At 47.9% G+C, this 71449-nt stretch overlaps 1 protein-coding gene across 1 annotated transcript; it reads right to left on the reverse strand.

The window, feature by feature from the left end:
* Positions 1 to 884: 884 nt before the first annotated feature.
* On the reverse strand, positions 885 to 50813 carry KCNK12 (potassium two pore domain channel subfamily K member 12). Its single transcript, XM_019415774.2, has 2 exons — positions 49816 to 50813; positions 885 to 1921 (listed from the first exon to the last, which is right to left on the reverse strand). The coding sequence occupies exons 1-2, from the start codon at positions 50204 to 50206 to the stop codon at positions 1020 to 1022; spliced, it is 1293 nt and encodes a 430-aa protein (XP_019271319.1). The 5' UTR covers positions 50207 to 50813; the 3' UTR covers positions 885 to 1019.
* Positions 50814 to 71449: the final 20636 nt, after the last annotated feature.

Raw genomic sequence — 71449 nt, forward strand, 5'->3', positions numbered from 1 at the left:
GAAAGGGGTTCTGGGGACTGCACTCTGCACCCTCAGGTTCTCTAAAAGGGGAAAAATGAACTGCTCAACGGGAGTTAAGAAACAAAATCCACACCAACAAAGCAAGATCTCGTCTGAGAAGACTCAGACATTCCTGGTTAGTAATGAAAAGCATTCCTAAGGACAGCGCTGGTGAGAGAAAGGAGGGTTGGGGGGTTCTGAGATGTGCCTGGAGCCTCAAAGATCAGCTGGCTGAAGCAAAGCAGGGCTCCTACAGCCCTAGTGCTCCCCTGCTCCCTGCCCTGCCGTCCACTCTGGGTTTTCGGCATTGGAAGTAGCTGCCCTGTGTGCTAAGTGCACTAACTCCAGGCTGAGAAAGGCCAGCTGAGCCCCTTACCATCCCAATTTCTAAATCTCGGGGAAATGCCACAGTCCGCAAGTTGGTGCTATGTTTCATCTCATTGCATAATACTACACCATTCTCCGTGTGTAGCGGCTGTTCTATTTATATACATCGGTAGGCAACATATGGCTCTCCCCACCCCCACCTGTCAAAACTGTGACTACATCACTTCTGACGACCAGAAGGAAGCTGCTAGGCTGGGCCAGGATTCTAAATGCTGCGGAGGTAATTCAGAGCCAGGAGAAGTTGCACCATATGCTTTGGGGTTGCCGGCTGCTTATGTGCATGGGGACGGGGTTCAGTGCCAGTCCGCAAAACCCAGGGATGGCCCTCTCCTGGCTGCGGTACGCACCTGGTGGGGGTCTGAGGTGCCACTTTCTCTCTCCCTGGAGGAGAATCTGCTGGGAGCCACCGTTCTTCACGAGGGGACCCACGAGGAAAACAGGCTCCCCCAAAACCTGCCCTGGATAACATCAGGCCTGGCCAAATAGTATTTCTTTAAAAAAAAATTTTTTTTTTTTTTTGGTTTGATTTTATTGGATAAAGATTAAGAAAGCGCCAGCGTCTGAGAGAAGGAAAGCAAACCACGGCCGGCGGCACGCCAGCCCGCCGAGGGTCCGTGGCGCGGCCGGGCGGTCTACCTGGAGGCGCTGGTCTCGGCCAGCCGGTTGTTCATGATGCCCAGCGCGCCTACGCCTCCTGAGAAGCCGTTCTGGCGCGTGTTGACGCACACGCTGCGCGGGTAGCCGTTGGCCGTCTCGGACAGCTGCTTCTGCAGCAGCGCCAGTGACACCTTGTTGGAGGCCGTGAGGTCGCGCATGGAGATGAGCTCGCCCGACAGGCGGCGGCCCTCGGCGTCGCTGTCGCGGGCCGCGGGGTCGGCGCCGAGCGCGGCCAGGCGGCGGCGCAGCCGGGAGCCCGGGGTGATGGCGTTGCGCCGGGCCAGGGGCGCTCCGGGCGCCGGGCAGCAGCGCGCGCAGCAGCGGCAGCTCAGCTTGCGCAGCATCCAGTTGAGCACCTGCTTGATGAGGATGGAGATGACGTTGAAGAGCGAGTAGATGCAGCACACGCCGAGCAGGATGAAGAGGAAGTTGCCCAGGCGGTAGAGCCCCTGGTTCCGGTAGGCGGCGTGCTGGCTGCTCACCAGGTCCCCGAAGCCGATGGTGCTGAAGGTGACGAAGCAGAAGTAGAGCGAGTCCACGTAGTCCCAGCCCTCCACGCTGGTGTACATGGCCGAGGCGCAGCACGACAGCAGCACGGCGAACAGGCCCAGGATCAGCAGCACGTGGTACACCGAAGGCTTCCAGCCCGCCAGGCAGTCGGCCTCCGAGAGCGCCGAGCCGCGGCGGAAGGTGGCGGGCAGCAGGCCGCTGCGGCGCAACTGGCGCTCCCTGCAGGCGCGCATGATGAAGGCCAGCAGAGAGATGATGCGCTCCAGGAAGAGGTTGAAGAACAGGATGGTTCCGGCGCAGCCGAACAGCCCGTAGGCGATGAGGAAGGCCTTCCCGCCTACCGTCGCGGGGGTGGTCATGCCAAAACCTGTGGAGACAGGGCAAGGGTCAGTGAGGTCCTGGCTGGGCAGGTGGTGCCCACTGGGCGGGGGAGCCGGGCGTACATAGGTGTTGACGCGGCTCCTACCGAGTGGCATCACTCGGGGGAGGGGAAACAGTACTTAGACATTTCTCGCCCTTGGCGGCGTGGTTCCTGATTGGGGCAACGCCTAAACTGATGGCAGAGATGTGGCTCCTCGTCTTGGGGTCTGTGGATCAAGATGGGTGGGCAGGATGGTCACTAGGAAGGACCCATAAAGACTCGTGAAATGAAACCACTGTATGGGTGCAAACCATTGAGATACCTACAAAGCCTACAAAGAGATGTCACCTGCTCTCCCACCCCTCAATTTTTTTTTTTTTTTAATGTAACCAATGGCACACGTGGGCCTCCTTAGGACACAGTTCCATAAAGACTTCATTTGATCTGGGATTACTAGGGACCAGGTACAGTGTGTTCAGTCCAGGTGGCTATGTGTGATGGTCTCTGAAAAGAGGGTTTATGAAACTGACAAAAAGCTTGAGAATGAGTCCACAACATTCAGGGAGTGAGCTGGCTCTACCATTGGGTGTCATTGGGTATCTTTCTCATCCAAGGACCACCATCACCCTTGCTCAGACTTGTGGCCAAGGGAAAGGTGGTGGCCCAGCAGGGTCCTATGCTGCCATGTGTCTGGGGTCACTTTTGTCCTGGGAGGCCTGTTCTGTGCCTGGGCAGCTATTTATTGCTTTTAGTTCATAATTAAGCCTTAACGTGTCCACTTGTTCAAAGCACAGGCTTTAAAGGAGATTCTTTATCATTTGATTTCTGCCGAAGGCTTGGCTTCCCACCAGGGCTTGGCTTCCCTTGCCCTCCCGGGCAGCTCTCCCCTCCCACCTGCGTGCTCAGCTGGCTGTGGGCTGTGGGCTCTCTGTGGGACCCATAACCCACTCTGGTTTCGGAAGGGGGTTTAATTTCTTTGCACAAATATTCACTGCTGCTCGGAGTCTGAGCTGGAAATAGATCATCTGTCCAAACAGCACCATGGCACCTTTCCCACCTCTGCAGCAAAAGTTCAGGGGCATCCCTGTTAAATTTAGGTGCCCTGTCAGAGGGGCTGCCTGTGTGCTGCTAGTGGGGTGAAGCCAGCCCTGGGAACTGGGTGCTGAAGACTTCTGTCTCACTTGGTTTACTATTTCCTTAAAAAAGCCAGAGGTAAAAGATTTTTTTCCAGTAATTCCTTAGCCTCTATGCTAATCATTCTTGAGATTCCCTGGAGGAAATCTCAATTGCCTGACCACGATCTTCATCTTATGCTTAATAACTTAATTTAGGAGAAAAGCTATAACAATACCCATGTTGAGGAGGATGGATTATATCCTTAGATTCAGATTTGGGCCACAAGAGAGTGAAAAAAACAACAACAACATATTAGCAGTGTAAGCAATTTAACGGATTTTTCCACACTTCAAAGCCAAATCCAAGTTCTTGAATTCGTAAAGAAATCAGCTTTGAATCTATATGGTTATATGTGGAGTGAGAGTATTTGTATTTGTGTGTGTGCGTGTGTGTGTGCACGCTTGTTTGCATGTGCACATTTATATAAAGTCCTGGATTGATAACCCAATTGTCCACAACTAAGTCAGTCTGTTCCTACAAGGAAATACTCTGCAGCAATGAGAAAGCATGAACCACAGCTACTTGCAATAATATGAATGAATCTCACAAAATTGTTAAAGAAGCTGAACACAGAATGCATTCTGTATTATTCCATTTATAAAAAATTCAAATTCAAAACCAGGCAAAACCAAACTATAGTAATTTTTTTAGGGATGCATTCTTGGTTGGTAAAATTATAAGGAAAATCAAGGAAGTGATTTCAATAAAAGTCAGAGTTGGGGTTTCCTCTGGGGATGGCAGGGGTAATAAACGGGAGGGGACACAGGGCCTCTGGGGTGCCAGAAATGTTAATCTGGGTAGTGGTTACATGGGTGTTGTATAATTGTCTAACCATGTGCCTTGTGACTTTTTTTGGTACTCTTATGATAAGAAAAACTTTTTAAAAAACTGCTATGGGGCACCTGGGTGGCTCTGTCAGTTGAGTGTCCGACTTTGGCTCAGGTCATGATCTCACAGCTTGCGAGTTCGAGCCCCACATCGGGCTCTGTGCTGACAGCTCAGAGCCTGGAGCCTGCTTCAGATTCTGTGTCTCCATCTCCCTCTGCCCCTCTCCCGCTCGTGCTCTGTCTCTGGCTCTCCCTCTCTCAAAAATAAATAAACATCAAAAAAAATTTTAAACCTGCTAGATTGTTAACTGTAAGGGACCTTAATTTTGATCTCTCGCTGTGTAAGTGAGGGAGCAGGGGCAAAAGTGACATGATCTATAGCTTGTTGGGAACACATACCTTACACATGTCCTGGCTTCTAGCCTGGTCTTAGACCATTCTACCTGACACTGTTTCTACACATTGAGGAAAAACAGCACCTCTAATAGGGGATCACTTTGCTAGATTCCTGAAGAAATGGAAAGTCCTGAGCCTGGAAAATTAATTTGCCTAAGAGAATACTGAATGGGATTTTCCTAATCTTTAGGATTTTTAGCTGAAGTCTCAAAGCTAAGAGTGACACGTGGCACATTATCCCCTATTGGAAAGAGAAGTTCTAGATGCATTTATGCAGAATTACTAGATCAAAATGGGTCTGGTGACTAGCACCCCCCAGCCCTGGGCTACATGGAAAGGCTGGAAGTTATTCAGGGATAACGGGAGATGGTCATGAAGTAGCAGAGTGGTTGTCATAGTAGGAGGTGCTGTGGCATCCTCCACCTACCCCCAGGCCAAGTGATGGGGGTGCGGTCAAGAACACCTCGCCTGCAGCTAGAGGGGAGCTGGCAGTTAGCTTCCCAGAGGCTAGCTGACCTGCAGAACTAGGCAGGCCCATCCAGGACCCCTGGATGGAGTATAGTGAGAGTTCTGGGAGAGTCAGAGGTATCTCCTAGAGTCTGAAGCTGTGCTGGAGAGTTCTCTGGGTGAGAGGCTGACTGGAGCGGGCCACACAGACAGAGGTGGGAAGCGGGGAGCAGTCTGCACTTCAGATGCTTGTTGCATCAAGGCTGTGTGAGAGTGACACACAGGTCACTGAGAGTGACAGGGTCAAGTGGATGTGCAGAAGGCAGCCAGGTCTGAAGACATTCTGCCCAAGAGGGTTGCTGCTGGGTGGAGGGGCCTCTAGCAATAAGAGGCTAGGAGATGGGGTGCTGGGACAGCATTTGAGGCACTCCCAGGAGGTAGGATGGAGAGGGTGCCCCCACTGAGGGAATGGTGCAGAACAGTGGGCCCTGTGGGTGGTCTCCAAAAACCCATAGATAGGCCCCATGAAAGGGTATGTCTAACAGTGGGCAATAGGTAAGAAAGGATTATAGTGGCACCAATGATGTCAGACCGAGCCAACAGACTGCCCTCCCCCCACAGGCCCCTGAGCTGAGGGCCAGACATGGAGCTGGAGGGAGAAGCTGATCTTTGATTAGAAGTGAACTTAAAGACTGGATTTATATTGGATTTAGATGGGACTGGATACCTGAGAATGAGTTTCAATTTTAAGACTAATGGTACTTAAAAAAAAAAAAAAAAAAAAAAAGGCTGATTGGAAAACTCTAGCATCTGCCCAAGACCTGAAGGGATCCGAAGGGAAGTTCCTTAAGACAGCAGATGAAGACAAGGTCACTTCTGTGTCAGGCCACTGGATAAACTGGTTCCACCTGGATTCACTTGCTGCAGCAAAGCCCCCGGCTCGAGCCCACAGTCCTTTCTCGCCTCACTCCATCTTGGCCACAGCTGTGGGGGAGGGACACCCCACTCACCAAGGGGTTAGGTAGTTGTCAAGGCCTCACAGCACAGAGCAGGGAAGCTGTGCCTGAAATCCAGGTCTGTTGCTGTCTAACATTCATGTTCTTTCCACCAACCCCAGACTGCCTTCTGAGAGCACTGCAGGGCCTCCTTTCCAACTGTAACGGCTCATTTCAGTCCTCCAAGGCTGGCAGCCAAGAGAGCACTTTCCCCCGGGGAGGCTGGCTGACCCTGAGTCATGACTCGTGTCCCTAAGAGTCCTCTGTCCCCTGTGGCTCTCTTTCCCTGGACCATTGCTGGGGAGAGGGGCCACGGCTCCTCCTTTAACGTTCCCACTGAGGTGGATGCATCACCTCTCCAGTGGCACAGCTAAGACAAGCAAGGCTTTAGAACCAGATGCCCCAGGGCTTGGTTAGGGACAGCAGGAGGCATGCCATACAGGGGGGCCTGTACTTTTGGCTAACAGTCTGGCTGGTGGCTCATCTGTCCCTTGGGGTCCTCACAGGACTACCCGTAGCTGACCTACCCCCCTGAGTCAAAGGCCAGGCCACCAGGAGCAGCCTCAGATTCCTCCAAACTCCCCCATGTCTGGATTCCTGGCCCCCTTCCAGAGTCTGGGTTCCCTGTTGAGGATTTGTCTCTTCCCTTCATGACTGAGAATGTGGCTGAGAATGTGACATGTTTCCCACTGACCATTCTCCCTCCCCAGAGGGTTATGGCCTTATCCTAGGGCCCCCATAAGGCCACAGCTAGATACGCTGCAGGAAGACGGACATCCACCTGTTCACTCCTTCAGAAACACAGCTTGGTCGACTTCGTGCTAGGCTCGGGGTATGTTGGAAAACCGGACAGATGCGGTCCCTGCCCTCAGAGTATCTGGGCTGCCTTCTTAGAGGTTTAGTACTCATCTACTCCTCTGCTCTGCAGGCTCACCCCTGGGCCAGGGCACAGCTTTTCTCCGATGCCCCCACAGAGTCTGAGCCAGAACTTGTTCTGGGGTCTCGTCATGGCCATGACCACAGGCCCAAAATGGTGCCAAATGCTTGACTGGCTGTGGCACCGTCGGCCCAGAAGGAAGGGGACAGGCAGGTCAGGAGTTTCTCTGCCAGCACAGGAGCACCCAATGCAAGTGTCCCTCCCACCAGCCCTATTCCTGAGGTCTGGCTCTGTGCCCACGACACCTCCTTTTGCTTTCCTACACACAACACTGTCCGTCTGCTCTGCCCAGGAGATAGGTGGCAGTTTACCGTCCTTCCCCATTGACACCGATAGGCTCAGAGCTCTGGGGGCACTGAGGCCTTGGGGTCAGGGCTGTGGGTTATGTGCCTGGTGCTGCTTCTCAGAGTGGAGTAGCAGTCCCTCAAGCTCTGGCAATCTGTGGGGAGCCAGGCTGGCTCCGGAGAGGGGCCTTAAAGCCTCAGCCAGAAAAAGGCAACCCCAGGCACCCTGAGAGTCCCCTCCTTCCCCCAATCACACCCTGCAGAGGCGTAATCTGTCCCCAGGTTCACACCAAGCCTGCTGTTTTGTTTATGCCACAATTGATCTGCCATCCCAGTTTGCAAAGAGCAGACACTTGGGGGCTTTATTATGCCACTTTGACAAAAACTGTGAAGCTCGTTCCCACAGCCTGTCTGGTGCCGCCTTTGCAATTGGGGCTCTGGTGACGGGGCCTCTGGAGTTCAGCTCAAAGAGGCTGGAATCGAGATGGAAAGGCCCGTACTGATCTGTATCGGGTACCCCTGGCTGGCAGTGTCCGTGCTGGACACTGGACACTTGTCCTCTCATCCGATCCCCCAACCACCCTGGGAGGCAGGCATCATCAGCTTTAATAAGGACATGAGCTAAGGGAGGTGAAGGTACCGGCTGAGTTTCCGTTTGTAAGTGGCTGAGCTGACTCTGAAGCCCTTTCCATTGTGGCAGAAGGCTGGGGAGTCTTCGCTCTTTACCTGGGGTACATTTTCCGCTGGCTCTACAGTGTCAACTTAGAGAAGGGGAGATATAATATATAGTCCAATCCAGTATACTTTTGAGAGTAAAAGGGGCACTGATCATCATTACACCAGGAAAGCCATAAATCAGGGCTGATCCAAGCAACTGAGATGTATGATTAAAATGATTAAAGGGCAGATTCCAAAGCAGAGGCTGGTTAGCTCAGTTAGAATGTGGTACTAACAAAATGCAGATTCCCACTCCAGAAGTTTATTTAGTGCATCATGAAAAGGGCCCAGGAATCTACATTTTAGCAAATGTTTTCAGATGATTCTGATGCAGGCGGGCTAAAGCCCTTTCTTTAGAAAAAAAATGTGATAAGGTAGCCCTGTATGTCCTACTGGTTGGAATCTGCCCAATTTCAAATATTTTGATTTAAATTCCTTTAAAAAATTGGCTTACTGAGGTATAATTAATACATAAAATTGTAAGATATTTAAAGGGTATATTGTGGTGCTCTGTTGATTTAAATTTCAAGCAGCCTAAAACACTTGTGGATATTGTGGCTGTCTCCTTAACAACACCTCCCACCTCCAACTCCTATAGGAGGCAGCCAGGCCACTGGAAGAACTGACCGAGCATCAGGAGTGGGCTCTGTTAGTCTAGGCCAATCGAGATTACCAGTCCCTTACCATGACTGGCTCAAGGATGGATAAGCCTAAACCAATCAGTGCAGGACACTTTTATGGCTACAGAGATTGGTGTAGGAGTGGACACGTGACTTCATTCAAGTGAATCAGCTCAAAGAAGAGTTTCTCTGATAGTTCCCGGGTTAAAAGATTTCTCGCTCTAGAGCTGCCCTGGCCCCAGGAGTAGTTGGCAGCCATCTGTGGCCATGAGGTGGGGCCAGCCTTAGATGAAGCTGACACTGCAGGAGGCTGAGTGGAGGCAGCCAGAAAGAAATGGGGCCTTCATGGCCCCAGTGAGCTGTCAAATCAAACTGGCCATGCTGCCCCACCTACCTCCAGCCTTCCCATTGCTTGAGCCCATAAACCCTTTTGCCTGCTTACACCTTCCATTACATGCCACCAAACATACTCCAACTGGTGTGATGGTTTGAGGGCCTGGGTGAGCAGCTCAGTGTCCAGGAAATAGAACCAGAGTTGAACTGGAAGTTATGACCTCCGTTGTGGCCTCTATCAGGCAAGCGTGAAGCAAATTGCTACCGCTAACTTCTCTAAGCCTCAATTTCATCTGTACAACGTAAACCCCCCCTCCCCCCAATGTGAACTCTCTTTGTAAACTGTAATACACTATGCCAAAGTATGCTCCTCAAGGTGAGCCTGGGTGGCTCTGTCGGTTAAGCCTCCGACTTCGGCTCAGGTCGTGATCTCACAGTTGATGAGTTTGAGCCCCGCATCGGGCTCTGTGCTGACAGTGTGGAGCCTGCTGGGATCCTCTGTCTCCCTCTCTCTCTGCCCCTCCCCTGCTCATGCTCTGTCTCTCTCAAAAATAAGTAAACATTAAAAAAAAAATGCTCCTTAAGATGATAAAACATGCTTAATGGTGGTGGGGAGAGAATTCCTAAAATTAAAAAAAAAAAAAAAAGGTGGATGTAAGGGCAACATGTTTATTTATGGTAGGACTTTTCAGAGCACTTATGTTAATGTGACTTATGAATCCGAGTAGGTTGTGCTGGCACTCTCCAGTGTTCCCCACACTAACTGGACCATAGACTGTATTTAATCACCTCAGGTGACTTGAGTGTTTCAAAGAATAATCTTTGGGAAATGCTGCACTCCACCCTCAGGAAGAATTGAGGATAAGACATTTTTAAAAGCGCTTGAGGAGTACCCACATTTTCGACAGTCACCGTGACAATGCGGTGCCTGGAATAGCCCCTGGGATGCAGAACGTGCTGGAGCTCAGCTTGTCGAGTGAATAAATAGACTCTCCCTCTGCTGGTTTGGAGCAGGGATTCTCAAACTGGTTTGCCTAGGACCCGCCTGGGGATCTTGTTGAATTCTAGGGCGGGGTTCCTGATTCTGCATTTGTAACCTGGCATCCAGTGATGCCGCTGCAGCTGGTCAGTGAAGCCTGAGTAGCGAGCACAGATGACTTCCAGCATCAATTACCTTTTGGGGCCTGTCTCCACAATGAGACAGGGAATCCCTGGCAGGTGGGACCACATCGTAATTGGCTATTTGGAACTAGGTTGCTCAGGTTTGAATCTAGTTCCACCAATTAACCTCTCTGAGCCTCAATTTCCTCATCTGTAAAATGGAGATAATATAACTGCCTCAATAATTTTTTGTTTTGAGTTAAGTATATGCAGAATATTTAGTGCCTAGCACATTAATAAGTCCTAAATAAAGATTTATTATTATGAATCTTTCTGTGCTCTACAGCGGACAAAGGAAGCTCATGTAAAGTAGGCACTGATAGTTATTTGTTGACTGAATGACTGAAAGTAAAAATTTCAAGAATCTCTCAAGGGTGAGAGTTAAATACCAGAGACAGTAGGAAAGCTGAGATGTGGGGTCAGTGGGCAGGGATGGGCAAGGAGACTCATTAGCATTGCCAGATAAAATACAGAACTTCCGGGGCTCCTGGGTGGCTCAGTCAGTTAAGTGTCCAATTCTTGATTTCAGTTCAGGTCATGATCTCATGGTTCAGGAGTTCAAGCGCAGCACCAGGCTCTGCACTGACAGCATGGAGCCTGCTTGAGATTGTCTCCTTCTCTCTCTGACCCTCCACAGTGTGTTTGTGTGTGTGTGCTTGCTCTCTCCCTCTCATAATTAAATATTTTAAAAAGCCAGAACTCCCAGTTAAATATGAATTTCAGATAAATAACGAATCATTTTTTGGTGTAAGTATGTCCCAAACATTGCATGGGGCACATTTACACTAAAAAAGATTCATTATTTATCTGAAATTCAAATATAACTAGGTGTCCTGTATTTTTATGTGCTCAATCTGATGACCCTAACCAGGGCTCCGCTTGTCTGCCTGGCACAATCCCCTGGGAAGCCATCTCATTTGATCCTTCCTGACTGGCTGGTAGAAGGATGAACAGCCTCCCTTTAAAAAAATTTTTTTTAACATTTATTTATTTTTGAGAGACAGAGCACAAGCAGGGGAGGGGCAGAGAGAGAGGGAGACATAGAATCCAAAGCAGGGTCCGGGCTACAAGCTGTCAGCACAGAGCCTGATGTGGGGCTCGAACTCACAAACCGTGAGATCATGACCTGAGCCGAAGTTGGATGCTTAACTGACTGAGCCACCCAGATGCCTCTGAACAGCCTCACTTTAATATCAAGGAGGCTGGGTCTTGCCCAAGGCTACGTTAGCAGCCAGGCCTTCCCGTGTCCCGTCCCCCCCCCCCCCCGACCAGGTAAGCAGGGAGCAGTGGGAGACTCGGGGTGGGCTGGGGGGTGGAAGGTGGAATGCCATTGGGCTGCTCTGTGGCCAGTGCCAAGACACTGACTCTCAGGGAGAAGGAGGGAGCTTCTTCTTGGAGGAAGGTTGGACACTTGAGAAGGCATCAGGCCAGAAATATTTCCCTGGGACATGAGCCTCAGCCCTGGACCCTCGGGCTGTGGCGGGGGGGCTTGGGGGACAACTAACCAGCTTGGGTAAGCCCCGAATATTTTGGGAGAGCTGGGGCTGAAAGAATGGTGGGGGAAAGTCACTAAAGCATTCAGTGAGGAATAAAGACGTGGAGGGGGATAATAATAGCTGACATGTATTGAGCCCTCACTATTTCCAGGCACTGTGCCAAGACTTCATGTATATCCATGCATTTCATCCTCACGACTCCATGAGGCACTGGCTTTCATTTACTCTAAGTCACAGCTTTTTTTCCCTTGAATTTTAACATTCTTGAAATCAGGATGCTTCCTACAGTCAATGACCTGGCATGGTTTATTTGGCAACATTTTAAATTCTTAATGGTACACAATAATGGTGCATTTATAATCTTAGATGTGATGAACCACAGTGGGAATTATTATCATCTCCATTTGTGAGATTAGTAAATGCGCTCACACTTAGTAGATAAAGACACCGAGGTTAAATAACTTGCCCAGATCACAGAACAAGCTGCAGAGCCAGGAGGTGAATGTGGAGGAAAGAGCTTGCGATGTGATAAAGGAGAGAGTCAAACGCAGGGGAGTTTGGAAGAATGGGAGGTCGGTTGCTTGTGGCTGGAACAGTGGTTCTTCACTCTGGCTATGCAAGAGAATCACTGGGGAAACTTAAAACTGTCCCCAGTACCCAGGTGCGCCCGGACCAGCATAGGTCAGTACTGGGGCTGAGGTCCTCCCCGTGGAGGGTCTGGGAAAGACTTATGGAGGAAGGTGTATTTGTGTTCAGTCCAGAAGGGTGTGTTTTGGGGAGGGAGTGGAGTTTGGAGAGGGAGGAAGCTGAGGCCTGGGTCTGAGAAAAGCATGTCTACTGGGAAGGTGCCGGGCACCGGGCCGGGTGTGCGAGGGGCTCAGCCTGGTCCACAGTATCCAGTAACGCTCGCCTATGGAACAGGTGACCATGTGGAAGGAAGGGGACGATGTGGGAGAACTTCCCATCCACCTTGTTCTCAGGCTGAACTATGGGAACACTGTGGGAATGAGGCCTCTAGAAACACCTCCAGGGGCACCTCCAGAAGCTTCTCCAGCATCTGAGCCTGACATCCGGCAACATGCCCTGCCTTTGTACAAACTTACAAGCTCTGGAAACTTCACGCTACAGAAGACAAAATTGGCATGTCTCCATTCCTGCAGGCTTGGGAAGGGCCAACGTCACCTTTCTTGGAGAGCCGACAGCGGAGACTGGGAGCAGAGGCTGTGGCGTCAGGCGCATGCCTCACTTGTGAATGTGGCAACACGGACAGGTTACTTCTCCCTCTAAAAATGGCCTGCTGACTGCCTACCTCGGAAGGTTACTGTGAGGAGTCCGTGAAGAGGTGGTTCCCACACGCCTCCCGCAGCACCTGGGACATGCTGAGTGTTCACAAAGCAGCGAGCTTAATTGGCAAACAGCACGGGAGAGGCACGGCCCTTCCATCACAGCTCAGGTGCATCGGGTGAAACGTGGAAGCCAGGGGTGAGCCGTGACCAGAAGTTTCAGCGGCAAGAAAGAGCTCCCCATCTACACACCTAACCTACTCTACCACTGCCTACTTTTACCTCCCTGGGCCTCAGTTTGCTGGGCAGTTTCAGGTGAGTGACAGCACCCTCTGGACTCGCTTCAGGCTCTGGCCTTGTGCGGGGTGGGAGGCCCAGCTAGAGGGAGGCACTGCCTTCTCCAATCCCCCAAATTCGCATGGCAGGATCCTAGAAAACGGGACCGTTATGGAAAAGCCAAGACCGTGGGCTGCTGTATTTGTTGGCACTTGTGGATTTCTCTCAATTGCAAACCAGATGGACAGTTTCTCGAGGACAGCAGCTCCTGGTCCCCTTCTTTCCACAGCTGAGCGTGGGGCTGAGCTCGTACCAGACGCCCCATGACTCAGGACAAAGAGGCACTGCCAGCAAAGCACCTGGAGAATGTGGGCCCCTCCTCATTCTCCTGTTTGCTTTTGGGTTGTTCTGTGGGGGCCTCTGGGATGATTCTTGATGAGAACAGGAGAGCAGTTGGGGGTGGCTTAGACGGCAGGGGGCTGGGGGCTGGGAAAAGAAGGCTGAGCGCTGCAGGCCAGTGATGTTTAACGTTAGAAAAGTTTTGGTAAACTGTGAGCAATGGGCAAGTGACCCCGAGAACCAGTTTTGAACCTTGGCATGGGCGTTCCCAGCCAGCCGGGCTGACTTGAACCTCCTCCCACTCTGTGCTGCTTCTGTGGGATTAAGGTTTTTCTCTCCTCACCAGAAATCATTCAGCAAAATGAGTTATTAAAAGCCGGTTAACTACTCCTGCCTCCGGGTAGCTCCTGCTTAACAACCTCTCCCCGGGAGCAGCTGTCAAACCCAGGCCCTGCGGAGCTGGCGGGAAGATGAGTCATTTACATGGAGCCCATCCTGCGTCCTGCCCCCCAGATCTGTCCCTGACTCTCTCATGACTAATCCTTTTGGGGGATGAGATCACTGCCCCTCCTGCCCCCCACCCTCCGCAAAGAGCAGAGCCCTAGCCTCAGCCCAGGGTTGTGGGAGAAGGCTGGATCCAAGGCCAGGGGAAGTGAGGAGCGGTCTCTGATGGGACAGAGGCCTGGCCAACAGGAGCCTGGAGAGGGCGCAGCGAGATGGGGGAAGCCAGAGGCCGCCCTGGCCTTGCTCCTGGACCTCAGGGGAGGTGGGGGCGGGGGGGAGGAGGGGGGAAGGGGGGGTTCCCCCCGCACGGGGCTGTGGTGAGGAGCTTGAGAGCTCACCTTTCAGGCAGACATGGTTGTGGGGAGAAAGCAGGTGTGTCAATCCTGCTTGGAAGTGTCACTACAACATCACCTGAATCTCCTGTCACCTCAAATCCTGTATCATAGAGGAGCAGAGGTTTTAAAGCCCATGGTGGTTCCTGTAAGGCAGAATCATGCTCTCCCACCGACAGTTCCCCCGCCTCTCGGCCAATTCCGTTTTCATGCGCCTGGAGAAGCTCAGCTTCCCATCCTTCACCCCTGCCCATGGAGCTGCAAGGCACATTTGAAGGAGGAGAGATGCAGGGAAGGGGGCCAAGTGCCTGGGAAGCTGGATTCCGAGGCTCTTTGTGCACAGGGGTGCTCTTCAAGGCCCTGATCTGTGTGAGGGGCTGTCCCAGCACGTGGCTCCCCCCACCCCCCCTCCTCCCCCCGCACCTCTCCTCACAGAAGGAGGGCTGTGGGCTGCTCCAGAGAGTGCTAGAGACAGACAAGCCCAGTGTTGAGAGCCGGACCTGGGGAAACGCTCTTGGGGTCCCCACAGACCCCTGTGTCTGCCCCGGTGCCTGCTGACATGCCCCCTGCCCTGTGGGCTGGCAAACAAGCTAGAGGGGCTGTCACGGTGCCTCGCTTGGCACAGGGGCCTCTGTTAGGGCCTGGCTGTGTCAGGAGGGATTGGACCTGTGGCCCCAGGACTGAGGCCAAGGGATCAGGGGTGCCGTCTCCTCCAAATGGGGCAGGGCAGCTCCTACTGCACATTGTGCTCTCAGCCGCCTACGGGGAAGGGTGGGTGACCACCGGCTCACGGGAGGTGAGGGATGGAGGGACTGGTATGGAGCCCTAGCCCATGCCCGGCACTCTGCTGGTGCTTTCCAAGTTGTACCCCCGGAGAAATTCCTGGAGCAAGTGCTTCTGGTCCTTATTCAGGTGAGGAAACCAGGCCCAGAGAAGTCAAGTAATGAATGAAAGAACACCAGCACACAGGTCCCAAACCCCACACCCATGGTTCTTTCCATTCGCCCTCTTGAAGCCCGACTCCCCTTTGGTTCAGAGAATGCACTGATTTTGCTCTAAAACATGCAAACGATCATACCGTGATGGGGAACTGTGACCAAAACCCCTGCCACAGGTCTGCGCCATGAGTGTGTGTCAGATGCTAAGTGACAGGAGATGGAGGCTGGGGCTCGGCACCGTGAAGGACCTTCTCCAGGATCACAGAAAATGGCCTAACTGGGATTCCAACTCAGGTCTGCCTGACTCTAAATCCTACATTTCTCCTCACCTTGCTTTTGGCACCCCATTCATAGAGAGGCCCTGATGACTTGGGACCCTCCTTCTGCACACTGTCCTAGATGGACTATCCTGCTCAAGCCACACTGAGCTCCCAGTTGACAGAAGGATCTGGAATGTCTTAGTCTGGCACTCAGGCCCTGACCCACTTTTCTAGCATCATCTCCCCTCTTTGAACCTTCTTCCTCAGGCCCTCGGGTACCCTCACTGCCTTATGCATACACACACACACACACACACACACACACACACACACTCATTCACCAGGAATTTACTGAAAGCCTGCTCTGTGTCGCGCATTGGTGGATACGAGGCAAGCAAGATGGTCAAAGCTGCAGCCTGAACAGAACCTAGTGTCTAGGAGATGTGCCACGAACACTCCCCCACCCCGCCCCCGTGCCATGCCTCTGCACCTGTCCTTCCCCACCTTGCAAGGTCTGTAATGGCTTATTTCCTTTTCTTTACACTTATCTGAAGTCCATTCATCACCTGGCAGTACCTTTAGCTCATTGGGTATTTAGTTCTGTGCTGCTGTGGTGGCCCCTGTACTACTGACCATGTCCCAGAGTATTCTTTACCTCTTTGTGCTTTTCTGGGTCGCCTTGTCAACGAGGACCCAGCCCATGTCTTACATTTCCTCTCTCCCTCTACAATGCAGGTGCTCAGGGAGCAGCTGCTAAATTCCCGACCGAACTGGCAGTGTGTCCAGTGGTCACCAGCAGGGACTGTCCCAGAAACATGGTTTCCACCTTCATTTGAGTTAATTCACCTAACATGTTTTTGAGACCTGCTATGTGCCAGGCGTGGGACAGGGGAGGAAATACTGTGATATACCGTATTGTCTGTGCCCTGCTGCCAAAGGCCACCAGGAACACATCTTTAGATGAACAAAATTAAGTTCACTGCAACAAGGGAGATGTACATCCTGGAGAGCCGTGGAGCTTCTTAGCCAGTGGGTATCAGAAAGGACTTACTTAGGATTTGAGCTTGTATTAGGTGATCTGGGGAGGGCTCAAGGAAGCAAGGCTTTGCTCAGGTAGCAGGGATCATTCTAGGATTGGGCATTTTAATACTTCTTACATAGGGACGCCTGGGTGGCTCAGTTGGTTTAGTGTCCAACTCTTGATTTCAGCTCAGGTCATGATCTCATGGTTTGTGAGACTGAGCCCCATGACAGGCTCTGCACTGACAGCTTGGAGCCTGCTTGGGATCTCTCTCTCCCTCTCTCTCTCTGCCCCTCCCCTGCTCATGCTCTCTCTCTCTCCCACTCAAAATAAATAAACATTAAAAAAATATTTCTGGGGCACCTGGGTGGCTCAGTCAGTTAAGCGCCTGACTCTTGATTTCGGCTCAGGTCATAATCTCATAGTTCATGAGTTTGAGACCCTCCTCGAGCTGACAGCATGGAGCCTGCTTGGGATTCTCTCTCCCTCTCTCTCTGCCCCTCTCTTTCTCTCTCAAAAATAAATAAACATTAGAAACATACTTCTTACTTAGAAGGTGGGAGTCATGGAGCAAAACCATGGCTATGATTGGTAAAGAAGTAGAAGTCACTCACAGTAACCAGAGGGGGGTGTTTGGTCATGTTCGTGGCTTGGGTGATGTTCTTATTTGCTCTGTGTCTGGGCGTGATTATAGGTCTTGGTTTTATCTCACTCCGTTGTAGTCATAAAGAGGCCTCGTGTGATGCGGGTGTCCTGCAGAATTGCTTACGTTGAATGTGAGAACACCCCAGCCTAGATGTGAGCACAGGCCAGTTCCTGGCTTTCTGGGGCCGTTTTTGTCTCTCTCAAAATGGTTCTGCACTCAGCATTCCATAATAGCATTTTATTGGAAGCCATTCATTTTTTTTTAAAGAAATTCCTTCTGTTAACTAACTAGAATTTAAATAAAATCTTGAAACGTTAAAAAAATAAGGAAATTCCTTCTAAGTCTTCCAATGTACTTAAAAAATATGTGTATATGCATGTGCGTGTGTGTGTGCGCACATGTATTTAGTTCTGTGAGTGGAACATACCTCTAGGTTGTAGAAATATGGGCGATTTTTATTTTAATTTTCTTCTGTATGCTTTTATAAATATCTCACATTCCCTGTGGTACAAAGGGGATAGTTACTACTTTTGAAATCATAACTTTCCCCCCAAAAACGTTTAAAAAATGTAGACATAGGGGTGCCTGGCTGGCTCACTCAATAGAGCATGTGGCTTGATCTCAGGGTCATGAGTTCAAGCCCTACATTGGGCATAGAGATTACTAAAAAAATAAAAAATAAAATCTATAAATAAAAATGAATAAAATAAGGCCCCTGTTCTCAAAATAATGACCCTGATACCAGATGAAAAGGACAGCATGGGAGATGTCACAAGAAGCCAGGAAATAGGAGAAGGGGCCTGGGGGCTTCCCACAGATGGTACCACTGGCTAAGTAGTAAACATGCCTTAGGCAAGCAGGTGGAGATTGGGAGATGGACTCAGGGGTCATGTGGGTAAGGTTTCTCGGGGAGAGTGTGCTGTATGAGAATGAGGGCCTCTGGGGAACCCCAGTATTTAAAGAGCAGAAGAAGGGTGCCTGGGTGGCTCAGTCAGTTGAACACTTACATCTCGATTTCAGCTCAGGTCATGATCCTAGGGTCATGGGATTAAGTCCTGCATTGGGCTCTGGGCTGAGCATGGAGCCTGCTTAAGATTGATTCATTCTCTCTCTCTGTCTCTCTCTGTCTCCCTCTCCCTCCCCCCCCCTCTCTCTCCCTCTCCCTCTCCCTCTCCCTCTCTCCCCCTCTCTCCCCCTCTCTCCCCCTCTCTCCCCCTCTCTCCCCCTCTCTCCCCCTCTCTCCCCCTCTCTCCCCCTCTCTCCCCCTCTCTCCCTCTCTCTCCCCCTCTCCCCCTCTCCCTCCCTCTCCCTCTCTCCCTCCCTCCCTCTCCCTCTCCCTCTCTCCCTCCCCCTCCCTCTCTCCCTCTCTTCCCCCCCCTCTCTCCCTCTCTCCCCCCCCCCCCTCTCTCCTCCTCTCTCCCCCTTTCTCCCTCTCTCCCTCCCTCCCTCCCTCCCTCCCTCCCTCCCTCCCTCGGGGTGCCTGGGTGGCTCATTTGGACTTTGGCTCAGGTCATGGTTTCACAGTTCATGAGTTTGAGCCCCCATTGGGCTCTGGGCTGACAGCTCAGGGCCCAAAGCCTGCTTCGGATTCTGTGTCTCCCTCTCTCTCTACCCCTCCCCTGATCATGCTCTGTCTCTCTGTCTCTCTCAAAAATAAATAAACATTAAAAGAAAAAAAAGATTCTCTCTCCTCTGTCCCTCTCCCCTACTTGTGCTTTCTATAAATAAATAAATAACAAAAATAATAAAGGACAGAAGAGGAGCCAGTGAAGGAGGCTTTCATGTGGTCAACAAATACTTATTGAGGGCCTACTGTGTGCCAGGTGTTGTGCTAGGCCCTTGGGATTCATCAGTAATTCAAACAAAGTTCCCTGCCCCCACGAGGATTATATTTCAGCATGAGAGATGGATAATAAAGTACAAACATAATATGCAAGTAAACTGTGTTAGCAAATAGTAAGTGCTATGGAGAAAAGAAAAAAATAGAGCTGGCCCAGCTGTGGGCTGGGAGGAGGCACACTGCAGTATGAAGTGGGGTGAGTCAGGGCAGGTCTCATTAAGGAGTAACATTTGATGAAGGATTGGAAGGAGGTATCTGGGATAAGAGTGTTCCAGGCCAGTCAGCAGCCAGAGCAAAGGCCCTGAGGCAGGGGAGCTGGAGATGGTAGTAGAGAGCAGGAAAAAAAAAAAAAAAAAAGAAAATACTGGACAGAGAGATTAGTCAGCAAATCTCTCAAGGACCCTCTCGGGGAAAAGTTGAACTCACGCAGATGTCCGAGAGTGTCCGAAAACCTCTCACTCTCATTTGATTTTAGCATGAAGGATAAACAAATAAACTAGTGGTCTTAAAGAGGAAGAAATACAACTATTCAAGTAGATTTCAAGGGGCAGCAGAGATGCTAAAAATAACTGATCGCTACCTTTGTTCTCGATCAGGAGGATCACATGCCATTGTAGAAGGAATTAAGATTATGAGAACCACCATCAGCTCTTCGGTGTACAGAGCAAATGTTTATGTCCTATCACATGTAGCCACTGCTACCACCCAGGAAGGAGAATGGCACCATCATCCCCATTTTACAGACCAGGAAATAAGTCTATGGGAAGTGATGTGAATTCCACGACATCTGACTTCCTCGAGTCTGAGCCAGAGTTTGTACCTCCTACCTCTCAAACCTAGATTTTTTCATTTATAACCAGGGAAATATTGGAGGGCGTGTCAATTTGTATTTTGTATATAGTGTTCATGTGCTCTCAATCAGTATTTAGCTATTAAAATTTTTACACAACGGTAATAAAAATAATTTTAAAAAGCCAGTTTCTCTGGCTGGCGTGTGGAGGGCAGCCTGAAGGGCCAGGATCGAGGAGTCCAGTTCAGAGACTGTGGCACCAAACAGGTGGGGGTGGCCCTGAACAGGGCAGTAGCCAGAAGGAGACTAAAGAAGGGGGGAAGACGCAAAAGCAGGAGAGAACAAAGTCACCGAAGCTAGAGCAGACAAAGGGTTTGAGAAGCAGAAATGAGGCAGAAAGGGGTTGGAGACTTCTAGAAGGATCTAGTCAGATAGAAACCTGACAGTTTCCCTGGGATTTGGCAACTGGGAGAAGCTGGCTCTAGACATGAAAGGAGGGGGTGGGGCCTTATGGATGCCAGGCTGCAGGGGGTGCAGAGGTCTTGAAAGAGGAGGAATGGATGCAAGTGGGGAGCCTGTCTTTGAAGCCCTTACGACGACGGAAGGCTAGGATATCCCCACCCAGCAAGGCTCCCGGGCCAAGACGGGTGCTTCGCTTACTTTACCTCAGGGAGTATTAAGGTCTTAATGTTTGTGTGTCTCCCCCCACCCCACCCCAAATTCATATGTTGAAATCCCACCCCCCCCCCACCCCCCTGTTCAGGTGATGGTATTAGGAGGTGGCGCCTTTGAGAGGTAATGATTAGGTCATGAGGGAAAAGCTCTCACAAATGGGGTCAGTGCCCTTATAAAGACCAGATCCCCTCATCCCTTCTGTCATATGAGGACACAGAGAAAAGGTGTCGCCCACGAACCGGGGTGGGGGGGCATTCGTCAGACACCGCATCTGTCAGCACCTTGATCTTGGACTTCCCAGCCTCCAGAGCTGTGAGGAATAAATACGGTTTAAGCCACTCAGTGTAGGGTATATTGGTTATGGCAGCCTGAACAGAATAGGTGGGGAGGGTAAATAACTTGCCCAAGTATCAGAAGACTGTGGTTAAAATCCCAGGCCCTGGAGTCAGAGGTTCAGGTTGTAACTAGCCCCACACTCACTCAGAGCTATTTGCCACGTCTCGTGTCTTCATCTATCAAAGGGAGACAGTGGTACCTTGCAGGGTGGCTCTTGGACCAGCAGAGTGCCTGGCAGGGTGAACCTCAGTCAAGTATTCATTATTAAGGTTACACACCCTGCAAGGGCAGAGAGGGAGAAGGCCTGGCTGGGCGGACCTCTGTCCTGGAGGAAATACCTACAAAGGGTCCTAAAATTTCAAGTGTCAGCTCTTGCTTTTAGGCATTCACTCCCTGTCTTAGCCCGTTCATGCTGCTGTAACACAATACTGTACATGGGGTGGCTCGTAAACAACAGAAATTTATTCCTCACGGATCTGGAGACTGGAAAGTCTAGGATTAAAGTGCCAGCAGATTCAATGTCTGTTGAGAGCCCTCTTCCTCATTCACAGATGGCACCTTTTCTCTGTGTTTACATGAGAGAAGGGGTGAGGGATCTCCCTAGGATCTTTTTTATAAGGCTCCACCCTCATAACCTAGTCATCTCTCAAGGGCCCCACCACTTAATACCATCATCTTAGGGGGTAGGTCTCAACATGGATTTTGGGGGGACACGAACATTTCAGACTATACCACCCCCTCACATGTGCTTCTGTAACATTATGAAGTGCCTACTGTGTGCCAGCCAGGAGCCGTGTTTGCTGTGTCAAGGGGCTTAGTGTCTGGGAAGACACAGGCTCAGCCCATTAGAGGCCTGAACAAGAGTCCAGGGACTCTAAGCAGTAAGCCGCCTTTTGTGGGATCTCCAAATGCCGTCTCTGTGTTGAGTCACATCATCAGAAAACAGCAACTGCGGACCATATTGCCCTTGCTCCTCACAGACATGCCTTCAGGAATGATTTAATGTTTTACCTCCTGCCTTTAGGAAGGCCATGTCTGTGTTTTCTGCAGAACCAAGGTAAAAATATTGCCCATGTCCCTTATTAAAGATCCGTGAGATTTGCTTCTTGAATTTAAGATCCGAAGTATCGGTTTCCCAGGGGCACTTGCATGTACTTGCTTCCTTTTCTTGAATGCTAAGCACCCAGTGTGCCTGCTCAGGGGAAGTTCAGAGCCGACGCAGTGACCGATGGCTGTAGGACTCTGTCCTACACTTGGGACAACCCTCATCGATTTTCAACTATTTTTTTTTAGCTCCTTTTGCCCCTCCCTCCTTCCCTCGTCTGCTTCCTCCTGTCCACAAGACCTGCTGAGCACTTGCTCTGTGCAAGCACTGTGCTAGGGCACAGCCCTGCTCTCTTAGAGCTTACCCTTCAGTTTAGTCTAGTTTTATCACTAAGTTTGTTCACACTCTGTAGAAAGAAGCTGGCTTTTAGTCGTATATAATAAGCATCAGCAATTTCTAAAAATCTTAAGTCACAGTGACCCCACCAAATGTATGGAATCTCTTTCTCTAAGGTGGTTTTTAAAACGCAGACCTACTCTCCTTCACCAAGGAAGGCTCTGACATGTTTCAGTCTGAAGGCTGATTCTTATGTTGAAGTCCTAAAATGACTGTATTTGTTTATAGAGGCTTTAACAAGGCAGTTTAAAGTAAGATGAGACCACATAAGTAGGTCCTAAATAGGACTGGGGTCTTTTTTTTTTTTTTTTAATTATTTATGTTTGAGAGAGAGAGAGACAGAGTGCCAGCATGGGAGGTGCAGAGAGAGAGGGGAACAGAGTATCTGAAGTGGCCTCCGCACTGTCAGCAGAGAGCCCAATATGGGGCTCTCACTCACAAACCTCAAGATCATGACCTGAGCCAAAGTTGGACACTCGACCAGCTAAGCCACCCAGGCTCCCCCAGGACTGGGGTCCTTGTAAGAAGAGGAGATTAGGACGTAGACACAAACTGAGGCAAGACCGTGTGAACACACACAGAGAAGACAGCCACCTGCATGTCAAGGAGAGAGGCCTCAAAGGAACAAGCCCTATGGACACCTTGATCTTGGACTTCTGGCCTCCAGAACCATGAGAAAATAAGCCACCCAGACCATGGCACTTGGTGCTGGTGGTCCAACATGACCGACCCAGCCTGTGAGCTAGGCTGCGGAAGCCCAGAATCGTTGCACCCTTGCTTATCCTGGGTTTTTGCAGCAGCGGTGGCAGCAGGGAGCTCAGATGCACAGCTCAGTTTCTGAGCCCTGATCAGGAGGCTGTGTTTATATTTATCCTGCTAGCTGCAGGGGACTGTTTATACCCAGAGCAATAACCTCCCGGGCGAGCTGAGGGCAGCCAAGGAGCCAGCTGCTCCCGTCAGGCCTGCTGGGTTCGTCCAGCCGGGCCCACACCATCAGTCCCCATGGTTCTCATGTGCCACGTCCCTCCAGGCTCTCTCTCATGCCAGAAGCTGGGCTTGGGCTCAGGGGCCGAAGTCTGGCCTTCCTGGAGCCCAGGCAGATTACACAGATGCTGACTGCTTCTCACACTCTGGGGTGTGCCCGGCCCAAGGACTGGCCTTTGCCAACCAGTCTCCATCCTAGTCTCACTCAGATTCAACATGATACCAGGTACTCAGCAGGTGCTCAACAAACAGAGTAAGAAGGAGTTTTGGTTTTAAAAAAAATTAGGGGTGCCTGGGTAGCTCAGTTGGTTGAGTGTCTGACTCTTGATTTCGGCTCGGGTCATGATCTCATAGTCATGAGATCCGGCTTGGGATTCTCTCTCCCTCTCTCCCTCTGCCCCTTTCCCCCACTCACTTTCTCTCTCTCCCAAAAAATAAATTTAAAAAAATTTTAAAGATTAGTCTGGACTTCCAGCTTCATAAACTGTAAAGTGCTCCTGCCACCTGTCCTCCCTTTTTGGTCCCCTTCCTGGGGGCTCTGAGAGGGCATCTCCTGGGAGCAGGTCCCAGCCACTCCAGGGTTGTTCAGTGGTCTCGAAGCTGGCCTGGGCTTCTGGGAGCCAATGACAGGTTTCAGCAGGACCCTGGCCATAATGCATAGATTCTTTTTTTTTTTTTTCACCATTGCTCAACTGCTCATCTTTTATTTATTTATTTCCCCTAAGTACTGATGTTTATTGTTTGCTAAGTAGGGAGTACAGGTTTAAAATTGATAATTTTTTTTTGATATAATTTATTGTCAAATTGGCTAACATACAGTGTATACAGTGTGCTCTTGGTTTTGGGGGTAGATTCCTGTGATTCATCACTTACATACAACACCCAGCGCTCATCTCAACAGGTGCCCTCCTCAGTTCCCATCACCCGCTTTCCCCTCTCCCCCACCCCCCATCAACCCTCAGTTTTTTCTCTGTATTTAAGAGTCTCTTATGGTTTGCCTCCCTCCCTCTCTGTTTGTAACTATTTTCCCCCTCCTTCCCCCCATAGTCTTCTGTTAAGTTTCTCAAGATCCACATATGAGTGAAAACATATGATATCTGTCCTTCCCTGACTGACTTATTTCACTTAGCGTAATACCGTCCGCTTCCACCCACGTTTCTGCAAATGGCAGGATTTCATTCTTTCTCATTGCCAAGTAGTATTCCATTGTACATACAAACCACATCTTCTTTATCCATTCGTCAGTTGATGGACACTTAGGCTCTGTCCATAATTTGGCTATTGTTGAAAGTGCTCATAATGCATAGGTTCTCATTTATCAGAGAAATCACTTCCTCACTGTGACCCTGAGTCCCCAGATCCGAGAGGAGTGGGATGAGAGTACCTGGGCCAGGCAGGGTGCCCAGGCCTCTGCCGCCTGCAGAGAACTCAAGTGTGCGGGGAGCCGGTGCATGCCACGGCGACGAGGGAGCAAAGACACAGAGAAGCTTACAGGTTTCCAGCGCTGGCTGGAGGGCACTTTATACTCAGGGGTGGGCAAAGAACGCGGGTCAGTCTGCACAGTGACATGTACGTGTTCTCTTTAAAGGAATTATTTGAGGTGGGAACTTTAATTCACTTGAGCAGGTGTGCCAATGTAACCGTGAGAAAGGGAGCTGCCAGAGCACTGTGTCACAGGCCCTGTCACAACCACGGCCACCACCACAAGCACAGATGACAACTACATTGTTTAGCTCTGACCACTTCTCTGGGTCACTCTCCTCACTAGGTTTCTGTGGGGTTTTATGGTTGTAAAGGCCATTTTCACATATAGTTTATGTTTCTTCCCAACCATGGGAGGTGGGTGGGACGTCCCCGTTTTCAGATGCACAATCTGAGGTCAAGACAGGTTTGGTCTAAGGCAAGGAAGTGGTGCAGGCGGTGTCAGAATTCAGGTCAGTGACCCCACCGTGGCTGACCCTACCCTTTCGGGTCTGTGATGACACTGTCCCAAGGTTTGAGGGCAGAAACTCGTCAGGAGCTCGGCTGTCCCTCTACGCGCTCCTGCCCCTGTCTGGACAGACACTCCGGAAGGCAGTTGGGTGTCTTGCCCCCCACCCCGCCCTCGCATGTGCTCTGTGACTCTTTGGGAGGAAAGGCAGAGTGAGGATCAACATGGTTACGTGGCCCCGGACACTGCCCGCGGGCTAGCCCTCTGGGGCCGGGCCCATGAGCTAGGACTTGGGGCTGGGTCACTCCCTCCTTTTCCCTGCCGCTATGATCCTGAAGGTCTATGAAAGAATGTGTACCATCTTTACAGTCTCTCTTTCCTCTCTGTGTCACAAAGTGAGATGTCATCCACCCAGATTCGATTCTCATAGCTCCTTCTGTCACTGACGGGAGGAGGGCAGAGGCTCTTTCCACCAAGGAGCCAGGAGGACGCCCATCACTGTTTCTGGGAGCAGGTGATCCCCAGATGTCGTGCCGAGTCCCTAGGGCCCACCTTCTCTCAGCTCTTGGTGGCAGTGAAAGTCCAAGAAAGATTCTGGAAACACTGCCACCAGTTTCACTTCTCTTTCTTTTGGACTGATTCCACTGTCTCAGAGGAGAGTAAAGACAGACCTCCATCCAGATGACAGCCACACAGACATGCCAACACTCCAGTTCACTGCCCTATCCCCCCTCAGCATACACTTGGAATCAGGGGCTAAAGCTAGGCCAATGGGCTTCTCATCGTATCTCTAGATCTTTGTATAGTTTCAGCCTGTTCTTCCATAAGACTTCATAGCCTGGGGAGGCCCTGGTCTCTGTGCGCTGGGCCTAGGCCTTGTTACCTCTGAATGACAGGGATTATGGGCTGCGAACAGCATCTGGAAAAGCCTTTCTCCTTCACAAGGCACTTTTCCAGGCCCTAAAGAGGGCTAGCACCATTGTTCCCAGGATTCCCACTAAAACACATCAGTCCTGTGTACTTTCGTGTCTGAGTAACTCATAGATTGCAAAGCTATAATTTCATGGGATTTGTTTTAAATGCCCTTTGTTGGCAGATGTGGGCTCAGCATGAGCACTCTGTAATTTTCTAGCCTCCTAAGTGGCCCCCCTGTAGCTAACACATACCACGCACCAAACATAACCCACCCTTTTTCCACCCCCCAGACAACCTGATTACTCACTCACATGGTCTTCACCAGGGCCCTCCCAGGGTGGGTGGGGGTCCCCTGGCCTAGGTCCTGTGGGGGCGGCATTCGTGCTTCTGAAAAGCCACAGCACATCCTCTCCAAAGAATACTACGCATCCAACAACAGGGATGCTTTTACAAAGTTTATTTCTACATTATATATCAATAATATAAGGCCTACAATTTTTCTACAGAAGGAAGACTCAAAGGCAAATCCCCGGCGTAGTTCTATTTTCGTGGTAGAAATATTGGGAAGGTTCTTCTTTCACTTCTATGTGCTCTTCTCTTTTTGAAATGTTCAATAACGAGCATATATTATTTTAATGGATTAAAAACTGTGTCATTCTATTTTAAAGGCAGGGTCTAGCCTCTGGTGGGGAGGGAAGTCACACACGTGTGTGGTCAGATAATCACTGGCAGAAGTGAAACGAAGAAGGAGGGTCCGTGGAGGCTGAATTAGCAGGGTGGGCCCTGCCATGGAAGACGCCCTTGAGTGCTGTGTGGGTTTTGGAGAAATGAAGTGGGGGAGGATGGGAGAGGGCTTTCTGGGCAGAGGTGATGTGGTAATAAAGAGCCGAGCGGGATCAGGTGTTTGACTAGAACCGAAGGAGCAGCAAGGGGAGTGTTTGCTTACACGTAGGATTGGAGAGGCAGGGGTCAGTTTCTGGAAGCTGGAGGCTGCCGCCAGAGGAGGGACCCTTTGGGAGACCTGGATACAGGTCCTCATTTTCCCTCCATTCAGTCATTTACTAAGTATCTTTAATGTCTCTAAATTCCTCATCATTCAGGCAGCAGCAGCCTTGCCGCAGGGAGGGGGCAGGTGGGATGGCTGAGGAGGTAGGGGCCCCGGCCAGAGTCTCCTTTCTGTCACTTGCTGGCTCTTTGATCTGAGAAAGCCCTTTAACTCCTCTTTCTAACAGTTTTCTCACCTGAGGATATGAATTGCACCTATTTCCACAGAACCTGATGAGGATTACATGAAATAAAGTATGTAAAACGCTTAGCATAGGTCTTGGAAACGTTGGCCATTTGTGCAGTTAGAGAACAAAGAACAGAATTTCTAAAGATAGGAGATGAGGACGAACAGAGAAGAGAAAGGTGGTAGAATAAAACTCCCAGACTGAATTTCATTCAGCTTCCTTTGTTTTCTTTGGGTAAATAATTTGTTCAGGAGGCCAGCTGGCATTATCTAAATGCTCTCTTGGGGAGGAACCCACCCACATTAAATTCCCAGAGAAAGAGACCACTATGCACAGGGAAAAGCTGGAAAGGGAGCAGGCATCAAAGGTGGACAGAGGAACAGCCCCTCCCTGGTTGGAAACTCCCAAGGGCTTTCAGAGCCTAGAGCTGTGGGTCTCAGTTATCTGGCTCAGATTCCCACAACTCTGCATTTGTTGCAAAGGCGTCTGAATCTGTTTGTTCACTGAGCATTGTTCTCAGCCATAATAACTTTCTCCTATATGCTTGTGCTAGGAGTTTCCAAATATATGTAAATGTAAAACCACGAATGCATTTAGAAGTGGTATTGAATTAATTCAGAGGACTTTGTGTGTCAATATGTATTTTCCCTATTAATTAATGAATACTGAAAGTATATGTCACTTTTATCATATGGGTTCTATATAAAATACTTCTATCATGTGGGTTCTGTAAAAATATTCTGAATAAATAAAAATATGTAAAAGTATTTAAAGTGATCTATACACACACACACACATATGTATATGTGTGTGTGTGTGTGTGTGTGTGTATATATATATATATATTTTTTTTTTTTTTTTTTAATTAAGTAAACTCTATGCCCAATGTGGGGCTTGAACTCAAGACTGAGATCAAGAGTCCCATGCTGCACCGACTGAGCCAGCCAGGTGCCCCAAGTGATCCTCACCTCTAAAAAGGTTTGGAGACTTCTGGTTTCTAAGATAATCATCTAATCACCTGGATTGCTCCCCCACCCCCACCCCAAGACCAGCTAAAATGACAGAAAAGGGACAGAAAGGCTTAAAGCAGGAACAACACTGAGGATGGGGAGGGAGATGTCCAGTGGATGAGGAATCTCAACGTACTTCTGGAAGGTGGCAGCAGGTCAAGGAGTGGTGACTGGTGAAGGTGGGTGTGGTTGAGGAGGGGAAGGAGATGAAGTGCCCCAAGGAACCCTGGACAGGCGTGGGTGTGGGAAACACTGCAAAGATAAATGGCTCACCCGCTCATCTAAAGAGAAACCTGAGTCTGCAAGCCCCACCTATGCAGATTTTCTATTTTTAATTCTTTTTTTTTAAATTTTTTTAATGTTTATTTATTTTTGAGACAGAGAGAGACAGAGCATGAGCAGGGAAGGGGCAGAGAGAGAGGGAGACACAGAATGTGAAGCAGGCTCCAGGCTCTGAGTTGTCAGCACAGAGCCCGACGCGGGGCTCGAGCTTACAAACTGTGAGATCATGACCTGAGCCGAAGTCGGATGCTTAACCGACTGAGCCACCCAGGCGCCCCTCTATTTTTAATTCTTAAATGAGAATGGACAGTCACAATCCAGACATTTGCAGAAAACTGTGCCCTCCTTCTGTCGGTTCTCCTAGCTTAGCCACCCCTTCAGCTTTTGGACCACTAAGACTCAGTCTTCAGATCACTTCTGGGTGCCACGATCACTCCCTGGGACTCAGGGCTTCCAACCTTGGCTATACATTGGAGTTACTAAGGACTTTAACAATATACTCGTTCCTATGCCCTACCCCCAGTGAAGATGATGCAATCGGATGGTGCGGGGTAGGGTGGTGGTTGGACATTAAGACTTTAAAAAGCTCCCAGGTGGGGCACCTGGGTGGCTCAGTCAGGTGGGCATCTGACTCTTGGTTTCGGCCCAGGTCATGATTTCATGGTTTCATCGGTTCAAGCTCTGTGCTGACATGAAGGAGCCTGCTTGGGATTCTCTCTCTCTGCCTTTACCCTGCTTGCACTCTGTCTCTCTCACAATAAATAAATGAATAAACTAAAAATGAAATAAAATAAAATAAAAAGCTCCCTAGGTAATTTTAATATGCAACCAGGGCTGAGAACAACTGCCCTAGCCGATCTTTGGCAGGGCATCAAGTGACACATACAGAGTGGTTCTTACCCCTGCCTGCACATTAGAATCATCTGGAAAACTTTAAAAAGTATTAATTCCTAGGTCCAATCCCCAGAGATGCTGACTGAATTGGCTTAAGGTCAAGTCTGAACACTGACTTTTTTTTTTCTTTCTAAGTTTCCTAAGTGTTTTTAATGCCACTGTAGCCAGGGTTAAGAACCATTGGCCTATAAAAATTTGTATCTCAGCCCTGAGCTTTTTCTTGAGTTCTAGACTTGCAAATACAACTGCCTAACTGACATCCAACCTGACGTCTAGCAGACATCTCAAAGTTAATATCTTCATAACTTAGCCCTTGATTCTCATCTCCATCACAGCAACTCCCCTCCTTGATTCAACTACAACCTTCCTTATCTCAGTAAATGGCAAATCCATCCTTTCAGTTGCTAAGGTCAAAAGTCTTGGAGTCTTTAGAGTCTTAGAGCCCTTATTTTCTTTCTCTCACACCCTATATCTGATCCATTAGCAAATCCTATCTATATCTATATAGAAACATATCTATAATTGAACCACAGACTTTTGCTTTAGGCCATGAAGGAGAAGCTCTATCCAGACATCCCTCTTACCATAAACAACTAGGAAATTGACAAAATCTATGAAATAATTATTTTCAAACACTAGAAAACAGGTAGTACAGGACTATGATCCCTGAGAGAAGGGAAACAAATGAAGTGAGACCTTTGATTGTCCTGGCTTTCTGCCTGGAGACAATTTTCAGACAGCAATAGAGGAAATGGGGATCCAAACAGAGCCCAGCACTCTTAGTGAATTGAGGAGACAGAGACTTGAGTTCAAGGAGGACAAGGCAGCTACAGCAAAGGCAGCACTTGCAGGGTAGTGTGTGGGAAAAGAAGGAATTACCAAGAGAAAGAGCAAAGGGGCTTCCTTGGGTCTTTGGCTGAATAACAATCTGTGCAGATGTAAGATGAAATTTCTTAAGACCAACAAAAAAATAACTTCCAGGAAAGAACAATTGCCAGAGATGTGTAAACCAAACAGTTTCCAGAGCTCTTATAGAACCAGGAATCACCAGAGTTCCCACTTGCCGGGATGCAAAGGTTTTACTGAATACATAACACATTCAGTAGAGACCACAGAATGGCTCTACCTTAAGAGTGTGGCTAAACTAGCCACAGAGAAAAGGCTCCTTTATTTCTACCTTTAAAAAAGTTTAAAAACAAGCCTGGAAAAGATCAAATGCATCTATAAGTAACTCAACTGTCTGTTAGAACAAAGTGCAACACTTTTTAAAGGAGTACAGCATAATCAGGCATCAAAAATGTAAAATTCACAATGTCTCTAATAAAAAAATTATCAGACATGCAAAGAAGCAGGAATCCACAAACAAGAGAAAAATCAGTAGAAAAAGATCCAAAAATGCTAGAGATTAGGGAACTAACAAAGACATTTAAACAGCTGTTAGAAATATGTTAAATATGTTCAAGGGTTTAAGAAAAAGATAAACATAATGAGAGAAATGGAAAAAAATAAAAAAGAACTAAGCAGAACTTCTAGAGATAAAATATCTGAAAAGGAAATTTTACTGGATAAGTTTAACAGATTAGACACTGCAGAAAAGAAAGAAAAAAGATCAAACCAGAAGACATAGCAATAGACACCATCCAAAATGAAGCACAGTGAAGGAAGGAAAAAGTCTGTAAAACATAAAAGAAAGCAATTAGCCTCTGTTACCTGTGAGACAGTATCAGGTGGTCTAACTTATGTGTAATTGGAGTCCAAAAAAAGACACGGGTGACAAAAAGAATATTTGAAAAAATAATGGTCATAAATTTTCCAAAGTTGGTAAAATTTATAAACACACGGATCCAGGAAGTTCAATTAAGACCCAAGTAGGATAAACACAAGGAAAACTATGCCAAGGCACTTCAAAATCAAATTGCTGAGAATCAGGGATGAAGGGGAAATCTTAAAAGCAGCCAAAGAATAAAAGGCACATTACTTACATATAAACAAAGATAAAAATCACAGACTTCTTGTCAGAGACTATGCAAGCCAGGAAATAATCTTGTCTCAGTTATTTAAGTGCCCAACTCTTGATTTAAGCTCAGGTCGTGATCCCAGGGTCTTGGGATTGAGCCCCACGCCAGGCTCTGTGCTGCATGGAGTCTGCTTAAGATTCTCTCCCTCCTTCTGCCCCTCTCCCCTGTTCGTGCTCTCTTCTTTAAAAACAAAAAAAAAAAGGAAATAATATTTAAAAGGCTGACGGAAACAAATAACCCTTCAGCCTAGATTTCTATACCCAGTGAATAAAGCTTTTCTGAACACTATTCTGGAAGACCTAATCACTTCTCCCTGGCTCTGCCATTAAAACCTGGTCTAAGTCACCATCATCTCTCATCTGGAATATTTCAAAAACCTCCTAACTGGTTTCCATGCTTCTACACTTGCTTCTAAACTTCCCCTAAAGTTTTCTTCTTGAACAGTAGAGTGATCTTAAAATCAAAGCTTATCTCCTCTTCTCAGTACCTCCACTGGCTCTGCATTTCACTCAGTAAAATCCAAAGGCCTTGCTGTGGTCCATACACCCTGCATGGGTCTAATCCTTGGTTATTGTTCTGACTTCACATTCTAACACTCTCCCACCTGACCCTCTTCCAAACACTATTCCAGTCACATTGGCCTCATTGCTACTCCTGCATGCAACTTGTACTTAAGAACCATGGCTGGAATAATCTTCCTCCAGGTAGCCACACAGCTCACTCTCTTGCTTCACTCAATGTCTTTCCTCAAGGGTCATATCATCAGAGACCCTTTTAGAACACCCAATCAAAAATAGCACCCCCATTTCCAACACTCTTTAGTCTCTTGCTTTTTTTCTTTTTGTAGCATTTATCACCATCTGACACTTACTTGTTTATTGACTGTCTTCCCCAACTAGAATGCTAGTTCTATACAGTAGGGATTTTGTCGACCTGTTCACTGCTATATGAGGAATGTGAAATCAATCACTCATACACATATACACACCGCATCCATACCTCATGTTTTTCTGGAACTCTCCAGTTCCTGACTCCTTGATGCATAAAGACATTTTGGTTCCCTCAAAGGGGCTGGGAGGAGCTCTAAATGACAGGTATTTTTGTACAGTGGCACCATTCTGGGTTGGAAACCCTGGAAACATTACAAGAGGAAAAGACCAGGGCTTTGCAGATGGTGTCTCACTTGATCATATTACATGGAAAAGTTGGGCCTCTCCCTGCAGGGTCTGAAACATCTCCTTCCTCCCTTCTCAGCCCTGGGGAATGGGGCAGGGTCAGGAACTGGGATAGAATTAATCAGAGTACTCAGCTCCAAGTCTGCAGCTGGGGTGCCCTTCAGCCACAAACAGCTGTAAAAGAAGAGGAATTTTTATAGAAAAACATTTAGAAAGAAATAAATCAGACATTTATTTGAAGATGAAGGTGATCCTAGAAACAAAAATGCCATGAATTTAGGTCACTGCTACACACCAACCTCTGTTGCAGTCTTGTTGCCCTTCCCTAGTGCCTTTCTCAGCACAGGGCACAGGAGACTGCCCTCTGCAATCTCTGAGCAGGGAGGGGAGGGCTGCCCTGCTGAGCCCAGATATGGAGGACGGGCTTTCTCCTCCAGCCTCAGCCTGACTTCACTCCCCACTTTCTTTGTGGCTGGAGCATCCTTAACTGCCTTCCCTCCACTACTAGACACATACACAAGCAGCTCTAGATGTATTGTAGAGATCACTTTCAGCCCCCTTCCCTGGATCGTCATGTGTGGCCTTGATGACAGGGATGGGAAGAACAGAGAACAAGAAAATCCAAGATTAGTGGAGATTGTGCTGGGTCATGTTGAGTGCCAATCACTAGATCCTGCCATATCATTCCTGAAAACATCTCTCTCTCTCAGCTTCTCTTCTGTTCCTTTCCAAAGGCCTCAGGATTGTCAGCCCCTATCCCTAGCCCCTTCCACCCAATTCACTCGGCACACAGATACTCAGCATCCTGGATTGACATATAAACAAATGAACAAACATTTATTGACCCTTGGCCTATTATGTGAGGGTCTTCCCTGTACGCCTACAAGGCAGACATTATTGTGGGAAAGATTTGTATATAGCTATTAAGTCTAATGTGCCAAATTCTGCTAGCTCTTTGTTCAATGTGCGTGTACCAGTAGCTATAAAATAAAATTATAACTATCATAGATCATGAGCCACTTAGAGCTCATGAAGAAACAATACACATTGGCAATCCTTTTGAATGAGTTTGGAATCACACTGCAGTTCAGAGCTAAATATACAAACTAAGTACCTACTCCTCAAGGATTTACCACCCATATAGACATGTAAGCTCCCCATAAAGTGAAGGGGACAGCTGGTAGTGGGCTGATTTAAGTGTTCGAGGTGAACAGCCAAAACAAGGTACTTCACAATTATCTGGTTGTTTCCAGGCAGTCTAGAGAATGACAATTTAGACTAGATTGCCTGACTTAATGACACGCTATATAGTGACTAATCAGTCAGAATCCTTCTCTAAAACATTCATCATCACACTGCACTCCTGCTCAAGAACACATAATGGCTCCTTATTGCTCCCCACGCCAAGTCTAAACATTTCTGCCCAGCTTTTTAAGGCCCTCTGATATGATCTAAACCTACAAAATCAGGTCACTGTTCCTTAACATGCCAAGGCTAGGCTGGTCCTGATGTCACACGCTGTTCCTCCAGGCCTCCCTACCCTGCAGCCTGAGAAGTGGCATCAGACACTGTGGAGTGAGCAAAGGCTCTGAGGTCAGAAACCTCAGCTCACGGTCCAACTCTGCCACTCACTGTGCGACCTCAGCCAAGTTATTTATTAATACAAACACTAGCTCTGTTAGAGTGCTTATTAAATGCCAGGGCCAGACTAGGTACTACATTCATTACCTCACAGAATCCTCCCAACAACCAGAGAGAGAGGCATTATTATACTCCCATTTTATTGATGTTAAAACTGAAGCTATGGAAGTTGATTCATCTGTTCAACAAATACCAGATGCTCGGCAACAGGTGCATAACTGTGGGTGAGAGAGAGGAGAACCCTCCTCTCAAGGAGCAGGGAGTGGCTGGTGGTCAGGAACAAACAAGAAAACAAGTAAACAAATACACAAACCCAATGATTTATGAAAGTGGTTCATGCTCTAATAAGACAGGGAAGGGGCACCTGGGTGGCTCAGTTGGTTAAGCATCTGACTCTTGATTTCGGCTCAAGTCATGATTTCAAGGTTTGTGAGTTTGAGCCCCACGTTGGGCTCTGTCTATGCTGTCAGCACAGACAGAGCCTGCTTGGGATTCTTTCTCACCCCCTCTCTCCACCCCTCCCCTACTTGCTTGCTCTCTCTGTCTCAAAATAAATAAACATTTAAAAAGTTAAAAAATAAGATAAGGAAGTGCGACGGACAGTGGTCGGGGGTGAGTAGGGGTAGTCAGGGTGGTCAGGGAAGGCTCCTCAAGGGATGACATTTTAGCTTTCATCATGGGGACTTGAATGTGGTTGAGAAGTCAGCCATGCTAAGACTCAGGGAGCACTGCTCTAAGGAGCAGGAGCAGCAGGTGCAAGTACCCTGAGGTCTGATAAGTCCAGTTTTGGCATAGTGACATGAGCAAAGGGGAGAGGAATGCCAGTGAGGCTGAGAGAAGGAGGGCCAGAACCCACAGGGCCTTGCAGGTCACAGTAAGGAATCAGATTTCTTGCAAGGGAAAGTCATTGAAAGGTTTCAAGTGGAACACTGGACAAGAACTTGATCTAATTTATACCTTGAAAGATCTCTTTGACTGCTGTGTAGAGAAGAGGTTGTCAAGATGCAGAGAGGAAGCTAAGGGTTGGTTAGGAGACTGCTTTCGTTGCCCCAGCAACAGATGGTAGTGATGGTGGTCAGAGTGGATCAGTAGGGATAGGTATGGGGACAAGGAGATGGAATCAGCATATATTCTGCAGCCTGAACTAACAGGATTTGATGATGGATTGGATATGGGAAGTTAGGGAGAAAGAGGAATCAGGACAGCTCCTTATGTTGGTGACATTCAGATAAGGAAGATGGAGACGGGGCAAGAATCAAGAGTTCTGTTTTTGGTCTTTTTAAGTTTTCATACCAAATTAGACATCCATGTGGAGATGTTAAGTAGGCAGTTGGACCTGTGGTCTTGAAGCTTAGTGTGGAAGATTGGGGCATTTCTTCTGGAAGTCATCAGCAGGTAGACAGGATTTAAGGGCATGGGATGCAAGGGGATGAGAGTATGCAGACCCAAAATAGGCAACTTTGGCAGAGGATTATTTTGAGCTGACGGCAATAGAGAAACAGCAGATACAGGAAAAGCTCTCTACCCTTCTCCTATCTGCCTAAATGTAGGGTATAAATTTTCCTTGGTGAAGGTGTCTTCCCTTCCCTCAACCGCACCAGAAAGAAAAGAGCTCTTAATCACCAGAGACACTCACATCACACTGATGCTGCAGGAGATTGAATCTGCATAACAAACCTTACTAAAATAACACTTAAGTTTAAGTTTCCCTTTCCTACAATTTATCACTCCTAGAAGCTTAAACCCTTTTTTCCTTGTCTTCACAATTTACAGCTTCACAATTTATAGCTCTTTATTACACTGGTATATCAAACCCTGGCCTAACTGCTTCTTTGGGTATCAATTCTTTCCTTAACAGGCCTCCATATACATACATAATAAGCCCTTTCTCCTGTTAACCTGGCTTTTGCCAGTTTAATTTGCAGGGCCCCAGGAACTGAATATAAGAGGGTAGAGAAAAAAGATTTTCTCTCCCCTACAGGTTAAATGCGATTATCTGAAGAGGGAGCAGAGAGAGGGGTCTGAGGACTGAACATGGGGCTCTCCAACACTGAAAGGCCAGCCAGAGGGAGGGGATCCAGCAGAGGAAACTGAGGAAGGCAGCCAGTGAAGCTAAAGGAGAGCATGGTGTCTCAGAAGCCAAGAGAAAAGAGGATTTCAAGAAGGAGGTGGTCAGCCATGTCTAATATTGCTAAGATGCTGAGTAAGCTGAGAACAGGGAAGCCATCATTGGGTTTGCAGAAGGAGGCTGCTGGGGATCTTGCAAGTACAGACTCTGGAAAGGCGGGATAACCTCTTGATTGATGTGGACCCAGAAGAGAAGGAAAGGGAGGAAGGGAGAGGTTGGCTACACTTTTGAGAAGTCTTCCTGTGAAGGGGAGCAGAGAAATGAGGTAGCTGGAGGACAGTGCAGGGGTCAAGGGGGTTGTCTACTAAGAAGGGAGAGGGGCGCCTGGGTGGCTCAGGCAGTTAAGTGTCCAACTCTTGATTTCAGCTCAGGTCATGATCTCACGGTTCATGAGTTGGATCCCCACGTCGGGCTCTGTGCTGACAGTGCAGAATTCTGCTTGGGATTCTCCTTTTCTCCCTCTCTCTCTCTGCCCCTCCCCTGCTCACCCTCTCTGTCTCTCAAAATACAGAAATAAACTTAAAAAAAAAAAAAGGGAGAAAATGCAGCATGTTTGCCTACTAATTGAGGACACTTTGACAAATGCATGGGAGTGGGAATTGTAGGAACAGAATCTTTGAGCAAGTTGGAGGGGATGGAACCTAGTGAAACAGGCATTTAAAAGTGGACAATTCATGTGCTGTCATAACAGGGCAAACGGTTCCACGTGATGCATGGATTTGGCATTGTGAGGATAAGAGAGTCTCTGGTGGCTTTTATTTTCTCAGTGAAGTGTGAGCAGAGTGAGGGGTGTGAGAGGCTGGAGGTAGGAAGAGGGGACATAAGCAGTGAGTTGACATCGTAGGAAGGTGGTAGGAGGGCCGGCCTGGTACCCAGGGCCACTGACTGAAGGTTAGATCGGCCAGCATGATGGCACTGTTTTCTCCAGCCACATTCAGCTGCTTGGGTGCAGGTGAGGAATAGGTGGAAAGCTGGCATTTTGATGGTGACCAAGTGGAGACAGGGGCACAGCACATGGAGAGCAGGGCAAGGAAGTTAAGGGTCCTTGCAGAAGGAATAAATCTAAACTGGATTGGAAAAGAAGTAAGGGGCGGGGGGGGGGGGGGTTGGTGGCACCTGGGAAGCTCAGTTGATTGAGTGTCCAACTTCAGCTCAGGTTGTGATCTCGTGGTTTGTGGGTTCAAGCCCCGTGCCGGGCTCTGTGCTGACAGCTCAGAGCCTGGAGCCTCCTTTGTATTCTGTGTCTTCCTCTCTCTGCCCCTACCCCACTCACACTTTGTCTCTCTCTCCTTCAAAAATAAATAAACATTAAAAAAAAATTAAAGGGGATGCCTGGGTGGCTCAGTTGGTTAAGTGTCCGACTTCAGCTCAGGTCATGATCTCGCAGTTCGTGAGTTCGAGCCCTGTGTCGGGCTCTGTGCTGACAGCTCAGAGCCTGGAGCCTGCTTCTGAATCTGTGTCTCCCTCTATCTCTCTGCCCCTCCCCCACTCATGCTCTGTCTCTCAAAAATAAAATGTTAAAAAAAAAATTAAGGAAATAGGACACTGCAGGTCCTGAGGTCCCAGGATCATTGTTCTGGGACAATAGAGGAGGAGAGCTGGAATGACAGAAGGAGGTGGTCAGAAGAAGAGATGTTTGGAGTCAAAAGCTTTGAAGGTAGTACAGTTCCTGGTCACAGCAAAGACAGAGGTAGAGTGGGGTGGGACAGAGAAGAGCATCTCTATAGACGAGATGGCCGAGGGCCATGTGCCCTGGGTTTCGATGGGTCACACTCAGAAGACAGGAGAGGGGTGCAGAGGAAGGCAGTGATCAAGACCTCCTCAGTGAGCGAGCAGGAGACATGCCCTGGTGACTGGCTAGTGAATGGCAGAGCTGAAATTCAAACCCCAGACCAGAGCCCTCGCTCTCTCCCTGACCACTGTGTCACCCTCACGTTGTCTCCTGGTGATGCAGATTTTCTCAGTCTGACAACAGAGACGTGAACAGCCACCCGCCTGCTGAACGGTGTGTGTCAGGGAGCTTTGTAAGGCACTTTCTGCACGGCAGGCAGGAAATCCAGTCTGCTGCCCTGTGGGTACAGGGCACACTACCCACTTCAGCTCTCAGCACACCTGCTTCTGAGATGCTCACTGGGCCAGATGTGTGCTCACTAGTTTGACCACGGTCCCTCGCCATCAAGGACTGTGCTGCTTCAGGAATTTGAGGCTCGTGTGTAGGTGGTGATGGCAGGAAAAGGGACTTAATGCAGCTGCTGGGTTCCTGACATACTGGCTGCATGCTGCACTTCACTCTAAATACAATGAAGTGCCTGGGTCTACTTCTAGAAGCCCTGGGGTAAAGCCCTCTGCAAACTGAAGCTTTCTTTTTACAAGGCGAATCGTCATCTGATTTTCATATTTTACTTTTTCTTAAACTGGTGCCTAGGTAGACTTGAGAATCTTGCACACAGACATTCATCCCACAGATATTCCTGGAGCCCCTCCCATGTGCCAAGCCCTGTGCTGGCCAATGGGAGGCACAGCAGAGATCAGAAGACACGGGTGCTGGCAGGACTGGGCACTGGCAGGATAGGGTCCTGTGCTTCCGCGTCACTGGCGCTGACAAAGGCAGGGTTCTCTTCCCTGCCTGCTTCCTGGGGCTTCCAGACCTCCCCCAGCACTGGCTCACCTGCCACCTTTCCTTCCTTACCTTCCATTTAAACATAGAATCCGGGCATCAAAAACTGCATGGTCTCCAAAATGCACCCTGCCCTCCTAAGAAAGGCCAACCAGCCCAACATGGGCAGAGTTTTATGTGTTCCTTTCCCTCTCGGCCTGGGATGTCTCTGCAGCATTTCTGGCAGGCCCTGGTGTGAGGAGCTCAGAATTCAGAACACTTGGCAGCAGGGAATGAGATGGTGGCCATTTGGAAAGGATTAGGAAGAAGTCACACACAGTGCGATTTGGGGTTTGTGTTTATCTCAACTGTAACTTTCCAGAAAGCTGGGACACCCAATTCCAATAAAAGCTCCCCAAGTATTTTTGGAGGCATTGTGATGGTGCTGGATTGTGTGGGTGGGCATGGTTTTTCCCAGTTTGTGCAATTGTGTTTAGTTACTGGGAAAACTTCTGTCCAATTTGTGAACCAATATCCGGTTCCCAAGGGGTGTGTCCTGGGCAGGATGGGGAGAAGGTAGCACTGCTAAGCTGAGGGCTAGAACTTAACAGGGTCTCCTTAGGGCTGGGGACCAGGGGCTGTGGCCAAGGCCAGGCCATATGGGGAATCAGGGTCAGTGAGAGAGCTGGGACCAGAAGTCTGGCTTCTTCGTTTAGGACTGAACTTTTGCTACCATTCCTGGGGCAACAGGGGCTGAGTCTCAGAATTGTCTGGTGTGGTTTCATGCCAAGCATCGTGTAGGGCCCCAGGCAGGGGAGGAAAGGACCAAGGTGACTCAGAGAGCCACAGAGACAGCACTGTCAGCCAGGGGAAGCCCCGCTAGAGTGAGCTGGCTGCTTGCTGCACACCTGCCAGCCGCTGAGAGATCGTTAAACCAATGGCCCAGCAGAGAGGCCAGGGAATAGCCAGTCCCTCTGGCTCCAGAGTGGGGAGGGAGAGGGAGGAGGGGGGAGATTCCTGGAGCCCAGCCTGGGCCCAGCTTTTTGCATTTAAGAAAAAAGTTTTTTATTACTATGTCCAGTAGTCCAAGGTTGTCAGTTACTAACATTCATTCATTCCATCCATTCAACAAATGTTGATTAATCACCTATTTTGTGCCAAGCATTATGCTTCATGATTTACAGAAATGGTCTCTTTGCTTTAATTATCTCCATCCGTCTCCAGATACAGTGCCCACTTTATAGTAGTCATTCAGTGCATGCCTATTATTGTTAACTGTAGCAGTGACAAGCCCCACTAAGAGCTCCTAGCCTGGAAGAAGAGGAAGGGGGAATAATTTCTGACACCTATGTGCTGGGTCCTGTGACAGCTTTTGATATAGCTTGCATTATTTCCAGGGAAACTGGCATAGAGACAAATAGTTGCCACAAGTCTGGGGCCAGTAAGAGGGACTTCATAGAAGGTCTCGCTCTAGTGGCCCCATTTGAGTTGGGCTTTGAGGACCAAGTTCACTGGGTAGAAAATGGAGAGAAAGGGAAGAGCATTGCAGGTCAAGAGAACAACAAAAGCCATGGCCTGGAGGCTCAAAGTGCCTATAGTTTGGGGATGGGGGTGAGTGGGAAGGGTTGGGGTGTAGTGGGTGGGGAGTAGGGGAGGGATGGCCAGAAGTTAAGAGTGGCTAAGGAGGGGGGTGCATTGGTAGGTCCTTGGTTTCATGTGCTCCCCTAACATCTGGGCACGTTTGCCTCCAGGATAAAGACCTTGAGCAGAGCCTTTCATAAACCAGCTGGCCCTTGGGAACTGAGCTGGCTGCATCCCCAGACTTTCCCGGCTGGTGTGTGGACCTTCTGGTCCTTATTCAGTTTTCTGTCCTCACCTCTCCGTGTCCACTGCTGCTAGCCCAAGTGCAAGGCTGAGGGCCCTCAAGTAATGGGGTCCCCTCTCTGAGCAGGAGCTTGGAACAAAGTTCCCTTCCACACAGGCTCCCAGAGTTCTGGTGAGCTCTGAACAAAGCACTATGCTTATCTACCTTCTCTCATCTGCCCAGAAGTCTCCCTCCCAGAGAGGAGCAGTTGTAAACGATGGAAAGCAAGCAGCCCTTAGTTCATTGAAGCCATTGGGTTTGCGAGGAGCACAGCAGAGCCAAATCCAAGTCCTTAAATTGTGCTTGAGCCCTTGCTGATACCTCCTCATGTTCTCCTCCTCCACCCCCACCTCCCAGCAGACTGAAGACCGGGCTGTGATCCTTCCCTGTCGGTGGTAATGAGGGGCTCAGGGGCAGCAGAGAGGATGCTGGGTGGTCAAGAGTCCTGAATCTTCTATCCTGCCAATGACGCACTTGCTGTGTGACCCCAAGCAAGTCGCTTAACCTCCCTGAGCCTATTTCTTCATCTGTGAAATGGGATTATAGCTTCCTCTTTGCTGTCCTTGGGTTTTTGAAAGGTTCCTGAGTAAACATGTTTTCCGGTGAAAGCATGGTAAACCAGCAAGCATGACATGAGGGGGAGACCACCAGCGAGAGTGATAAGGCTTCAGCTATCGCTCCTGCTCCCCAGAACAGAGGCCCTGGGTGCTGGCACAGTAGAGTCTGGAGAGGGGAGATGCTGGCAGCCTCTGTAGCCTCCCCTGTCCTGCCCTAGGAGGCCTCTGACTGGGAATGCTTCTCTGCCCATCAGGGGCACTGAGGTAGCCCCAGGGTAAAGAGGACCTGGAGCGACACCCTGGCTCCCGCCCACAGGGTGACTACTCACTGCAGTGCCGTCCTCCAGTGGCCTCCCCCTGCAGTCCCATCTCAGAGAAGCGTGTCAGGGCCTGACTTCAGTCACCTCTGCCTCTGCTGCTCTCAGCTCCATCACCTCCCCCTAAGCCCGAGCACTGCCAAGAGGCCCTATAGCCCACCTGGGAAACCAGGGCTTTGGGCAGCAGTTGGCCCACCAGGGCTCCATTCTGAGAGTGGAGAACAGAGAAGCACCAGGAGACACTGGTCTAACCCAGCACTCAATCATCCATTCAATTATTCCCTAAATAGGTTCTTTAAAAAGATTACCAGAGCACACACATGTGAAGAATTAGTAAGACGTTCTAGTTGAGGAACCAAATAAAATGCATTTTAAAAAGCACCCTCCCAGGCCAGTTATGTAACAGTGCAGGACAGCAACACACCCCAGAGGCAGTGGCCAATGAGAGGGCAGCAGATGCCACGCTGCAGGTGTGGCTGGGACCCAGAGGGTTGTGCACAGGGTGGTGTGTGTGGGTGAGCTGCAGGGGGTGAGTACTGCCTCAGTTTCCCTCCTGTGCAGTGAGGCAACTTGCCAATGGGGCCACTTCTGGGCAGCTGATGGTTCCTGAGGGCTTGCCAGGCACTGCACACACGGACTAGCTCCCTCAGTCCTTAAAGTAACTCCATAGGGCAGGAGCCATCGTTATCCTCACTTTCTAGAGGAAACACAGGTGAGGAGAGGTATATCTATGCACCAGGAGCCCATGGATTGTAAGTGGCAGAACGGGGACCGGAAGTCAAGCCGGCAGGCTGCATAGCTGGCGTGTTTAGTCCACATTATACTGCACTGGGAGAATGGGAGCAAATCACCTTCCTAGACGTGAGAACGTCAGAGCAGGAAGGGACCCCAGGGACTGCAGGGACTCCTTCCTTTTAGGAATGGAGAAACTGAGGTAGTGGGAGGTGATGTGTCCTGTCCAAAGCCACAGGGCCAGTGAGTGGCAGAGGTGGGTCTCAGCTGCCAGCCCCTGATTCGCTGCTGCTTCTCTACACCCTGGCTAGTAGAGGTGCAGCCTGGGGACCAGTGATATGGATGTCACTGAAAGCCTGTGAGGAATCCAGAGTCTCAGGTTCCCCCAGACCTACTGGGCAGACACCTGCGTGTTGACAAGAACCAGAGATTCACATGTACTTTATAGTTTGAGAAGCACTGCTCTGTGCTACTCTGTCTTCCTGCCCTGCAGTATGTATTACTGTGAGCACAACAATACTGTATCCAGACACAGTAAAACCTGAAATTATAAAATTCTGGCATCTCCATCCTGGGCTCACCTGGGGGTGAGTCCTCTGTGATCTAGGGGAAGCAGACAGAGCAGGTCCCCCACAGCTCGATCCTTCAAGGACACAGGTACACCAGTCACCGCTGACTGCTACTGAGCTGGGAGCTTAGTCCTGAGCTGGGGTTGCCAAGCCCAGGGAAGGGGTGACACTCACAGACAGGGTCCAGAGCATCCTCCCCCATCACCACTGATGGCTAGCAGAGGCGGCCTAGAGTGCCGTGAGGAACAGCTAGATTGGAGGCGGGCCTGGGAATGGCAGATTCAGGACAAAACTCCCTGGGGCAGAGCCTGACAGCAAGGGTGGCAGCCAAGGGCTGGCTTGGGCTGAGGGCCTGGGGGTTTTGATTATCTCTCTCTGCTCTCTCCTGGCACCTCCCCGAGTACTGTGAAAGGCTCTTCTCAATCCCATAGAAAGTCCTATGTCCTCATAGCCTCAAGCCCCTCCACCTCCCGACTCTTCCCTACACAGAAATCCTGCCCCTGCCCCTGAGTGCAGTCAGAGCTTGAGACTGCCCAGTGTGCCCACCTCAGCCCACACACATTCCGGTCTGCTGGCTGGCATCCCCTGTCCCAGCCCTGGGCCCTGGGGAAGGGAGTGGAACTAGACAGGAGCCAGGGGAGGGTCAGAAGACTGGGGAAGACCCGGGCTAGGAGTGATCACAGGAACACAGTGGCTTTTTGCTCTCTCAGCTCCTCTGAATCTGAGGCGGCCATACAGGTGCAAGGAGAGTCCCACTGTAGATGACAGGGCTGGGGGCACCACACCCCACCTTCAAACACAGACCACCTTCAGATGGAGTAGGAGCTTCTCCCTGGAGGACACCTCGAAGGCACCTGACTGACTTTGCTGCTCCTGAGATGTCCTATTCTCCTTTCTATAAGCTCTTCCCTTTTCTCCCTGAGGTACAGCTAAATGTTCCCCTGACCCGCTGTGTGACCTTGGGAACCTCTCCCCCTCTCTGAACCTTACGTGAAATGAAGAACAAGGCTAAATTAGCCCTCTTCAGGTGGGTCTTGGAGGAGCTCTAGGGGGTTCTCGGAGAAGGTTTTGGGGAGAGCATGGCATCCAAGAGTAGGCCTGACGGGCAGGGCTCCAATCAGAGCAGCTTTGCTACTGTCTGTTTTCTATAATGGGAGGCTTGTTGGCTTTTGTTGGCAAAATGGTCTAAATGCTTGGGAGACTTTTATGGTAGTGTCTAGCTGGAATCCCTGAGGGGTAGATCTTTGCTCCTGTGGCACAATTTGGGCCATTCCAGGCTGTGGCCCAGTCAGGGCTGAGGGGAAGAATGCTCTCCTTCAGCTGGCTCGGCCCAGGAGTGGTGGGAGATGGTCCCCAGGAGTGCAGGGGACAGGAGGGAAGAAGCTCCAGGTACCCCTCTCTCTCAGTCTTTGATGGCCTGGTAGCTATTCCCATCTGTTCCTCTTTCCTGCCATTCTTCATTCACCCGGAACTTCCCAAAGGAAGCAATTCTCATTAAAGCAATGGAGGCTAAAAATGCTGAAGCCACAGACTTGTTCAAGGGGCGGCTCAGCCCCAGGGACTGAATGCAATCCTGGAGAAAACCAAGTGGCAGTCTGTGGCCTGTTTCCATGGAACAAGCAGCTGGATAACTGGTCTCTGTCAGGCCATGGAGAGGTATAGGCTCAGCTTGGGGGAGACCAGACAGTCCCTCACTTGGAAGGGGCTGGCCACAGAAGCCAAGAAGACAGCAGTATCCACTGACTCAGCAATTTCACCACTGAGAATTCAACCCAAGGAGATATTACAGGAGGAAAAGGCCATCTGCATAAAGATGATCACTGTGGCATTACTCAAAATAGCCCCAAACAGGGAACCACCCGGCTTCCCAGCAATAGGGGTAGTAAATTATAGAACATCAACCAGATGGAATATTATGCACCCACTAAAATTAGCATGTGAAGGCTATGTGGAAACCTAGAAACAACACTGATGATAAAATGTTAACAAAAGGGAAGAAGCTTAGCACAGATCAGTTCTCTTTCTTTTCCCTATGAAAGGTGTGCCAGAGAACTACAGTTGTATTATGAGTGATTTGCTCTCTTGTTCACTGAATAAATAACGATCGAGTGTCCACCATGTGCTGGGGTCAGGGCTGGGTGCTGCGGATGGGTGTGGATGAGAATGCGTTTCCTTAAAGGTCCTTCAAAGCTGTCATAGCACCATCTTTCAATAAAAAATAGTTGATGGGGGAAATAAGTGAGGAAAGGGGCTCCATTCCTTCTGGGTAATGTTATTTGCCTCCTGGGATCAGAACCACCTCCAGTTGGATTACATACATGTTAGAAGAAAACCGAATGTAAATGTGGCGGTGACATTTCGGTCTTATAATGTCTTAGTTTCCTTTGAAGTGAAAACCGTTTTAAAAATCCATGTGAAAAAAAGAGGAAAAAAGTTAGGACTTGTTACTAATCTCGCGGCTGAATAATTAAGTGTGCCTAATTCTGAAAGTAGCAAGCTAAATTATGCAGTGTCAACAGTGACAACTCTCATATACCTACACCATCCCGTCTAGAGCGGCGTGGTTTTAACTTTATAGCTCAAATACGCTGCCAGCAAACCTAATAAAAGGAAGCAAAAATATTTCTGTTTATATCAAGCTGCCATTTGAGAAAGACTTTTAAATATGTTCTTCCCTATGTGTAAATCTGACAGCAGTTGCATAATTAAAACCCCAGTAGAGAGTTTCCTTTTAATCTTTTCAAAGTAAACCAGTAAAACATCCTTTAGGATGTGAAACGATGGATTAATACCCTTTGGATTGCTTGAATATCTTTGAGCTAGAGCACTGCCTCCAAGAATATTGTTTAGTGCGAACAGAACACAAGCCGCCATCTTTACCTGGAGGAGTTCATGTAATCACAGGAGATGCAGATAATGATCTGCCAAAGGCCACACATGGATCTACGATGAGCTAGACTTGTCTTGGATTTTGTTAAATTGAGGAATGAATAAATGAATGCATTCACATTAAAACAAACTTGATTTCAACCCCTTAGGAATATGTCACATCGCATAAATGAAAGAAATAATACTACTCAGGGTTTCAGTTCAGTGTAAGCAATCAATATGAATAATTTAGACCACAAAGTGGATTTGTATTTTGCTTGAGCTATTCAGGCTGACTTCCTGCACAGCCTCAACTACTGCTGAACAATCACTGGCAAATTTTCCCACTGGATCTGTACCATGTGGACACACATGTGTCTATACCACTGCAAACTACCTAGCTCTGGTATGGGGCCCTGTTCAAGCCAAATGTCCAGACAAATATTCCATGTTATCATGGTGTTTCATCTAACCCTAAATACAGCCACATGTGTGTCTCCCTCTAGCTGAAGGCCCATTCCTGCCCCTTCTTCCCTTTCCTTATGTGTGTGTGTGTGTGTGTGTGTGTGTGTGCGCGCGCACACACACACACACACACACACACACACACACACACACACATTGGGGCAAAAGAAGGCAGAAAGCAAGTGGTTTCCATCTCTGTACCATTCTGATAAACACCAGAAGGTCTCCTACTTGTTAGTACCTGTCTCTGACTGACCTTCTTGGTATTGGCTCTTGCCTTCCCAGCTGTCTTAGACCTGCCAGATGCTTCTCATCTGTCTGACCTCTAACATATGTTTGATCCTTCAAGTGTTCTCTGGACTTAATCAGTTCTTGGCCTGACCAACAGACCAGTTCTGCCCAGCCCTGCCCTGATGTCAGACCATCCCCCCACATGCCCATTATTAAATACTTCAGTCTCAAACAAGAAGGTGTCCGCCACTTATATGCATGAAACTGGTAGACCAAACACTGCACAACATGGATTCTCGATCCAGCTGAACATAGAATTAACTGTGACCTGAGACAATTCCTTTAGAACTTTGCACCACACGGGACTGGACTAAAGGTCTCCTCCTTGTTCTAATCATCTTTAGTGAAAATAGCCAGGATATGTTGCCCATAAATGCTATGATCCATCTGCCGTGGAATATGCTTTAACCTGTGTCTTATAGAATAAGCTTTAACTTTTCAAAACGTAGCACCGGGCCTGACATACACAATACATCAATATTTATAGAATAAATAAAGGAAGATTTGTCCATACGAACATCTAGATGAATCATTTAGCAGGGTCCATGCACCACAAAAGAGGAATGCCCACCGCTGCATGGACCATCTATACCATGATATCCACTGATCAGAGAAAACGGAGTGCATGCTAATTTTCCTCTTCACTGGATGAGGTGGCAGGCAGAGAATCCTGACTGCCCATTTTGGACCAAGCTGTGGCTTCCTGAGCTGCTAAATCCACAAAAGCACCAATACTAATAATAATTGTCTCTGAAGACTCAGGGCATTTAAGGGAAAGAAACTGATGTATGTAGACCTTTACTTACATCTCATCTAAGTATATTTTGCAAGAGAAGGCTGAAATGACAACCATGCTACTTTGGGATTCAGCAGAACTTATATGACAGAAGTGACCAGTTTGAACCAGTGCTCCAGGCCATGGCAGCACGTGGATCCTGCTACTCGTGTAGCTGTCTTGGCATCCCTGCAAAGGTCTAGTTCAATGCTAAGTTGTCCACAGGCTAGTTCCTGTCCCTGAGTGTAGCTCCCCTGAGAGATGAATGTCTCCGTGCAGCAGATTTTGGAAACAATGTGCTGGGTCATTCGTAACACAGCCACATGCTTCACTGTAGCCCTCCTACACTGCTTGCCTACATCTGAGAACACAAATCAAGAAAGAGAACATAGTTCCTTTCTGCTTGACTAAAGAACAGCCACTCCTGCCAGTAGCTTAAAGGGCTTGGAACAATTTGCCAACACACAGACTTGATTTCGTGCAAGGACTGAGAGAAGCTTTAGAAGCTGTGGCTGGGCAGTGCATGAAGAAATTGATGGGTGCTCATCCGAGAGGCACAGAGACCAACAGGTCACTGGCATGGGGCCCCATCTGGATGGACTCACTCCCTGTAGGGGAAGAGGACACTGCTAACACCTCTCCCTTTAGCGTGTACGTTCCATTAGGAAGCTGAAGCCAGAGCATGTAACCGGGAGAGAAATGCTGTGGCCATCCAATATGTGCACAGGTGTGCCTCTAGGTGGAAGAAAGCAAAAGGGTGTGTTTCCAAGAGGAAGAGCACAAATCAGTAATGAGCTATGAGTGCATGATGTCATCCTCTAGGACTAAGCATCCTTAGTACTTTTAAAGCACTTAAAAAAAAAACTCTAGTTGCTATAGCAACTTGATGCAGCTCTTACAAGGGGATTTTTTTGAGGGGGGTCATTTTATATCTTCAATCACCATAACAACATGATATAGCTTTTAAAAGGTATTTTTACCAAATTTGTGTGTGCTTTGGGCTTGGGCCATATTTGCCATTTCTATTTAAAATAATCAGATGAAGCATGACACATGAAAAATCATTGAAGGAAAGGAAGCCCTTTCGTAGACTATACATATACACTCAGAGAGACATCTCTAAGCTGCTCATATCCTGCACATGGATGAAGTCTTTCTCTGCCTCTCAGCAGCCATCTGCGATGGCTTACACTGGCCAGTTGGTCTATGCACACCTCTGAGCTGGCATACAAAACCAGCCCAGAACCTACCCATGGAAGTTGTGTCTATGCAATCCCTCACTTCTCAACCCAGTGAAACCAGCCCTCTCTTCCAAAACTACCACCAGGAGATAGTGCCTTGGGGTGACTAGTGATATGGCCAGCCAAATGCCCTCTCCCACCCTGGAGCTCAAAGCAGGAGCGGACGGCACACACACACAAAATCTCACCGAAGTGGCAATCCTGTATTTATTCTGCACTCTGTAGTAACTGAGGAGGAGGTCTGTTTCACATGACACCCAGCATCCTCAGAAAGGGGGGATGGGGAAAGTGGGTGACAGGAGAAGAAAAAAGAAGGAAGGGGTGTAGTGCTGAGCAGCCAGTGGCTCCAAGATCTCTACAGGAGAGGCTGGTGGGATGGGGGTGGGGGTGTGAAAGTAGAAGTGGGGGGCTTGAAAGAGTATTTACACATCATATTTTGTGTGGTTCTGAAACCGTGAACTGTTTATACCAAACATAAGAAGGAATGATAAAAAGTATGGAGAAACTGCCCCCTCCCCACCCCACCCGGTTATCCCTTGGTGCCACTATTGGTTGGAAAAGATGGCAAGGTAACGAGAGAGGTCTAGAAATTGGAGGAGAAGCTGGGAAGCGGGTGGAGGGAGAAGGGGGAGAAAATCCAAGTGGGAAGGGGGGCGGAATAAGAGCGCTGAAATCCTGGCCTCAGAGTCTAAGGGCTTTTCTTTGGTGGAGGGGGCGGTGTAGACTGTAGGAGTAGCGGGTGGGAAGGAGATCAAGGAAAGTGTTCGTCCTCCCCAGGGTAAAGGGCTAGAGGATGCTGAAGAAAAACGTGGAAAAGAAGAAAGAAAAGAGAGATTAAAAAAAAGAGAGATAAAAACGTGGTGAGTGGAGGGAAAGGGGGCTTCCCAAATCATCTGGATGAGGAAACAGACCCAGGGGGCGTGAGAAATAGAAGGAAATAGAAGGCCCTAGACGCTTATTCTCACAAGTCCTTTTAGAGGAGAAAACTGAGGCGCACAGAGGTCAAGTTACGGAGCTGGGAAGCGCTAGAGCGCGCGGGCGGCCGCGGGTCAGCCCAGTGGCTGGGTGAGGGTTCTCCCCATTGGGCCGTACTGCCTGGCGAGTCACCGCTGGGTGAGCGCCAGAGATGGGTCTCCCAGGCCACTTACCGCGCCGAAAGCCAGTTAAGAAAGAGAAGGGTCAGGAGGAGGGGGACCGGCGGAGGGGTGAGGGCAAGACGAAACTAGGCAGTGGGGCATTAGAAGGGAAGGGGGAAGCCGAGGGACGCGGACCAGCCGCCGAGCGGTAGAAAGGGTGGCAGGTGAAAGGCGCGGAGAGGAAAGGCGCGCGCCGGGCGCGCTGCTCACCTATGGTGGATACCACTGTGCCCACGAAGTAGAAGGCGCCAGGGAAGTCCCAGCGCGGGCGCAGCGCGTCTGCTCGGACGCCGGCAGCCAGCGCGGCCTCGTAGTGCCGGAGGAAGGCGCGCAGCTCTGGCTCCGCCACGCCGTGCGCCGCGCTGAAGTTGCGCAGCGTGGCGCCCCAGCGCGCCCGCGCCTCCGCCTCGCCCGGGCTCTCGAGCGCCGAGAAGACTGTGGCGCCCGCCACCAGGTAGAGGCCGATGAGCGCCGCCAGCAGCACGAAGCGACCCGTGTCCTCGTTGAGGTGCGAGCGTCGGCAGCAGCAGCAGCAGCAGGAGGGGCGCGGCAGGCGGCGGCGGCAGCGGCGGGGCGGGGGCCGGGGGCTGCGGGAGGACATGGTCCGGAGCTCAGCCCCAGGGCCGGGGCGGCGCTCGGGGCCCGGGCCGCGACATCCCCCCCGCGGGAGCAGAAGCGTGAGGATGGTGGCCAGGGGTCGGGGGCCGCCGCGGAGCCCCTTGCCGCTTCTCCCAGAGCCCGGACGGCGGGGCGCCTCGCCTCCGCCTCCTCCTTGGCACTCAGGCCGCACACGGGTCCCGCGGCCCTTCGGGCGCCCGGGCTGGGACGCTCCTCTCCGCGCCCCGACGCCTCGCCGGCTCCCGCGGCTCCTCACCAGCCACCCTCGGGCGCGGGGGTCTGAAGCTAGGCCCCTGCCGCCCTGTGGCCGGCGTCCACGGGGCCCCGGGCCTCATACTCTTCTCCAGACAGGCCGCGGGCTGCGGGCGGGGCGGGCTGGGGAACCCGGGAGCCTAAGACTGGGACGCCGCAGCAGGGCACGAAGAGAGCCCCTGGGGTCGTCCCATGAGGCGTTCCCTGCTTGGCGGCTCCCAGGCTCCGGCTGCACCCGCAGTCCAGCTCCCACCCCCGGGCCTGAGCCGGCGGCGTCGGCTTCGGAGCCTCAGAACCGAGCCGAGTCCCGGGAAGCGCTCCCTTTCCAGCTCCAGCCGGAGAGCCGCCCGGCACGGAGAGGCGGAGTCACCGGCGCCCGGGGCGGGGTGTTGAAGGCGGGGGGGGGGGGGGGGGGGGAGATAAGGATGGGAGGGAAGGGGTGGGGAGTTGGGCTGCTGCGACGCCTCCCAGTCGTTCCGGCGGCATTAAATGCGGGGCACCGAAGCAGGTGTCCGGACTGCGGTGCTGGCTACCACCCTGTCGGGGAACCCCGTCCGTCCCCTCCCTGAGCTTCGGCTTCGGAATCCCTTTCTTATCTCCAAGCTGCTGCCAAACTTTGCTCAACTTGGTGGTGCCCTGAGGTCGCAGGGCGTTGGGGGCCACACAACGCGAATCCCCCGACACCCGGTTCTTGGGCTGCAACCGAAGTTTAAGTTCCCTCTTCTTCCTGGATCCTTCCGCAGCTCTAGGTCTCTGAAGGTTCCTTTGCAGAAATGATCCCGCCTGGGAAGGAATGGGGGTGGGGTCACTCGGCTCTTGGAGACCCGGGAGTGAGGGAGTCTCCTCCCCTTCCCAACCTAGCAGGCGGCCGGCGTCAGCACCGCGGACAGCGCATCGGTGCGGCAGCCGGGGGGCGGGCGGCTCTAGGGCTGCCGGGGCCCGCAGCGCGGGGCGAGGCCCGTCATCCTGCTGCGCGCTGCTCCCCAAACCCTGTTTCCCTTTCTCCTTCTCCTGTGTTCCCCCAGTCAGCGGCAGGTACAGTTGCTGAAGCAGAGTGCTGACAGGGCGAGGACGCTGCGGAACAGAGACAGGGGAGGAGTCAGGGGATCGAGGTGCCACCGGAGGAGGAGGAGGCGTCCAAACCCACCCTGCTGCTGGGTCTTCTTTTGCCACCCAGCCCCCTTACCCCTCTAGCCCAGGATCGGGGAGTCTGGATAGGAACCTGGCTGCGGTGGGGTGGGTAGAAGGGTAGAGGAAGCTCACTAGAGGGCTCTCAGGAGGCCGGCGTGGGGGGGCGGGGAAAGGGTGTGCTTTTGAGTGTGGCGGGGGCGGGGAATCGTCGTCCCCTGGTCCCGCCGCGCCCGGGAAACAGCAGGTGCTCCGCGCTACCGCGGGAGCTTCTCCGCGAACACAGTCCGGGCTTGGCCTGGGTCACAAAGTTCTGTGGTGAGGAACACCTTAGGTACCGACGAAACACCACCTTATTCAGGCAGCCAGCCCTTTCTCTGCCCCCTTCCGATGACGATGATGAATCCACGCAGATACAGAAAATAAAAACAATGATGGTAACTGTATTTAAATACCCTAGGTGGGTGAACTGGGGCAAAATGCAGAACTGTTTCCCCACCCCATTTCCCAAGCTATCTGGCCTCCACAATAGAAAACACTGAGCTAAGGTCGACCAAAAGTGGTGGCAGCATCGTCCGACCCCTCAGGGTCCGGGTGCTCAAAGTGGTTCCTGAAGGAGCCTCAGTCCACTCACTGAACATTCCCCTGCTTGGAAACCAAGTACTTCTGACCCCATGCCCCCACATGGAGACTGGAGGTGGGTGGGGAGCAGGAGAGCTGGCAGAAAGCTAAAAGGCATCTGACTTGGGATGTTGATTTGCTTAAACCAGGCACATTGGAGACTTGGATCTTCCTAGAAATGCTGTTCCAGTTTGTAGATGGAGCCAACTGCACTCCCCTCCGTGTTAGGGAGGGACAGATGAGAAGAGGATCCATCACCATAGTCAGAATTAGGCTTTCTGGCTGTGGGTGGCACGTGTCATGTTTTGCGATGATCTTATTAGAAAGGGGCAGGGGAATCTTTGCGTGAAGGGGAGAATCTCATAGTGGGAGGCTTAAGCAAACACAGATTATTGCCTTCGCAGACTATTGCTTTATTTGCAAAATGCCCTTCAATTATTCTTTTTCCACGGCTTTGCCTCCCTTGGGCTCTCCACTGGTGTTGCCCCAACTTGTTCTGTCTTCCCTATGATACTCCCATCTCTACAAATTCCTGAAGGCAGGGGGGACAGCCCAGCCATAGGCCTTCAGGGCTGGGTTCCACTTGACCGAAGTATCTGACAGACGCCCTGAGAAGTATCATTCCAGGAGTCAGCCCTAGAAGCCTCTAGAGGCAGCTGAAGGGCATTGCCAGACCTCAGGGCCTTTCTTTGCCCAGAATCCCAGGGCAGGGACAGAGTGCTTTGCTGCAGTGTTCTGTGCCTCTGGACCAGCTCCTTGCCCAGTTGGCAAAGGGCCTGCCTTGTCCTCCAGCTTGTTATTCTAGCTTGATTAGCAGCAAACCCCTGGCATCAGTCTCAGCTCTGAATGATCTAATCAATTTATATAATAGGAAAATGATGAGTTCCCTGCACACAGGCACGGGTCCTTTGAGGGACCAGCCCCATGATGAATGCCACTTTGCCCACTGAATCAATATTTAAGTCACTGATTTCCAGCTGGCTATCCTCAAAGCCTTCACCTTGGCCCTGAATTACTGCAAGAGCCTCCTAGGGATGAAGACTTGCTATCTCAGATGTCTCCCTTTTTAGCTCCATGTTGCCTGCATCTGCCAGTCATTGCTGTGCCCATGCCATTTGATCTGATCACTTGACTAATGTCCCTAGACCACAGTCTTCCATGGTCTCCCAAAGATATTAAAACCCTGCTATTCAAACCCTTGATGATATGATTCCCAGCAAATCATTCCAGGCTCCCTTTCTACTACATCTTGCTTATCCCCCAAGTGTTCCATACTCAGCTCAGTCATCAGGCCTTTGCTAATGCTATGGCCCCTGCCAGAGTGCCATCTTCTTTCTCCTCCTCTCCAGCTCTTCAAATATACAGCTCAGCTCAGGTTAGAACTTTTTTCCAGAAAAATTTTCCTTTGTAGGATATTTTGACCCAATCACTTTGATGCCATCATTTCAATCCTAAGATCATTTGATTCTGCTATGCCCTTGAGAACTTCAAATAAGACATCTGAATGGGCACAGGTCTTCTCTTTTTCTCTATTGCTGCCATTTGTAAAAGAAAACACAATGACAGGAATGTAAACCAGGAAAATTGGGAAAGGTCAACTGCACCCAATTGGCAACTCTACTCTATGTATATATCCAAGATCAGTGAAAAGATATATCCACACAAAAGCTTGTCAGTGAATGTTCATAGCAGTATTATCAATAATAGCCAAAAAGTGGAAACAACCCATCAAGTTCATAAGTGTCCATCAACTTATGAATGGATAAGTACAATGGGATATATCCATACAATGACATATTCAAGCATAAAAAGGAATGAAATACTGAACACATACTACAACATGAATGGATCTTGAAAGTATTAAGTATTAAGATGCCAGTCACAAAAGATGATGCATTGTATGATCTCATTTATAAGAAATGTTCAGAATAGGAGAATCCATAAAGATAGAAGTAACTTAGTGGTTGCTTAAAGCTAAGGAATTGAGGAGGAATAGGAGTGACTGCTAATGGGTATAGGAGTTTCCTTGAGGGTTATAAAAATATTCTAAAATTGTGGTGATGATTACACAGTTATGAGAATATACTAAAAAGCATCAAATTGTATATCTTAAATGGGTGGATTGTATGCTATGTGAATTGCATCTCAATAAAGCTATTAAAAATACACCTACAACTAGTTGACCAAATTTTTATTGAAAAAATGGAAATAGGAAAGAACTGATCCCAAGGAACATGATTTCTTTAAAATAAAAAAATAGGAAAAATTGGGAAAAGTTTAGCTGTGCTAAAGAGAAATTTTTTTTTTAATTTTTCAAGTAATTTTTTATTTTTATTTTATTTTATTTTTTAAATATATGAAATTTATTGTCAAATTGGTTTCCATACAACCCCAGTGCTCATCCCAAAAGATGCCCTCTTCAATACCCATCACCCACCTTCCCCTCCTTCCCACCCCCCATCAACCCTCAGTTTGTTCTCAGTTTTTAAGAGTCTCTTATGCTTTGGCTCTCTCCCACTCTAACCTCTTTTTTTTTTTTTTTTCCCTTCCCCTCCCCCATGGGTTCCTGTTAAGTTTCTCAGGATCCACATAAGAGTGAAAACATATGGTATCTGTCTCTCTCTGTATGGATTATTTCACTTAGCATCACACTCTCCAGTTCACCCACATTGCTACAAAGGGCCATATTTCATTCTTTCTCATTGCCACGTAGTACTCCATTGTGTATACAAACCACAATTTCTTTATCCATTCATCAGTTGATGGACATTTAGGCTCTTTCCATAATTTGGCTATCGTTGAGAGTGCTGCTATAAACATTGGGGTACAAGTGCCCCTATGCATCAGTACTCCTGTATCCCTTGGGTAAATTCCTAGCAGTGCTACTGCTGGGTCATAGGGTAGGTCTATTTTTAATTTTTTGAGGAACCTCCACACTGTTTTCCAGAGTGGCTGCACGAGTTTGCATTCCCACCAACAGTGCAAGAGGGTTCCCATTTCTCCACATCCTCTCCAGCATCTGTAGTCTCCTGATTTGTTCATTTTGGCCACTCTGACTGGCGTGAGGTGATATCTGAGTGTGGTTTTGATTTGTATTTCCCTGATGAGGAGCGACGTTGAGCATCTTTTCATGTGCCTATTGGCCATCCAGATGTCTTTAGAGAAGTGTCTATTCATGTTTTCTTCCCATTTCTTCACTGGATCATTTGTTTTTCAGGTGTGGAGTTTGGTGAGCTCTTTATAGATTTTGGATACTAGCCCTTTGTCCGATACGTCATTTGCAAATATCTTTTCCCATTCCGTTGGTTGCCTTTTAGTTTTGTTGATTGTTTCCTTTGCTGTGCAGAAGCTTTTTATCTTCATAAGATCCCAGTTGTTCATTTTTGCTTTTAATTCCCTTGCCTTTGGGGATGTGTCAAGTAAGAAATTGCTACGGCTGAGGTCAGCGAGGTCTTTTCCTCCTTTCTCCTCTAGGGTTTTGATGGTTTCCTGTCTCACATTCAGGTCCTTTATCCATTTTGAGTTTATTTTTGTGAATGGTGTGAGAAAGTGGTCTAGTTTCATTCTTCTGCATGTTGCTGTCCAGTTCTCCCAGCACCATTTGTTAAAGAGACTCTCTTTTTTCCATTGGATATTCTTTCCTGCTTTGTCAAAGATTAGTTGGCCATACGTTTGTGGGTCTAGTTCTGGGGTTTCTATTCTATTCCACTGGTCTATGTGTCTGTTTTTGTGCCAATACCATGCTGTCTTGATGATGACAGCTTTGTAGTAGAGGCTGGGATTGTGATGCCTCCTGCTTTGGTCTTCTTCTTCAAAATTACTTTGGCTATTCGGGGCCTTTTGTGGTTCCATATGAATTTTAGGATTGCTTGTTCTAGTTTCGAGAAGAATGCTGGTGCAATTTTGATTGGGATTGCATTGAATGTGTAGATAGCTTAGGGTAGTATTGACATTTTGATAATATTTATTCTTCCAATCCATTAGCACGGAATGTTTTTCTATTTCTTTATATCTTCTTCAATTTCCTTCATAAGCTTTCTATAGTTTTCAGCATACAGATCTTTTACATCTTTGGTTAGATTTATTCCTAGGTATTTTATGCTTCTTGGTGCAATTGTGAATGGGATCAGTTTCTTTCTTTGTCTTTCTGTTGCTTCATTATTAGTGTATAAGAATGCAACTGATTTCTGTACATTGATTTTGTATCCTGCAACTTTGCTGAATTCATGTATCAGTTCTAGCAGACTTTTGGTGGAGTCTATCGGATTTTCCATGTATAATATCATGTCATCTGCAAAAAGTGAAAGCTTAACTTCATCTTTGCCAATTTTGATGCCTTTGATTTCCTTTTGTTGTCTCATGGCTGATACTAGAACTTCCAACACTATGTTAAACAACAGCAGTGAGAGTGGACATCCCTGTCATGTTCCTGATCTCAGGGAAAAAGCTCTCAGTTTTTCTCCATTGAGGATGATGTTAGCTGTGGGCTTTTCATAAATGGCTTTTATGATGTTTAAGTATGTTCCTTCTATCCCGACTTTCCGAGGGTTTTTATTAAGAAAGGATGCTGAATTTTGTTAAATGCTTTTTCTGCATCGATTGACAGGATCATATGGTTCTTATCTTTTCTTTTATTAACGTGATGTATCATGTTAATTGATTTGCAAATGTTGAACCAGCCCTGCATCCCAGGAATGAATCCCACTTGATCATGGTGAATAATTCTTTTTATATGCTGTTGAATTCGATTTGCTAGTATCTTATTGAGAATTTTTGCATCCATATTCATCAGGGATATTGGCCTGTAGTTCTCTTTTTTTACTGGGTCTCTGTCTGGTTTGGGAATCAAAGTAATACTGGCTTCATAGAATGAGTCTGGAAGTTTTCCTTCCCTTTCTATTTTTTGGAATAGTTTGAGAAGGATAGGTATTATCTCTGCTTTAAACGACTGGTAGAACTCCCCTGGGATGCCATCTGGTCCTGGACTCTTATTTATTGGGAGATTTTTGATAACTGATTCAATTTCTTCGCTGGTTATGGGTCTATTCAAGCTTTCTATTTCCTCCTGATTGAGTTTTGGAAGAGTGTGGGTGTTTAGAAATTTGTCCATTTCTTCCAGGTTGTCCAGTTTGTTGGCATACAGTTTTTCATAGTATTCCCTGATAATTGCTTGTATTTCTGAGGGATTGGTTGTAATAATTCCGTTTTCATTCATGATTTTATCTATTTGGGTCATTTACCTTTTCTTTTTGAGAAGCCTGGCTAGAGGTTTATCAATTTTGTTTATTTTTTCAAAAAACCAACTCTTGGTTTCATTGATCTGCTCTACAGTTTTTTTAGATTCTATATTGTTTATTTCTGCTCTGATCTTTATTATTTCTCTTCTTCTGCTGGGTTTAGGGTGTCTTTGCTGTTCTGCTTCTATTTCCTTTAAGTGTTCTGTTAGATTTTGTATTTGGGATTTTTCTTGTTTCTTGAGATAGGCCTGGACTGCGATGTATTTTCCTCTCACGACTACCTTCGCTGCATCCCAAAGCATTTGGATTGTTGTATTTTCATTTTCGTTTGTTTCCATATATTTTTTAATTTCTTCTCTAATTGCCTGGTTGACCCATTCATTCTTTAGTAGGGTGTTCTTTAACCTCCATGCTTTTGGAGGTTTTCCAGACTTTTTCCTGTGGTTGATTTCAAGCTTCATAGCATTGTGGTCTGAAAGTATGCATGGTATGATCTCAATTCTTGTATACTTATGAAGGGCTGTTTTGTGACCCAGTATGTGATCTATCTTGGAGAATGTTCCATGTGCACTCGAGAAGAAAGTATATTCTGTTCCTTTGGGATGCAGAGTTCTAAATATATCTGTCAAGTCCATCTGATCCAATGTATCATTCAGGGCCCTTGTTTCTTTATTGACCGTGTGTCTAGATGATCTATCCATTTCTGTAAGTGGGGTGTTAAAGTCCCTGCAATTACCACATTCTTGTCAATAAGGTTGCTTATGTTTGTGAGTAATTGTTTTATATATTTGGGGGCTCCCGTATTTGGCACATAGACATTTATAAATGTTAGCTCTTCCTGATGGATAGACCCTGTAATTATTATATGATGCCCTTGTTCATCTCTTGTTACAGCCTTTAATTTAAAGTCTAGTTTGTCTGATATAAGTATGGCTACCCCAGCTCTCTTTTGACTTCCAGTAGCATGATAAATAGTTCTCCATCCCCTCACTTTCAATCTGAAGGTGTCCTCAGGTCTAAAATGAGTCTCTTGTAGACAGCAAATAGATGGGTCTTGTTTTTTTATCCATTCTGATACCCTATGTCTTTTGGTTGGCCCATTTAGTCCATTTACTTTCAGTGTTATTATAGAAAGATATGGGTTTAGAGTCATTGTGATGTCCGTAGGTTTCATGCTTGCAGTGATGTCTCTGGTACTTTGTCTCACAGGATCCCCCTTAGGGTCTCTTGTAGGGCTGGTTTAGTGGTGACGAATTCCTTCAGTTTTTGTTTGGGAAGACCTTTATCTCTCCTTCTATTCTAAATGACAGATTTGCTGGATAAAGGATTCTCGGGTGCATATTTTTTCTGTTCATCACATTGAAGATTTCCTGCCATTCCTTTCTGGCCTGCCAAGTTTCAGTAGAGAGATCCGTCACGAGTCTTATCAGTCTCCCTTTATATCTTAGAGCACGTTTATCCCTAGCTGCTTTCAGAATTTTCTCTTTATCCTTGTATTTTGCCAGTTTCACTATGATATGTCGCGCAGAAGATTGATTCAAGTTACATCTGAAGGGAGTTCTCTGTGCCTCTTGGATTTCAATGTCTTTTTCCTTCCCCAGATCAGGGAAGTTCTCAGCTATTATTTCTTGAAGTACCCCTTCAGCACCTTTCCCTCTCTCTTCCTCCTCTGGAATACCAGTTATGTGTAGATTATTTCTCTTTAGTGCATCACTTAGTTCTCTAATTTTCCCCTCATACTCCTGTATTTTTTTAATCTCTTTTTTCCTCAGCTTCCTCTTTTTCCATAACTTTATCTTCTAGTTCACCTATTCTCTCCTCTGCCTCTTCAAGCCGAGCTGTGGTTGTCTCCATTTTATTTTGCAGCTCATTTATAGCATTTTTTATCTCCTCCTGGCTGTTCCTTAGTCCCTTGATCTCTGTAGCAATAGATTCTCTGCTGTCCTCTATACTGTTTTCAAGCCCAGCGATTAATTTTATGACTATTATTCTAAATTCACTTTCTGTTATATTGTTTAAATCCTTTTTGATCAGTTTGTTAGCTGTTGTTATTTCCTGGAGATTCTTTTGAGGGGAATTCTTCCATTTCATCATTTTGGATAGTTCCTGGAGTAGTGTGGAACTGCAGGGCACTTCCTCTGTGCTGTCTTGAATAACTTGCGTTGTGGGCGGGGCCGCAGTCAGACCTGACGTCTGCCCCCAGTCCACCGCTGGGGCCACAGTCAGACTGGTGTGTACCTTCTCTTCCCCTCTCCTAGGGGCGGGATTCATTGTGGGGTGGGGTGGCGTGGCCCCTCTGGGCTACTTGCACACTGCCAGGCTTGTGGTGCTGGGGATCTGGTGTATTAGCTGGGGTGGATCAGCAAGGTGCACAGGGGGGAGGGGCAGGCTCCGCTTGCTTTTCCTTTGGTGATCCGTTTTAGGAGGGGCACCTCTTCCGTGGGCCTCTTGTCTACGCTTGGTTCTGGAGAATCCTTTCTGCTAGTCTTCTGGTGGTTTTCTGGGTTATTTAGGCAGGCGTGGGTGGAATCTAAGTGATCAGCAGGACAAGGTGAGCCCAGCGTCCTCCTACACCGCCATCTTCCTTCTAAAGAGAAAATTGATTATTAATTTAAACTTGAATAGGAGTTTGCCCCAGAAAATATTTTCTCTTAACAATTAATCTGTGTTGGTAAAATTCTCATAAAAAATTCTGTATTCCAAGTAGCAAATTCAATATGTCCTGGGTGCCTGCAAATCTGTTTGATCTTCCTGATCTCAGAACTCTTCTATTATTTATTGCTCATTGGCAATTAGTTGTGTAGCAAGATATAAATTATATATTATATAATATATATATATATATTATATAATATATATTTATATATATTCACAGGATTACAATCTGAAGAAGCTGATCATCTCTATCCTGTATAGGACCACTTGAGATATGCAATTACAGAAATCCTCCTCCCCTAATTGTCCTGGAGTTAGGGAAAAAGAAGACCTTTTATGTTTTATATGATTTGGCAAAAATTTCCTCACACCATATTTAAAATTTTTTTTAAGATTTTATTTGGGGGGAGGCACCTGGCTGCCACAGTCAGTGGAGCATGCAACTCCTGAGCACAGGGTTGTGAGTTCAAGCCTGACATTGGGTGTGGAGATGACTTAAAAATAAAATCTTTAAAAAACTTTTTGAGTGTTTATTTTTGAGAAAGAGAGAGACAGAGTGAGAGTGCAGAAGAGGCAGAGAGAGAGGGAGACACAGAATCCGAAGCAGGCTCCAGACTCTGAGCTGTCAGCACAGAGCCTGGTGCAGGACCCAAACCCAAGAGCTGCAAGATCATGACTTGAGCAGAAGTTGGACACTCAACCAACTGAGCCACCCAGGCACCCAAAAAATAAAATCTTTTTTAAAAAATATTTTATTTTTTAAAGTCATCTCTACATCCAACATGGGGCTTGAACCCCCAACCCCAAGATTAAGCGTCCCATGCTCCAACTGAGCCAGCCAGTCACTGCCTCCTCCCATCCCGTGTTTTAGAGAGCTGGTGACTGAGGAGTGAACCAATTTCACCCAGGACTTTCTTGGATGGAAGCAAAAGATATCTGAATTGTCTTCCCTGAATTTGAGGTCAAAGAGGCTTGTTGAGGGAGGGTAGTGGGCAGTGTCTAACCACAGCCCAGAAGCTTGGAAAAGGACCCTTTGAAATACAGTTATTCTGAGGATGAGGAGCTGGACTGGAAGCTAGGCTTGGACAAGTGTCTAAATACTTTGGTAGCGGAGGATATAACTGATGCCAGATCCCCCCTAGGCACATCTCCCTGGCACTCTGTGGGATTTGAAGGCGAGAGTTGGTTGAGCCTGGACTTATGACCTGAGAAGAGAGCAGACTTGGTGGCCAAGTCATGGTAAAGTGTGTCTGAGCAGTGATAGATAAGCAATGCCACAAATGGTACAGAGGTCCTTGCAATAACAGGGGTGATATTGTTCCTTTTCTTTCCAGTTAGCATTTGGAGGAGGGAGTTCTTTTTAGACTGAATAAGCCTCTATTTTCTTACTGATCTTCTGTCTAAATTTTCTATTCATTATTACAAGTGGGTATTTAAGTCTTCAGCTATTACCATAAAACTCATCTCTCTCTTAAAATCTGTCAGTGTTTACTTCATATATTTTGAGGCTCTGTTGTTTGGTGCATGTATGTTTATAACTATTTTAGCTTCTTGATGGATTTACCTTTTTATCAATATGTAATGTCCTTTTTTGGTCTATTATAATAATTTTTTCTTTAAAATCTATTTTTTCTGGAGTATAGCCACTCCAACTCTCTTTTGGTTGCTGTTTACATGGAATGTCTTTTTCCATCCTTTTACTTTCAATCTATTTGTGTCTTTGGATCTTAAGTGAGTCTCTTATAGACAATATATAATTGGTACATAAGACTCCTAAGTGAACTTGTTAAGAATGTCTATGATTGTTTAGCTGCCTCCTGGTATATTCCCAAATAATGAATAGATATTTACCGAGAACCTATCAGGTAAAAAGCAATGTGATGTGATGTGAAATGATGTGATGTGAAGTGTACGTATGCATGCTCACACATGTGCTGAGCTCTGCTTTCCCTGCAAGAGCTTGAGGCCTGGCTCAGGAATCAAGATACAGGTGTATGAAGCAGTAAGGACTATGACACAGCAGATACAGTTAGGAGCTGTGTGGTGCTAATCACAGATCAGAGAAAGGAGCCTGTGGTGAGGACTGCAGGAGTCAGAAGAAGCTTTGGGTAGCAGGCAGAATATGGGTAGAGGTCAGATGGACTGGAACAAAGGGAACATCCCAGCCAGGAGAGTTGACCTGAGTGCTAGTGTGGAAGCAGGAAAGAGCATTTGTGGCAAGCATAAAGGAAAGATCCTCTGTCTTTTATAATCCATGACTTCATTGGCTGACCTGTCAGCCTTTTAATACACCTTGAGTGCATGCAATAACTGACCCTGTGAAACCTCAGGATGTTTTCTTTCCAGGATGAGTGTCAGATATCCAACTCAGATGGATTAATGAAGTTAATTTTATGACAAACTTTTGGGTTCCCCATATACACCACCACACTGAGGTGGCGTGGGGCAGGGGTGGTGGTGGTGGATCAGCTGTATCTGCAGAGGAAACGAGGGACAAATGAGAAACAGATTGGGTATAGAGTCACAGGCTCCCGTGTTAAAACCTCCCTGTGTACCTGTTTCCATATCTGTCTTTGTGGAGAGTGTGCTGTCATCTTTATGTAGCATGATGCTCAAGGATTAATGAAGCCACTGATGCCTATCTGTTTACAAGGAGCTTGGAAATAAAGTTCAGAATCCTAGAGTGAGGGGTTGCCATGAGGCCACTGGGGACAACTCCTTGCCTCCTAATTCTCTTGTCCATCCTGAAATCTGCGGGGTCCTTATCTAAACATCTTCACAAGCCCTCTTTTCCAATGCCAAATCACTTCTTAATTTTTAAATTTTAAACCTGAAAATTTTATTTTAAAAACTGACCCAGATTTTTTTGTTCTATAGGTAAGACCATCCATGTATTGTCCCAAGTGGATTTTTGACATAAGTTTTTAGAAACTGTATAAGTAATGTGTGATTAACATAGAATAATTGAAAAATTAAATAAAGCAAAAAAAAAATACCACACATTCCATCCCATTATCCATAGAGAATTGCTGTCATTAATCATTTTTTTTTTCTTTTTCTTTTTCAAAGTAATCTCTACACCCAACATGGGGCTCGAAGTCACAAACCCAAGATCAAGAGTCATATGCTCTGTAGACTCAGCATGCCCTATTGGCTGGCTTGCTCTATTTACCTACCTACCTACCTACCTACCTACCTACCTACCTATCAATGGAGAGAATTTCATTTGTTTACATAGTGCCCTCCCAATTCAGTTTAAGCTGAATTTCACATTGGCAGGTCTTCCTGAATTTTTAAGGCTCCCCCTCTTCCCTCTTTCTTGTTTTTTTTTCTTCACCTTTCCCTTCTCCATTAAAATATCAGTAAATGTTTGGGTTTGGCTTCTAAAGGATACTGCTGGTTCCTATTCAAATCCATTCTCCACCTCTTTTCAGTAGTAATTTGTTATAAGTTAACATTTTCATGGTTCTATGTTACAAGCATTATTCTAAATGCTTTAGATATATTAATACTTTCAGTCCTCATAACAACACGTTAAGGTAGGTATTACTATTCCCCATTTTATAGATAAGAAAATTGAGCCATAGAGGTTAGCAATTTGCCCAAGGTTACACAGCTAGCAAATGGCAGAGCTAGAACTTGAACTCAGGCAGCCTCATTCCAGAGTCCATCCAAAAATAGAGTCCACAGGACTGTGTGGTTCATGGGACAGGCAATCAGTGCAAACTTAGAGTTTTGGCTAAAACATTCATGATGGAGAACACAGTTCACAGAGGTAATTCTTCATTTAGTAGAGATCCCACAGAAGGTTAATTTGTGATTGCAAAAGGCTTTCTATTATACAGGCTTTTTTTTTTTTTCTTCAGAGAGTACTGTTTTAGAATGTTTGTGAACTGGCCAGGTAGGCTGGTTAAGGGGTTAGGAGCTAGCAGGGAGCATAGTGAAGCTAGGTGGGCTGAGCAGAGTGAAGGTGGAGAGGTCAGCCTTGTTTTCTAGCTCCCTGCCTCTCCACCCTATGGAGCACACTCCAGAACTATATTCTTCATTAGCCTCCTGTCCTTTCCTCCAGCGCACTGGATTCCTTCCACATTTCAAAAAGACTGCAAATCATCTCCCTTGTCCTCTAGAGAGAAGTGTCCTGTTTCTTAGGCAAGGAGCTAGACAGAGATGGTTAATTAAATTTTCAAGTAAGTAGGCAGTGGCTTCCTTAGTTCCCTGACATGGGGGTCAGCACTAATTCTTTAAAAAGAACATTGTAGAGACTCAGCAGATTCTGAGTATAAGTTGGATGCTTGCCTGACTCAGGCCCAGACAAAGGGCCTGGTACCCACATTCTCCCTCCCTCTGCCCTACTCCCACCTCCTTGCTTCTGGAGGAGCCCAGTGCCTGCAGTATTCCTTCATCCAGGCACAGGATCTGAGTGGGGACGGGGTAGGGTCCCTGGGGTAGGTCATTCCCTGCTTCAGAGGATGGAAACCTCCTGGAATGAATGCCTTCTCTTGGATATATTCCTTGGTCAATCATCACCATGTCTACAGTGGACGCGCTTGGTCCTAACTGTGTGCACAGAGAGAGTGGGGAAGGAAGATCCTGGGGTGGGCCAAAGATCACAGAATGAGGTCCATGAGAGGAGGACTTGGATGCTGTGTGAGAAAAATGGCAGCCCCCAGGGAGGGAAGAGGCAAGGGGAAAAGGTATTCTTGTTTTGTCTCTCTCACTAGCTCTATCCTCCTGGAACCAAATCTACTATTTACCATTGACATAAAACTCCAGAGGGTCAGCTCATTCCTGGTAGAGCAAAGATGTTCAGTGGTCAAAGAGGTGATTAGCGAAAGCTCCACATAGTCAGTGGGGCTGTGAGGGATGCCAACCATGTTTTTAAATCTGGAATTAGTACACATGGTCTCATCCAAATGTGCTATCGGGACAGACAACTAAAAATTAGGACTGTACCAAGGAACCCAAGACCTACAATCAGGTCCACTTACACAGAAATTACTCCCTTCATGCTGTGTGTCAGCAGGAGGAGAGGAGGAGAAAGAAAGAGAAGGGCATGAGAAGTCACGCCTTTCGTTGTCCTAGAGTGGACATTGTTGTTTCTGCCCATCCAGTCCTCTGGTTTGGGTGGGGAAGGTCCTATGCAGTTCACCCCCACCCCACCCCATCCCTACCACGGGGATGGTGAGACCCAGCCTGGCCAAGCAGTGCACTCTGTCCATCTGCTATGGGGGTGGCTCAGGCAAATGAGACTTACACCTGGGACTTTTGATGGGAATGACTAACTCTAGGGATAATGTTTGAATAGAGGGTCCAGAAGCCAGCATGTGGCCAAGCCTGCTAAAGGGGGCCACCACCAATTTACTTTCTGTTTCTATGGATTTTCCTGTTCTGGATATTCCATATAAATGGACTCATACTACTTGTGACTTTTGTGACTGGCTTCTTTTACTTAGCATAATGCTTTTTGGATTCATTGATACTAGTATATGTCAGTACTTCATTGTTTTGTTAAGGCTGAATAGTGTACTGTGGTATGGATATACCACATTCTGTTTATCTGTTCACCTGTTGATGCACACTTGGGTTGTTTCCACTTTTTGCTATTGTGAGTAGTGCCACTATGAACATCCATGGACTTGTTCAAGTATTTATTTGAATACCTGTTTGCAACTCTTTGGGTTGTGTGCCTAGGAGTGGAATTGCTGGGTCATACATTCATTCTATGTCTACCTTTCTGAGGAATTGTCAGATTCTTTTTCCACAGAAGCTGAATAAAATTCCCTTTTTTATTGTCCTGTATGACTCGAGGAGAGCTGAGATGCCAAGGCTGTGCCCTTTACTGTTCCCAGGGCCTCCTGGAGAATGGTCCTCGCTGGTCTGGAATTGTTCTGGGGCTAGTGACTCTGATGGTCTGACACCCAGGAATGATCACTGCTGAGGAGCCACATCCCATTGCCCCTAACACCCCTGAGGAGCCATGTACCAGAACAGCCTCTTTAGCTGCTGGGAGAGGCTCTTTTGGGCAATTTCTCTCAGTCTGTCTATTCATACTTTCCTCCTGGGCAGCCTCCCCCAGAGTGGTGCTGAGAGGTGGCAGGCTAATTTGGCCCCACTGAATTTCAACTAGGGTCGAGGCTGTAGAACAGTCTGTTTCTCCATAGACCCAGACCTCTGGGGCCATCCATCATCAGGTGTGGGAATGCCAACCCAGTTGACTATGGAGAGAGTTGAGCCATGGCCAGGACACTTGGGGTCTTATCTGCCATCTACCCATCATGTGACCTTAAGTTAGTCCCTTCCTCTCTCTGGACCTCAGTTTCTCAAGTGTCAAATGAGAGGGGCCGATGATCACACTGACCATTTTGGGGCTGGGTGCCTATCACCCCACCTTGCTCCCAAAGTTTCCTTCTCTGAATCTTCATGAAAGTTGGGATTTTGTAGCTGGCCAGAGGCACAGCAATAATCCAGACCACCTGCTCTGGCCCCTCGTCCCCACTCTTGGTGTGTGCATGCTGGTTCTGGCTGGCCATTGTGCGTGGAAGGTGAGAGCTGGCTACTGAGGCCATTCACTATTAGCACCAGTGCCCTCTTGCAGCTACGACTCTCCAAACAGCAGCTACCCAGCAGATAGATGATGAGAGGTGCTCCCCACAACAGGCACCTAGTGATGTTGGAACTTCTGGGGGCTGCCTGGGGAGGTGGCTCCCTGTTTAAATGCTCAGCTCACAGCTGTCAAGTTCATCTGCATCAATAGCGGCATTGCTAGATGCCCCCACATGCCCATTCCCAGCGACCTTGGAGGGCTGAGCAGCAATTGGGGTGCCTATCTGTGTGTCTGTCTTTTATACACATGCAAATGGCTATCATGGAGCCTAGCCTTCACATACTAAGTATCCACCTGAGAATGCCTCTCTCTAATATTCTGTTATTCTAATCATTCACTCTGTTTTAAAACATAGTAAGTGTATTTGGCACAACAAAAGCACTATAACAGAGTAAGATGTATGGTTTCTATTGCTATTATTATTATTATTATTATTATTATTACCCAAATCTTATAAATCCGATAGATATAAATGACAACTTTCTAATTGCAGTTTCATAATGATTTTCAGCATCTAAATATTTTTAAGTTTCCATAAAATCTGATGCTTGGGGCACCTCATTAACTCAGTTAGGCATCCAACTCTTGATTTCAGCTCAAGTTGTGATCTCATGGTTTGTGGGTTTGAATCCCACTTCTGCACTGTCAGCACAGAGCCCTCTTGGGAATCTCTCTCTCCCTCTCTCTCTGCCCCTCCCCTGCTTGTGGGTGCATACTCTCTCTTTCCCTCAAAATAAATAAGTAAGCTTAAAAAAAAAGATAGAAAATCTAATGCTTTTGAACTGGTCTTTGGAATATGAATGATAGAAGCCAGTGCTTGGATACCCTCTCTATGGGAGGAGAGGCATGTATGGTTTGGGAATGCTCTATTCATGTCACAGACCCCTGATTTTCAAAGGGCCAGTAAACTGCCTTATTGAAAGATGGGTTTTATGTGATCCCTAGGGCTCCATTGCCCCATCCCTTGGTGTCCTCTCAAGGAGCAGATGTTACCAAGACTACTGGTACCACCAAGAGGCCTTGGTAATGAAGGGTGGTGGGGGATGGGCACGGCCATGGTGGAAAAGATGGACACTGGAGCTCCTGCTCTTTCAGTACTATTGGTGTTGACAAAGGGATGCAGGAGACAGATGAGGGATGGGTGGGGATATGGGGAGGACTAATTTAGTCCTTAGACCCCTAAACACTTCCCCATCCTGAGATCCCAGGCTCTGTGGGAAAAGCTATTGATTAGGACTGCAGCCCCATAGGATTTTGTGCCCATGGCCCCATCCTGCCTGGAGAGACGCTCTTGGGTTTTCACCTAACCAACCCTCCGCATCTGCCCTCACAGGATAGGGGATGTGGTTTCCCCATAGAAGGTGGCCCAGGCAGGCACACACAGTGTCTAGTCACCGAATGAGAGGGACTCACTCTTGATGGATTGACTGACTGTGGATGGCAATGCCAGGAGTGGGCATGCATGTAGGAGACCCCTGCCCTCAGCACAGCATTATCCTTCTCCTTCTGATCCCTGGGGACTGCGCCAGGCAGCAGAGCAGGATAGAGGCACAGAGAGGCTAAGACTGTGTATGTGGTGGGGATGCATATGGGACATCCATCCATCATTCCTGTCAGACCAATGCAGGCTCCTTCCTGGACCCCTCCCTGCTCTCTGTCCCTCAGGCCAGGGCTCTGGACTGACCATGGCCAGTTGGATCTGCACTAAGGGCAAAGGGCTAGCAGAGCCCATGAGCCCCTTCCTTCTCATTTCTCCAGTGAGCCAGGAGGCTTACCCAGGGGAGAACCCTCTGACCATGGTGATTAGGAGACTGTATTGTCCTTTTGCTGAGGCAAAATAGACAGCAGCCTATGTGGTATAACTTTAAGAATTAGAAAAATTTCCTCAATATAGTTCTCTTTTGTGCCTGAATTCCCATCATTAGCAGTTCTCACTTTTGGGTTTTGATGATTTAAATGTTTATGGAAAGGGGAATGCTATGCTTGAAGACCCATCTCTCTCACATTAGATTTTTCCCACGACAGAAGGGCCCTGGGGTGACACAACCCCCACCTCCCACCTGGTCTGGACCAGGATCAGGGGAGAGGTCCCTCGAGTAGGGCAGGGGTATAGAAGACTGATGTTCTTGACTTGCCTCTTTTACTATGAGCATCACAGCAGTGCATGAAGGAGTGAAGGGGGGTGACACAACCCCCACCTCCCACCTGGTCTGGACCAGGATCAGGGGAGAGGTCCCTCGAGTGGGGCAGGGGTATAGAAGACTGATTTTCTTGACTTGCCTCTTTTACTATGAGCATCACAGCAGTGCATGAAGGAGTGGACAGGAAGGGATCAGGGGTAGGCTTGTTGTGAGTAGCTGCTGTGAATTTTAATTCAATTCAGTGCAGCTGGCTTGGTGAATCAATGTTGGGAAAACACAGTGCTCTCCTGGGAGGAGAGGTGTTGGGTATAAATAGAAGGTATTATTGTGAGGAAATTGGGGGACGTCATGTCGCTCAGTCCAGCTCAAGGCAGCGGAGAGAGCCCAGCCATGAGCTGTAGGGCTGAGAGCTACATGTTTTCATTTGCTTATCCCAAGAGAAAGAGCCCTACCTTTGTTCAGGGCTCATCATCAAGGTGACCTGAGCAAATCCAGTGCCCTCTCTGGGCCCTTAGCCTCTTTATTGCTGGATACATTGGGCTACGTCCATTCTCAGGGGGCACTTGATAGGGTCCTAACCATGCTGGTGAACTGACAGTAACAAGGGATTACCACTCTCCACTCAAACTCTGAGCAATAGCTGTGTCTTCCCCTGATACACCACTGTGTTCTTTATGCTTAGACAGGTTTTTTCAGCTATAATCTACACAGCCTACAACTTACCCATTTAAATGTATGATCCAGTGGTTGTTAGTATATTCACAGATATATACAAACACCACTACAACTTTTGAACATTTGCATCACCCCCAAAGGAAACCCTGTACCCTTTAGCTATCACTCCCATCTCCCTATCAACACCCTAGAAGCAACTCTCCTTTCTCGCTCTATAGATTGACTTTTCATATAAATGGAATCATATAATATGTGCTCTTTTGTGGCCGGCTTCTTTCACTTAGTGCAGTGTTTCCAAGGCCCATCTTGTAGTGTGCAGTTCCCTTTCATGGCCAAAGAATATTCCATTGTATGAATATGCTGCATTTTGTTTATTAATTCAGTAGCTGTTGGAAATTTGGGTTATTTCTACCTTTTGGCTGTTATGAATAATTTTTTGCATGGACACATATTTTCATTTCTCTTGGGAACATACCTAGGTGTAAAATTGCTAGGTCATATAACTCAAAGTTTAATCATTTGAGGACCCCCAACTTATTCTTGACGACAATTATCAAACAACTTAGATTAATCATGGACCTTCCAGGCAACCATTCAACAAATACTTATTTAGCTCATTTTGTATTCCAGGCACAGTTCTGGAAGCTAAGGAAACAGCACTATGAATGGAGGTCAGTCAGCCATGCAGCTTCACCATGGTAAGAACTTTGGCTTTTACTCTGAATGGAATGCAGAGAATTTGGAGGTTTGTGTTTTCCCCAAAAGGTTTATCAAAGTATAATTTACAAATAACAAACTGCACATAGAGTGTACAATTTCATGAATTCTAACGTGTGTCTGTGAAAATGTCACTGCAAGATGGTGAACATCATTCCCATAAGTTTCCTTGTGCCTCTTTGTGATTCCCACTCCTGCCCCTCCTTTTGTGCCCTTCCCCAGGCAACCACTGATCAAAGTACAGATCAGTTGCATTTTCTGGAACGAAACAGTATGTGCTTTTTTTCGTGTGGCTGCTTTCACTTGGCATAACTATTTTGAGGCTTGTCTATATTGTTGCTTTTATTGGTAGTTCGTTCCTTTTTATTGCTGAGTAGTGGTTCATTACATGTATGCACGACAGTTTGTTTATCCATTCCCTGTTAATGGACATTTGGAGTGTTTCTAGTTTGACATTGCTACAAATAAAGCTTCTATGAACATTTGTGTACATGTCTTTGAATGGACATATGCTTTGGTTTCTTGAATAAATACCCAAGAGTGCAATGGTTGGATCATATGGTAGATGTATGTTTAACTTATAGGAAACTAACAAACTATTGAACAACAGGGTGGCCCAGTCAGTTGAGCGTCTGACTCTTGATTTTGGCTCAGGTCATGATCCTAGGGTTATGGGATTGAGCCCTGTGTTGGGCTCCATGCTGGGCATGGAACCTGCTTAATCTGTCTCTGCCTCTGTCTCTGTCTTTCTTTCCCTGCTGCTCCTCTGTGCACATGCACGTGCACTCTCTGTCTCAAAATAAGGAAATAAACATTAAAAAAAGAAATTAACAAACTGTGTTCTAAAGTTATTGTACCATTTATACCTCCACCAGCAGTGAATGAAAGTTCCAGTTGTTCCACATCCTTTCCCCCGCTTGGCATGGTCAGTCTTCTTAATTTTAGCTATTATCAGTGTGTAATGGTGTATCTCATCATGATTTTAATCTGCATTTCTCAATGACCAGTGATGCTGAGCATCTTTTCATGTGTTTATCTGCCCTCTGTGTCTTCTTTGGAGAAGTGTCTGTTCAAATCTTTGGCCATTAAAAAAAAATTGTTGCTTGTTTTCTTATTATTGAGTTTTGAGAGTTCATTTTTTATGCTAGATATGAGTCTTTTATCAGATATATGATTTGCAAATATTTTCACTTAAT

The sequence above is a fragment of the Panthera pardus genome, unplaced genomic scaffold (assembly GCF_024362965.1).
Source record: "Panthera pardus isolate Hobbes unplaced genomic scaffold, ASM2436296v1 HiC_scaffold_25, whole genome shotgun sequence".
Taxonomy (NCBI): Eukaryota; Metazoa; Chordata; class Mammalia; order Carnivora; family Felidae; genus Panthera; species Panthera pardus.

Bases quoted from the DNA above. Each gene is read 5' to 3' on its own strand.
- KCNK12 (XM_019415774.2), bottom strand. From the start codon at position 50,206: ATGTCCTCCCGCAGCCCCCGGCCCCCGCCCCGCCGCTGCCGCCGCCGC. The intron at 1,922-49,815 runs GTGAGCAGCGCG...CTGTCTCCACAG, and splicing joins CACAGTGGTATCCACCATAG to GTTTTGGCATGACCACCCCC.